We start from the raw sequence: 55,630 nt of genomic DNA, 5'->3' as shown, positions 1-55,630 counted from the left end.
CACATCGACTGGAGGAGTGAGACTGCCGAGGAACAGGAGGACAGCTGGTCACTCCGGTAGCGGCGATTCAGACTGAGTCCGAAAGGACTATTTCTATCCCTTGTCTTATCCATCTAAACTATTTATTTTTCATGTTTCAGCTTCCTCTGATTTATTTTCACAACCAGGGATGGTGTGAACTAAGTCTGGGGGAGCAATGTACTTGTGTGCTTTTTGAGTCAGTCCTTGTGTCATTTTTATGTTTTTATCGAGTCAGTTTTTAGGATCGAGTCAGTCAAAACTATTGTGGGAATCAGGACCTTATTTGTGATGCTCTTTAACCACCTCGTGCTTTAACCTTCTTATTCAGTGACCTTAGCAGTGATGAAAGACCCACACATGGACCTGGAACACCCTGACTTATCTCATTTGACACTTCAGAAGTTCTATACCGATCAGGTTACACTGGGCAGACTTAACTCCACTTTATCTGAACCTAATCTGGACTTTAATTCTTCTTGTCATGGGCACTAGATCAGGGTAGAATGAGAACTGCACTCAGGACTTCTTATCCGATTTTATCCCTCTTGCTGTTCCTGAGTGGCTAGCTCATCTTTAGCTAGTTCCCACCTTGAACCCTGACCTTTAATTTCACCCTCATGCATTTGCTTTTCTAGTACTTTATGTGCAGATATGTGCAAAAAGGTCGGAGAGGAAAGGATCGACGCAGTTCTTACTCATCAATGCTCACACAATGGAAGCAGGCGGAACAACCGGAGTGCTTGTTCTGATACGTAAGGGAACAACCGGGATGCCTGTTCCGATACTATGGAGAACAACGAAGAAGTAAGTGGCTAGATCAGACCAGAACGAATCACCAGTGGCATCATGTACATCACTTGCTACCTCCTTGCTCGTCACCCCAGCATTTTGTAATTCAGTATAAAAAAAAAAAAAAAAAAAAAAAAAAAAAAAAAAAAAAAAAAAAAAAAAAAAGTTTGTTTTGTTTTGCTTTGATTTACTGGTGACGAGAAGGGGAAGAATCTATGATGCATGCCACTGGGGAAGTTGAGAAAGTGATGGTGTTTTCAGTGAAGTGTTCTGAAGGGGAAGTTGAATCGCGCAGAGCAGTCCTATGATCGATCTATCGGAGAGCAGTCCGATTGGCAGAGATGAGTAAGGACTGTGGACCTCAATGGAGCCGTCCTCTCACGACCATTTTGTGCGATATACTGCACCCGCTCTTGGTAAACCCTAAACACTCTTGAACTCCACCATAAAAGTTAGCCTGTTCTATACCTAGCCCGTTCTCTCTGAGTAGAGCCTGTGACAAGAAGCTCACGCTTATCTTAATTGAACATAAGGAGTTTTGTCTCGAAAGTGTTGCCTTTTCAGGTTAAGATATAGAGTAAGGAGCAGATCTTCGAACAGCGATCAGGGGGTTCTCAGTAAGTGTGTGTGGTCCTAGTCTACGGCTTGTATGGTTCAGAGATTTGTGGTAAGAGTATGGTTGCTGAGAATAAGCGAGTTCCCACGTTTTCAAACCTTTCTCCCTGTTCTTGGTACTTGCCTTGTTCGAGGACAAACAAGGATCTAAGTCTGGGGGAATTGATATATGGTGTTTTTCACATCATTGTATATATGTTTTCTTTTGTTTGAAGCCACTAATTCGTGTCAGTCTAGTCCTTTTTGACCTTTTACAGGTCTGGAGTTAGCAGAAGAAAGAAGAGAAGGTGCCTGATGAAAAGAAGTCCTTTTGGAGCATTCCTGCGGAGAACACTCAAGAGAACAATCCCGAGACTGTTCTCTCTCAAGCGGAACAAGCAGACGGAGTGATCCGGCGATTGTTCCAGACGAATATGGAAACTCCTATTTCGGGATTTTAAGCCCTGTTGCCCTAATCTCTTTTTCTTCTGATTGGCGCCTCCATATAAAACGCCATCTATCTATTTTCTATTTTTTTACGCTAGTTTTTACAAGAGAACACTGAGTATTGCGATCTGCAACTTGTAAGGGAGAAGAATCCATCCTCTCATAGAGAAGATCATCTGAACCCTATTGTTTCATACTCTGTTCTTATGCAATTTTATTCAGGATTTATGTCTTTGTTTATGTGCATCATGATCGAGTAGTGACCTTGCTCGCCTAGGGTTTTTAGGGTGTTGAGACATGAGCTAAACATAGATAAGCGATCCATAACTGTTCTTCATTCATACTGTTCTTACTGCTTTCATTAAACTGATCACTTGATGTTAGATCACTAGTTCATCACTTAGTTAACCGCTTAGGATGATAACTTGACATGTATTGAATGAGCTTAGTATCCCTAATCAGCGAAAGTAGATATTAGGGTGGTAAGTGAACTGATCGGACCTGTTCCCTAAAGCTTGCAATCGATCTTCATCCCAACGACAGTTAGGTGGTGAGATCGATCTGCAAAGCGATCACTACCACGACAGTGGAGTGTTCCAGCTGAGTGATCCGAGTTCTAGAAAGCACTTCATCGCGCTTGAATAATTGTTTGGCTCCAATTCAACACCCAATGAAATACCCTAGGCTAGCTCTTGTTTAATTGAATTAATCTCGTGTTTATTTTGCTTGTTTACTATCGCCTATTTCAACCAAATCATATCTTCTTCTTAGCTTGATTCTGAAACTTATAGAACTAGAGTGTAGACTGGTCCTCTGGATTTGAATCTCAAGTACTACAATTGCAGCTGTTAACTTGGCAGTAGCAAGGATTCATTTTTAGTGTATCAGTTATAGCTGCTAGGAAAGCTCTGTGTGCAGGAGAGAACTTGTCATCACTGATATAATTAGTAATGGGATACGGAGTGTTACCTCAAACCGTCAACGAGGACTCTGATTGTTGAGTAGGAGCAGTGACTTGATCGTGATGGGGTTCTTTCGTGAGGCAACGTGCATTATAATTCACATAATCTCGCAGCTTGGTTGATGGCTTCTTCTCTCTGCAGCCTCTACCCATCTCTGGTTCTACTTCTTTCTGATTTTCTCCTACTTCATTACTCTGTTCTGAGCCCCCACTCTGTTCTGAACACTGTTTTGGACTCTGTTCTGCACTCTGTTCTGCAGCAGTCTGTGTACTAACATCTTCACTCGGCAATGTTTGACTCGTGACTTGAACACTCCTTCTTTGATCTTGAGGGACTAAATCAATCACCCAATCATCATCTGGATCACCAGTTGCTTCCCGAACAACCACATTTTCCTTTTTCTTGTGAGCATAAGGAAACTCATTCTCAATAAAACTCACATCTCTTGACACTAAGAACTCGTTTTCCTCAAGATCATAAACTCTCCAGGCTTTCTTTCCAAATGGATAGCCCACAAATACGCATTTCCTACTTCTCGCTCCGAACTTGTCTTTATCTCTTCCTCTCCTGTGCACATGACACAGAGAACCGAACACTCGCAGAGAGTCATATTTCGGTTTTGCTCCAAACAACACTTCATGTGGCGACTTGTCTTTTAACACCTTTGTTGGTGTCATGTTAATCACATGTGTGGCCGTTGTTATCGCCTCCCCCCAGAATTTTATAGGCATGTGTGACTGGAACAACAAAGCTCTCGCCACATTTAGAAGATGTCTATGCTTTCTCTCTACTCTCCCATTCTGTTGAGGAGTGTCCACACAGCTTGTCTGATGTATAATACCCTTATCTTGAAAGAAATTTCCTAAGCATGTGAACTCTGTCCCATTGTCGCTTCTCACCATTCGAACAGGCTCACCAAACTGCTTTTCAGTATAAGCACAAAACCTCTGAATGACTTTCTTTACCTCCGACTTTGCAAGTAAGAGATGAGTCCAAACGGCTCTAGAAAAATCATCAACCACTGTCAAAAAATATACTGCTCCACTTGAAGCTGGAACTCTGTATGGACCCCAAAGATCCACGTGAATCAACTCAAAAATCTTGTTTGTTTTATTGATACTATCATAAAAGACATCTCTTGTTTGCTTAGCTCTAAAACACACGTCGCAATGACTAGAGCAAGCCTTATTCTTAAAATCAGAAAGCTCGGATAAACTAGAAAACACCGAAATTGCTGGATGCCCGAGTCTCCTATGCCACAAAAGCTGATCTCCAGTTCCAACAGCTTTACAAGCACGAGCCACTCTCACATCCTTGAAGAAATAAACCCCACCACGTTCTTCACCGGCTCCAATCAGAGTCTTCGAAGAACGGTCCTGCAAAACACAAATAGTGTCTGTAAATAAAGCAAAACAGTTTGAATGCTTCAACAACTTAGACACAGAGATTAGCGTGCAATCCAAATTTGGCACTATAAGCACATCTCTGAGAGATATGTGATCTGTGAGAATCATGTCTCCCATCTGGATGGACGTAGATCTTCCTCCATCCGCAAAACCCACTACACACGGTTGTGTGTGTCTCACATTCACAAGAAAAGATGCGTTTCCTGTCATATGGTGTGACGCACCGGAATCGATGATAACATCTCCTATATCCTTACCAGAAAGCTTCTCAGACTGACTCGCTGATCTTCCATCATTGATAATCTGAGTAATGGCTCTCCATTGCTCTGGTGTCAGGTCAGAAGCACTAGATCCATGTGAAGTTGTCGCGTGAGCCGTATTAGCAGAACCACGTCCACTTGCTCCCCCACGACCATATCCTCCATTAGAACCACCGCGTCCTCTTCCTGAGCCTCTGCCTCTTCTTTCATTTACCCACTCCGGGAAGCCTATCAACTGCCAGCAGTTGTTCTTTTCATGGCCTGTTTTACCACAATGAGAACATACTCTGTCTTTGAAACGACTTCCAAAACCTCCATTGTTACTATCTGCTCGAGTCGAGAGATTACTTCCATCACGACCATCTCCTCGAGGCTTCAAGCTTTCTTCATCTTTTACTTCTTTTCTGCTCGCAAACCCAATAGCTTCTTGTTGCGTCACTTCTCTAGACTTTGCCGTATTAAGTCTAGCTTCTTCTCTGATCACTTTTGCGTATGCTTTGCCCAAATCTGGCAATTCATCTGCCTCTATGATCGCTGTTACCACGTTACTGAACTTAGAATCATCCAGTCCCATGATAAATTGATGAACACGTTCATCCTCCCTCTCTTTCTCATAGACTGCAGCCGCTGAACAGCTACACGCAGGAGGTGGTTTGTATGTCTGAAGTTCCTCCCACATCATCGCAAGACGACCGTAGTAATCAATCACCGGTTGTCCGTTCTGTCTACACGAAGCTAGCTGTTCCATAAGTTGATGAACACTTACTTTGTTACCAACTTCGAACCTCTTCTTCAGATTCTCCCAAAGTTTATGAGCTTCTGTGATGAACGTCACTGTAGATCTCACCCTCGGCTCTATAGAGGATCTGATCCATCCTACTATCATTGAGTTAACACTCAGCCATGCCTCCAATTCATTGCTCCCTTCGCTAGGCTTTGGTAGAGTGCCGTCTACAAAACCCATCTTCTTCTTAGCTCGAAGAGCATTCACCATCTCCATCGCCCACTCGTTATAATTATCACCCTTCAACTGAACTGATGTAATCAAGGCGCCTGGATTATCCGACGAAAACAGAGCATAAGGTGAAGATCCAATCGGATCACCCTGTTTCGCAATCAACTGCTTCGAATCATCCTTCGAATCATCCTTATCAACCATTGTGAAGCTTGTTCTTCACGTAAAACCTTGAGCAAAGAAATTTTTAGATCGTTCTCCGCTCTGATACCATGTAAGTCTTTAGAATTGCTTGATTATATTCATGAATGTACATCGATATTTATACAACTCATTAACCGACTTGGTTAGAGATAAACTCAACAACTAAATACATAATTATCTCTAAGTAATCTTATCTTTATCTCTACTTGTATCATCTTTATCTCTTCCGATATCTCCTCCAATAAGTTGTCTTCACTTTTTGTATTCTCTACCAAATTTCCTGAAGTAATAATGTCATTACATATAATAAAAGGTAGACGGTTTGACTTATATCAAATGCCTCAAGTAAACACATGAATCAAAGTTGCTTTTCACAAAACTATCAAACTTTAAGTATCATTGTCTAGGAGACTGTTTCAAACATACATAGAGTTTTGAAGAAGATACACTTTATTCTCATCCCAAGTTTAACACAACTTTAAGGCTAGGACTGGGTAAATTATTCGTTAAATTTGATCAGATTTGTTATTTTTTTCGGTTCGATCCGAATATCCGTAAAGTTTCAAATCAAAGCAAATAAAAAATGTAATATCCGTAAAAATCGAAGCAAATCACAAATATTTTTTTAAAAGAAAATATATTTATAGATATGTAATGAAATTTTATATACAAACTTTTATATCTATACATATTTTATGCTATAATTTAGTTAATTTTTATTACATATCCAATTTAATTTTTTATAATGAGTCAATGTTAACATATGAGTTTGCTTATTAGGCTTGTTAATATTGAATTTTCTGTATAATTTATGTTAGAGATGTTAGTTTGTTAATATGATATTTTATTTTTATTTTAAATTGATATTTAAAAAATATTTAATTTAATGTTATATTATTTTTATATAATTAATGGATCATATCGAATAGTCTTCGAATATTAAAAAAACTCAGATATCCAGAATTTTTTGGATCTAAACAAATAACATATGTAGATATTTGTCTAGGATGGAACAGATCATGGATATTACATATTTTTCGGATATCCGCTATGTGCACATACATACTTAAGGCTAATATACTGAGGTATGATCACTATGTGCTCCATTGAATCCAAACTTTCCATTCATCACATTTTGCTTATTTTCATTCTCTAAAAAGCTTTATTTATTAAAGATCTCGATTGGTACAGTTGATGAAGAAGCAATAGCAGTTTGTTGTAGTAGCAGTATGCTGTAGAAGCAGTATGCTCAGAAACTATATGTTCTCATTAAAATTTTTAATAAGATGATGGTAGAGCAGTAGTAGTATACAATTTTAAAATTATTATAAAAGTAGTATATAATATACTTATTTTAAAATAATATATATAATAAATTATAATATATATATAGTATTATCATAAAAATTATATATATTATATATATTAAATTATAATATATATAATATTATCATAAAATTTTATATATGATTTATTTATTTCTAAATAATATAGATATGTTTATTTTATAATATATAGTATATAAATATATATTATGTTATGTTATGTTTTTATTGAAAAATTGATAGATATGTGTAATTATATAAATTATAGTATTTTTAAATGTGAAATATTTTTCTTTTAAAAAAGTTAAAATATTTAATCTCAATTTTTTTTAAAAATATATTTTTTATTATAAACATAATTTTTATATTACTGAATAAACATAAATTAATTATATATAATTTTTAAAAATTTATATATATATATATATATATATATATATATATATATATATATAATGCAAATGCTCTACCAAAAGTTCCATATGAGAGCATTGAGCAAATAACATTTGGAAGGATTAGCATTTTGTAAATGCTATTCTAAATGTTTTGTAACAAAAGTTAATTGGATAATAACGAGCATAATGTTTATTCTAATGGTTTGATTAATGTTTATTCTAATGGTTTGCCAATCAAACCATAAGTACATGTTCCTAAATTTTACAATGCAAATGTGTATGGAAAGACTAAATTCACGTAAATATAACCTAAATGGAAACCATCAATACATCACTAACTCATTAAATCTAAACTTCTAACTAATTTATCATTGATTTAGACTTCGCCAAATTGGATTTAATTAGCATGTTTGATCGAACTTCTCACAATTTTTTTTTAAAATTACGTATTACAAATTTTCAAATTAAGAACTTTATTTTAAAAAAAAAACAGGATCAAAGAATAAATAAAAATATTAAAACCAAAAACAACTACAGTAAAACCTCTAAAATTAATAATGTTGGGACTACACCAAATCTATAATTTTTTATTAATTTATAGAGATTATTAATTTATCGAGATACTAATTGAACCAAAAAATCAATTTGGAACTATGAAATTATATTAATTTATAAAGATATTAATTTATAGATTATTAATTTATAGAAGTTATACTGTATAGAAAAATGGGCAGTAGTAAAAATAAAGAGAGAGAAAAAAAGTGCTGTAGCATAGGAAAGAAAAGACTTGATAATACACTGGCTGGCATAAATAATTATGGATTCAAAATAGAGCAATTAACTTAAGAACAGTGGTCTAGTATTAAATGAATAATACGTCGTCCATCCACCAAATCTTGATTTCTTTCACATTTCTTGATTTTCGATCTGATTTACATCGTTGCAAGGTCAACTTTATCTTTAATTCTTGACTAAAATAACCTTATCTCATTGTTCGTAATTATAGATCTTATATCAGATTGACACACATGGGCTATCTCTATTATATACTTATCCTCGATCTCCTCTGATATCGCCATATCGGTAACGGCAAAATCACAAGAATCACGTGTATAATATAACACGTGAACAATCCCCTACTTTTTTTTTTGGCATCTCCATTTGAACTTAATTAAGATTAGTTTGTGTGAACAATCCCCTACCTTTTTTGTTTGCCATTTGAACTTTTCTTTTGGCATCTCCATTTGAACTTAATTAAGATTAGTTTGTGAGTAAAAGTCGTCCAAAGAAAATGGCAAACAAAGACATGTCTTGTTGGAATCATGTGTGATATCCCCAGAGCCGTGCGAAGGTTTTCTGATGCCGTAATCAAGATAAAAATAGTATACTCCTTCCGTTTCGAATTACGTATTGTTTTAGAGCAAAAAATTTGTTTCAAAATTAATGTCGTTTTTTGATTTCGATGCAAAATTTATTGATTTTTTTATTCTAAACTATTTTTCTATTGGTTGAAATCTTGTTAGGTGTATTGGTATTGATGTTTTTATCTTGTAAATATACAAACTTAAATATTTTATTAATCTGTGTGTCGAAATCTAGAACGACAAGTAAAATGAAACAGAGGAAGTATAATTTTAACAATTTTGTCTTATGACAACTAATATATAAGTAATCATTTTTAAAAAGAATTTTTGATAGAAGATACAAAAATATTTTACTATAATTTTTTTTATTTAACAAATACTAAAGATACAAATCAGTCTTTCATTACATTGTTTTCTTTTAAATCTGTAAATTAAGCAATAAAAAGTTACATAAAGACGAAGAAGAAAAATATAATATGGTAAAAAGTGATTATAAAAACATCTAAGTTTTAATTGTAGAAAATAAGTGAAAATGAAATTGTTAGCGATTTGTTGATCTATGTAATCTAGTTAAGATGCGATCAAATAATTTTGTTTATATATGTATAAATATAATATATAAATATATGCCCTATTTTTTGTAAAAAAATATTTAATAGAAGCAAATGCTTCACATATTCTTTAGTAAGCACAGCTCTGAATATCCCGATTTCCAACACATGTGATCTATGTGAAATTTTTTTAAAAAATTGATTTAGTTTATTAATACCTTTTCCTTTTCAAAATAGATGATATTTAAGGTAATATTTTATGTTTAAAAATAAATGACGTTTTATATTTTAATATATTTTAAATTTATCAAAACTGTGTAATCAATAATATTTTAGATTTATTTTATAGTTCGTTGAATAATTTTTAATTTATATTTTAAAAATATTTAGATTAAAAATAAGTTTTAAATATTTGTGCACTAACCTAAAAGTTCTGTATTTTAGAACATAAAGAGTATTTTCAAAGTATTTGTTTTATTAAATATCTTTTAATTCAGTGGTTTAACTAAATGTTTATTAATACTTATACACTAGTATCTATGATATTCAAATCATAAAGAATAAAAATTATATAAATTATGAAGAAAATAGTTATAATAGATCTTTTGCATGACATAATATCAAATGTAGATCACTTAACGTGCTATTTTTAAATGTAATTTTCACAAGACAAGTAGAACTATCGGTTATAAAATTATCTATATAACACTTTTCATCGTTTATAATAGCATAATTATACACCAAAAATAAATATTTTAGAATCCAACGTGTTTAAGATGAAAAACTCAAAGTGAATGATCAATCAAAAATTATTTTAGTACTCTGTAAATAAGGTTAGAAAGACGAAAAAGATTACATAGTTATGGTGGGTTAGTGTTCCAAAGAAAAAAATAATTTATACTATTAAAATTGAATTACAAATGACAACTGTTTGGGAAATTGGATTCTAAAATATTGTGTTTGTATATATTAGTCATGAGTATTCTTATAAACTAAACTATTAATATCTTTATTTTAACTAATTTAACTAATAAATTAAAATAACTAATTTTATCTATTATAAAATCATTTTATTTAATAAACTAAATTACTTTATTTTTGGTTAGTCGTAGCCTCGTAGGTATCTTGTATGTTAAATCCATGAGGCTCATAAAAATTCAGTTTTCATACTACTGAAAAATCTAGGTTAATACAACCACATTAGGAAAAGACTAACTTAGGATCTATTCATCATGGTATTCGAGAATATTTTCACCGTTTCATAATGCGTTATATATTTTAAATTATTTTATAAATTATTTTTATTTTAACTAAAACATTTTAAATCTAATCTAACAACATAAATTTTAGTTCTAAAATTTTAGTCTACTATTTATAATTAAGGTTTAACTGAAAGAACTGGTGATAAACAGTAGTAGTATGATACAAAATCAGTATAATGCAAAAATTGAATGATTTAATTAGTATAATTATTTAAAAAACATTCACGAGGAAATTACCGCATACCAAAAAAAGTAAATGAAATACATAGATAGTTGCGACCCAAAAGTCAAAATATGGAAAGAAGGCAAAAACATCTTAACAAAATAATATTAAAAATTTTGAAAAAAAAATACAATTTGAACATTGAAACTGTTAATCTTAGAATCAACAAATACATAAATACCAAATAATTGAAATTCAGTATACTTTGCATCAAATATTCATTTCACCACTAACAATTACTACTATACACACAACAACATATTATTAAAATAGCAAACATAAAATGTATTAACTTATTGCAGGTAATAAAAAAACTTAATAATTCTCTTAATAATGAAACAGAATTAATTGATTATCAAATTATAATTCAAACAGAGTGACACTTATTATGACAAATTAATTGATTATCAAACAGAAATGCTTCAGTAGCATCGTCAAAATATAATTGTGTACGTGTCATACAGTACAGATTACTGTATTTTTTTTTGTAACCTATACAGATTACTGTATTTAAATAGAAATCACAGAGATATTCAAACAATTACATGGATACAAACAAAAATGACTAGATATAACTTTTCTAGCTAAATAATTTCAATCATGCAGAAAAGTCAAAAACAACTCCAGCTCTTTGTGTCTGCCACTTTATGTATTTAAGAAAGTAATATATATATATAATTTATTCTTCTGAAAATCAACTATTCATTCAATTGTATTTTGGGTCTATTTGATGAACTGGAGTTTATCTAAACAAGTTTTGGCTAATAAAGTTGAATACACTATCATTTTCTTGTCAACTTTGTTTTTAATTGTGAACGGCTGTAATGAGATGATGTTCTCATAATTTGTTGTAGTTTAAAGCTTTTTTACCATGGTTAAATTATATAGATAAAATGATTTTCTTTTTCTCTCTGTTTTAATGTTACATATTTATAATTTTCACACATATTAAAAACATCTTAATTTTATTATAAATATATTATTTTAATTATCTATTTTCTATAATTTTTAGTCAATCTGGCCAATACAATAATCACAATTAATTTTTTGAAATTTATAATTTACAACTATTATTTGATAAAATGCATTGAAAATGTAAAAGTTGTATTTTTATAAACAATTTTTTTTTTAAAACATGAATTTTCGAAATAGAGGAAACATACTTTAAAACTTATTTCATCTTAGGGAGTGTATTCAACTAGGAGTTTGAAATAATTTGTATTAAAATGATAAATTCACTGTCATTTTAATAAAAATCATTTCAAACTCTTAATTGAATACACCCCCTAAAACTCCTAGTTCAACTCTATTTATTTATATGTATTTTTTGTTTAATCTAAAGGTATCCCAAATCTATAAAAAACCAGACTAATCCCAAAATAGATATGCAGTTTACAGATACATCTATTTCGAATATGCAAATGAGCCATGTCACTTTATATATTAATTATTTCTTTTTGTAGATATCAATGTAATAATACATTAAGAGGTATCTATTACAATAACACTAATAAACGAATTTAATTTCTACTACAATTGAAAACAAGGTAAATTTTTTTTGAAAATGGTATTATAGTAAATGCTTTATCTGCTTTATAAACATCTATGATGGATCATTTTACTTTTATGATGTTTGAAATAGAAAATTTTCACAGTTTTTCTTCAAACCAGACTGTGAAAATTTTCATATATGAGATCAACTAATATTCGATAAACATACATTAACTTTGAAAACCAGCTTTCAAAAGAAAAAAACTTACCTTAGCCAATTTATACAATAAATCTTATATTAGTGTAGAATTCATTTTTTAAAAAAAAAGCTAATAAGACTAGCTAATAGGAGTACCAAACTCGTTCAAAATTGAAGACCAAAGATCACAAAATCACGTGTTTCATATATCGCGTGGTCAACATCACCTCTATTGTCATCGTCATTAGCAACTTTTGTAAGATAATCAATGGTCTATCTGGACAAATTATTATCATGTCTAGATTTATTGATATATTTTTAGTTAAATCATTCATATTGTACCACTTGATGTGAACTGATTATATTGCAATGACATACTTCTTGCATCTATATATATACTATTGTAACTATGTTTTTTTTTTTTTTTTTTTTTTTTTTTTGATATCTCTGGTGTCTGGGCAGCCACTTTCCCAAATATCCCCCGAAGGGGTCCAGCACCCCAGCAGTAAGGATGTTAAATCGCTGTGGCCGGGACTTTCACTTTATACTTGTGACAAGCGTTTATTATACCAATAAATATCCATATAACCTCAATTTAGTAGTACTGTGTGGAATAGTGGAGAGAGTTTAAGGACTTGGGATTTACATGAAAATATATAAGGTATAGCTAAGATCTCATATATATGATATTTATGCCTTACAATATTTATTCGTGGAAGTATGAAGAATCTTTTTAGCACTGATTTTTTAATTGGTTTATCTTCCATGTCGGTTTTATCTGAGACTTGAAACTCAGATATACTCAGCTATCAAAACATTCAGAAACTCTTAATCAAACCATTCGGTTAATGAGTTTTACAAAGAATTGTGTTTATGAAACTAGTTTGATTTTAAATCTTTAATAAATGTATAAAAGTGATACTAGTCGATTTTATACGGATTTTAGTTGTGCACGATCTATAGCGCTAAATAGTTTTTTTAGTGATGACAAAGATATAATTTACCAAGTTTTATATGCAGTTAATTTACAAAAAAAAAGAGTTTTATATGCAGTTTCGAATAGTTAATAGAATGAGACGACTGATTGTCCAAAAAATATTCGAGTCTTTCAGGAATTCTATATTAGAAAAATATAACTTACAGATTTCTATTTTACGGATCAAAATTGTAAAATTCGTATATTTTACAGATATATATTGTATGAACTAAAATTATAAAGTTCTAAAATGTGTATCTTACGGATCAAGATTATAAATCCCGTGAAATACATAAAGCTTGAAAAATAAATGAAAATGCTTGAAAATATATCTAGTGTTAGATTTTACGTTATATGGTCTTATCAATATATTCTAGTTAATCGTTATATATATGAATCTATAGTTTTATGTCAAATGCTACACAATAATATACCATTTTTTTAACACCACAATAATATACCATATTATAGAATGTTATTGACTTGTTTTTCAAATGTTTTCATTTCTTCTTCAAAAATTTTATGGGTTTCACGGGTTACAATCTTAATTCATAACATGCGCATTTTACTGTCTAATATATCTCTAATATTTTAGATCTTTTTCTAGATTTTAGTTCGGAATTATAGATCTAATCTATTAATTTAGGGTTCTATTTTTATCTACTATTAACAAGTCATAGTAGGACCATTTAAAGAATTAGTCAATATGACATATTTGATTATTTGTATTAACAATAAACCAACTATAAATATATTAACAATAAACCAACTATAAATTTGATTTTTTAATTATAATAAAATCTGTTGAGAAAGAATCTAACAAAATCTTATTTTAAAATTTAAATATTTTTTATAAATAACACATTAATATATTTCGAAATTAGTAATATAATATTATTATAAGTAAATTTAACTAAAACTTATTATAAAAAGAAAATAAAAATTCTTTATACTAACTTTTTTATAGATTCTATGATATATTCCGTATTATATAAAAATAGAAGTGCTATATGAATTAAATATTAAAAATATATTAAATAGGTAAATTAACAAAAAATTTTATTTTATTTTTTAACTTAAATAAATTATTGATCATCATTATAATGGATTAAACTTCGAAAACTATATAATACTTTTATATTAAAATAATGTATTAACATAAGTTAAAATTTTATATTTACAGCCATACATTATCTTTTTATTTATTTTGAAACTATTAGCAATATATTGCTTAAAAATGTTTATATACAAAAATATAATAGTATATAATAACCTTTAGTTCATATACTATTTAAAATATGTTATTAGTAAAATATGAAATTTCAGTAATTCATTTAAAATATTAGTGACAAAAATCAAATTTTAATTATAAATTTTATTTATTTTAATTGTAACAAAATTTGTTGATAAAAGAATTAAAAATATCACCAAAAATTCAAATATTTTATAAAATGATACAGTAATGTAGTACCAAAACAAATTCAAAATTCATGTATTATTCCAAACTCAAATAGTTGTGTAATTTTCCAAAGTTATCTCGAAAAATATATTATTTTGAAAATAAATATTCAAACTCAAAATGATAATATTTCAAATTTTACAAAAGACAAAATCATGGATAATAAAGATTAACTTTTTGAAATGTACCTGAAAAAAACTAACTATATATGTTGTAAAAATTTAAAGTAACCTAATGTTTTGACGTCTTAATTTAAAAAAAATAGAACTTAATATCATAACATGCAAAACAAATATCCTATATAATAAATTTAATAAAATAGTATGATAGATACTACTATGTATAAAGTTTACTAAAACAATAGGATTATATTATTTAAAATAAATAAATCCCGTAAAATACTAAAATGAGATATGTTAAAGTATATTTTCTTAAACACAACATGTAAATATAATTATTTTAGTCATATTTATTTTCTATAATATAAATAAATAAAATTTAAAAATGTATTATATGCAAAATGTTTAAATTAAAGAAAACAACATAATTTGAATGGGGTTCTCTATTTGAGTATTTCATATTTTTATTTTATTTTACCTAACTCGAAAATATATTAGTAAGTAATAAAAATCAATATCAAAATAATTTTTTTTAAAAAAACCATTATATATTAATAATACTGAATAAGAAATATAAACAATAATATGATATAGTAATACAATATATAACACTAAAATAGAAATTATATATTTAAAACATTTTTAATAATATAAAATATATCCGCACGAACGTGCGGGTTAAAATCTAGTTCACATTAAAATAATAATGACACACAATCAATTTGGGTCGATGTGGTGTTGAGTCGTTGATTTATAATTTTGTAAGGTATAATCTTTTATCCTCTGAAGAACTGGATTCGACCATTGTGTTTTATGTATACGTATACTTTTTCTTTCACCATGTATACGTATACTTACATGTCTAATGCGTTAATGCTTTTCGATGAAATATTTCACCAACAAAATAACGGTATACGTAGAAATGGAGAACCTTATTTTAAAGTAGATGCAATACATGTTCAATATACGTAGAAATTTCTTTTTCAAAAAAAAAGAAAATACATGTTCACTTTATTTGTTTTCTGGTGAAAATATAAAGTATTGGAATCTTGCAAAGATAATGAGGATTTCAATATATTATAATCCTTTAGGAAGCTGTTCATTTTGTTTGTTAATCCCGTTATTTATATCTTATGTTGTTAATGTTTTAACCTTTTTAGGTTATTCTAATCTTCTAATATATATATATATACTTATCTACAACATTTTTAAGTGGCTATTTTGAAAATTCAGAAACAATTAGAACGTATCAAAGCAAAGAGATATAAAGATTTCACCACAGCGTCATTCCATGGAATGGAAGTGCCCACCAAAATACGCATGAAATTCACATCGGCATAGGGCCTGACCGGTATAACCGCAGCGATTGCGGTTGCGGAAGTTTGCGGGTGCGGATGGTTACGGTTTTAAGCGTTTTTCAGAGTTTTGTGCGACTGGTACAACAGTTAGAAATTGTTGCGTTTGCGGGACTTTTATGACTGGTAAACTACCAAACACAAAAATTGTTAAATAATAAACTAATAATATTTACAATTTTATATAATTATAAAATATTTAAAAATCATAATATTATATTAAGTATAAATTTGTATTTATAGAATCATATTATTAAATTTTTTAAAATTATAGAAAATATTTTGGTTTTAAATTTTTATAATATAATTAAAATATAATATGTATACATTTTACAATTTCTATTATTTCAATTTAAAATTTTTATTGGATATTTTTAATATTATTTTTATTTATTTATTTTTAATGAAAAAAAATTACCTTTTCCGCAACCGCAAACGCTATTTTAAGAGGTTCGTAGCGGTTTGAAGCGATTTGTAGCGTTTTTTGTGATTGTTTCGAAACGCCAACAACCGCTATAAACCGCAAAAGCTGCATTTGCGAGTGGTAGCGGGGAAACCAATCATGTCTATTGGTTTACAAATCGCTAATCTAAAAACAACTTAGCATTTATACGTTGACCAACCGTTGACCACTTTTACTCATTCTTCTTACATTGGACAGATGATGTTGGGTCAACTAATTTATTTAAAAAAATATAAATATTTTATAAACCTAATTTGCTAAAAATGATCTCGTCTTCTTACATCTTAAAATTTAAAAAAAAATGATGAAATTTCAAATTTATTAACTTAGTGCTGACAAAAAATAAAATAATAAAATAAAATTAATTAATTTAGTGCCGATCCAGAACGAGTTTCAAAACACTTAATATAATGCGTTATGTGTAACATTTAAATATAGATACATAATCAAAAATATAAATTTATATCATATAAATTTGGTTTGTTTCGAAAATAATTCTACGCTTTGAAAACGTGGATAAAAGTCTAGTAAAATGTTATTTCGAATGACTTCGTCCGATAGCTTTACTCATTTGATCATGTGTGAATTTCTCTAAAATTGTATCTTAAGATTCTCTTAAAAGTATATACAATTTTCTTAATTTATCCTAGTTTTTTTGTTAACTCTCTTGTCTACTTGATTATGCAACTTACCATCCGCAGCCGTTCCGGAGATTTGTCATATCCGGTAGGTACGTTCGCATGACCGTCAGGCTAAATGGCCTCTTTCTACTGGTCATCGCAATTCGAAAGTGTAGACAAAAGTAAAAGATTAATAAAATTCGTAATCTATGCACAACCATAGGTCTTTGCATCAGGGCACACAAATGCCAGAAATAACGTGGATGCTATACTGTCACAATTATTAAAACTCATTGTTATTTATTTAATTATTGTCTAGACAGATTCAACGGGAGCCTCACAATATTGCACAAACAAGGAGGAGTTATACAGTCTTTTTTTTGCTAAAGAAATTATACAATTGTCTTCATTATTCAAACTCTATGGACTCAAGAAGATATATTTAATTATTTTGATGATATGTAAGTGTAAATCTGAATCTAAATAAAACTTATTTTGACTATATTTAAGTAAAAACAAAATCTCTTATATATTAATTCTAAAAAATTACAACATGTTTTCATAGACACGTGTTATCACTAATATGATTCTTAGAATCAAGAATAAGATAATTGTTATAATCTTTAAAAAATAAGTTGGTCCATATAAATATGCATTATACATTTTATTAAATTAACTATCAAAATGATTAGTAATTTACAAAATAATAATTATTTCCTTAAATAAAAGTGACAGAATTATCTAATATTAACATATATATGAAAATTAATAATTATGAATGATATTGTAACGCTCCAACCCGTCCATGGCTAATGGACCACCCACGCCCGCTCTCTCGGCCCGTGGACCCCATCCCATCCGACGGTCGGTCGTTAATTTTCCAAGGCTCCAAATCATTGTTTACTGACCCTGCAATCACCACCCGACTTTTTTCTGTGCTTTGGCCTCACTAACACGTTATCGCGAATCACTTCCCGATAGGTCACCCATCCTTCCACTACTCCAGCTCAAGCACGCTTCTAGAGTTCTTTCAGGATGTGTTCCGGAAAAGGTAAGTCAACTTTAGTGACATAGGTAGCCAAATCAATTCTCTTAAGCCTTTCCGTATATCACAACTCGGGATGTTACAGATACATTTTTGATAACATTTTTTATCCTCTCTCTCTTTTGTTTAATTTTATAGTATTAAAAGAAATCAAACAATCACATTAAGTATATAATAATAAATGAGTTTTTTATATGTAATATTTTGAGTTATTAAAACGACTATAAATTATTAAAAATCGTCAAAGTCTCACATTGAAAAATTTGTGATCAATGTTATTTTTTTGTTCAAGCAAGATACAGATGATCATAAATCGTATGAATATGAAGCCTCATTAATAGATATTTATATTTAAAATATACATTTATATCATTTAAATTAAATTATCTACTATATAAAATATAAAAATAATTTAATTTCAAAATTTGCATTGAAAAATTATTGAGATCTTAATATTTTAATTTTTAAATTTGTATTGAAAAATATCATATTCAATTTTTTGTGATCAATGGTTTAATTTTCTGTTACAACAAATATACAAATTTAATAAAATCATATGAGTAGAAAGTATCAATAATAAATATTTATATTAAAATATACTATATATATGTCAATATCACTAAAGTTCAACTATATAAAGTAAATAAATAATTGTTTTGATTTCTTTACTTAAAAATGATGGTAAGTAAACAAAAGGTATTGATATTGATTTATGGGCTTACTATAATGTATATAATTTTATGTACACAAATTATTTTTTAAGTAGTGGTTTTCTAATATGTTATTTGATTCTGGCAATCCTAGAAATACACTATTTAAATCGAAGTGATTTTTAATATTGGAAACACCATATATATATTATTTTATATGGATAAAATAGCTTAGTTTTGATTTTTAATCCAAAAAAATCTTAATAAAATAAAATAACAATATTTCAATTATCTCCTTTTGACTTTGTTCGAAGAATGAGAGATTTGATCATTCGTCTAATATTTTCTCTCTCTAATATCATATTTAGCTATTATAATTGTAAGAATGAGAAAGATGACATATTTATTATAAACTTCTGGTTTATCATTTAATAAATAAAATAATTCTTAGTTTCTGCAATATTTTACATATATTAGAATGGTAAATTATTATATATATATATATATATATATATATATATTTTTTATCGGTACTCTTAAATAATTAAACTTCAAAAGCCTAGGTTAATAAAATAAGTAATTTGTTTTGTTCTTCTAGAATTAGATGTTTTTACACTGAACTGGTTAATATATACTAGATAAACATGTATGTTTCGAGTCTGCACTTATATTCTATAAGAGATTGATATATTAGTTTTAAACACTAATCTGTGAATACAGTTTGCAGGTGATTTTGTTCAAAAATTTTATTTTTAGATATGTACTTGGAGTACAACTAATTTTTATGGATGTTCATCTTCTAAATTGGGAACGGAGGAAGTATTTATGTAATTCGCAAAATTCACAGAATAAGTTAAGAAAAAAAACTCATATTAGTGAAACATAAACGAGAACAAAAGCACATTTTATAGACATAGAAAATGAAATCACTTATAGAGAGTCAATAATAAACAAACCGAGAGCAGAAAATCTAATCTTCTTTCGTTATTTTACAATCAATGTTGCATATCTGGTTTTAGGTGATTTGTGTCGGCTGCAAAACTTAATTCTTTTTGTGCATATAAAATCTTTAAAATAATTAAAATGATTTGTAATACGTGAATTTTTCAATAACGATGATACATTTAAGAGACCAACATTTGTATTCGTCATTTTACAATCGATCAAACCTGTAGTGCTGCAAAATATAAAAACCATTTAATAAACAAACATTGTTATAAACATTCAGCAACGCGCATACGCAGATTATCATCTAGTTTCATATGTAAAACTAATGATTTGATCTTTGGACAGTGATAGGCAAATTAGAAACTATACAATTGTATATTTAGCATCTGGGAGGCTTGCAATCCCCACATTTAGTACAACAGCCTTTTGAAAAACGTGATTATTTAAAACATTATAGTGGCTAAGAATAATTTAAATATCAATAGAGATACTTGAATTACGAGAACTAGACAGACCATCGTACGTATTGGATGGCCATTCAGTTCCATCAGACTTAAAATATGATTCATTTTACTTTAAATAATAATAATAATTAAATATCAGAAAATTGTCAAAAAAAAAATTCAGAACACATATACTCAAAAAGTTAAAATACATATATGTCGGCCTTAAGATTTTGGAGACTGAATACGAGTAAAAAAATTCAATAATTTGGATGTTAAAGACTTTTTTCTACAAATTTGAAAAACTTATATCCATATGAATTACTTCATAAAATTTAAGAGCTTGAGGCAAATGTTTTATTAGGTTTGACTCAGGACTGGCCATGCCTCCATCTAGATATCTAAACGAAACCATTTTCATGTTTTTTAAGAAACACACTTTTATGTTATTTTAAGGTATTTGGAATTATCCAAAAATGCTACTATATATTTTAGGCATTTTAATGTTGCACGATTGCTATTTTAACCACTCTTTATTATTACGTGCTATTTTGGAATAACTTTTTTAAAAAATGTAATATTTTTAGAACTTACCTTTATATTTTACTATTTTGTAAAATGTGGATTCATTTTCAAACTGATATCTCAAAAATTAATACTAAGAAAAAAAAATAACAGAACCCATCTTTTTAAATAAATATTAAAGATGTGTTTTAAAAAATTCAAATTTAAAGAGAAAAACCAAACTATTTGTAATATACAGAATCTTACCTTGAATATATATTTTCTATCTTTTTTATAAACTGAAAACCCAAAAATGATTTCAGAACTGATTTAAAACCAAACTAAAGTTTAGATTGAATACTTCTAATTTTAACAGCTAAAGGTTTTAGTTTCTGTTTTTTAGATTTTATCACAACCATATTTCATATGCTTTTTCCTCCACCATGCTTGAAGAACGTTGTACCATACCGAAAGACGAAAGTTATAGACCCTCAAAATATATCTCAAGTAGATACATTTATTGGAGGAAGCTACTATAAAAAATGAAACTGCTTTAATGTTAGTTTTCCAATGTCAGATCTCATCGCATCTGCAGTTGCTCAAATCTCCACGTATTAATTTCAAGTTCATCTAAAACGATACATAGTATCCATGTACTTCAAAGTACATTTAAAATTCTCAAACGATACATATCTCCAAAAATATATTATACTTTGAAGTTTACAAAATTTCATATTTTAAAGTTTAAATGCATTGTTTTCCAAAAGCAAAACTTCAAGTTTAATTTTAAAAATATTTATATTTTATATTATGGTCCTTTATACTTGTCATAACTAATTTAAATTCATAAAATATTATGAATAACTAGTACATATACAAAAATATTACAGAAACATTCATTAATTAAATATCACAACATAAAATTTTACAAGAAAACATAATCTATATTATTAAACCTGAAGTACAAATTATGTTTGTTTGGAAACATAGATAACCACTTTAAAAATATGTTTGTTTGAAAATTTGGATATCAATTTAAATGATAGGTTTGTTTGGAAACGTGAATATCAGTTTAAAAAAATAGATTTGTTTGGAAACATAAATATCAGTTTAAAAATAGGTCTGTTTGAAAACATAGATAGCAGTATAATAAAAAAATGAATTTATGTTATTAAAAAAAACTAGAAATCTATTATATTATGAGAAATTATATATTTGTGTCAACTGTAAAATATAAGAAAAATGAGCTAATCTAGTTATCTAAAATATCATTTATCTAAAATAATCATAAAATAAAATTTAAATTGTGTATATATATTTCAAATTAAAATAATAATTTAAAATTGATTTATATCAAAAAATTATTTATATGATAGTACATATAAAATACTATTAATTATATGTTTGGAGTGTTTTCAAAGGAAAAAATAGATTGTTAATTAGGGGTGAGCGTTCGGGTACCCATTCGGTTCAGTTTAGGTCTATTTGGGTTTCGGGTTTCCGGGGTCAAAGATTTCAGTCTCATTCGAATATTTCTAAATTTTGGTTTGGATTCGATTCGAATTTTTGCGGGTTTGTTCATGTTCGGATAACCCATTTAAATTCATTATATACTTTCTCAAAATATATAAACAAAATAATATATTACATATAAATTTGAATAGCATATATCAGGATACCTGAAATTAACATATAAATTAGTTTGATTTAAATATTTGGATAGATAATCAATAATTATGTTAAGTATTTTTGGTGATTTGAGTATACTTTAACTATTTTAGATATTTACATTTGACTATTTATATATATTTTAAATTATTTAAACCAACTTATAAGTACCATATATATATATATTCTGGATGTTTTTTTATATACATTAAGTCTAAAAAAATAATATATACAAGTATATAACTCTATTTCAAATACATTCAGGTATCTGAAATATTACGGTTTTATCTAAATAATAAAATTTTGATATTTAATCAATTTCGGTTCGGTTTTGTACTTCATTATGGTCGGGATCGGTTTGATTTTTTATATTCGAATTTTTCTCAACTTTAATATTGACATGAAAAATAACATATTTTATAAAAATATGTCTGTGCGGATCAAAATCTAGTTTTTTTATTAAATTACAAATAAAATATCATAATATTCTATAAAATCATCTCTATAACACTTCCATATATGATCGATTAGTGATTTTTTTTAAGTTTTTAATATTATTATTGTCTAAATCAAGTTTTAAATATTTTTAAATTTTATATTAATTATTTAAGTTGTATCTAACTTAAATTTATTGAAATAATTATTATATATAAAAATTACTTAAGTAAAATAATAAATGAAAAAATATTTAAGAATTATAAATGTAATAGGTAATTTAAAGACCAAAATGCAAAAACAAGTAATATGAAATGAAGTTTTTAATTTAAAATTTGAGTAGTAACACTTCATATTTTAAGTTTTATTATTTAAATTTTAAATATTTTTTTGAAAAGAAAAAAAATTTATATTCAAAATTGTAAAATGTCTTTTGAAAATACTCTAATACGTTTTAAATGATCATTAGACAGTATATAACTATTTAGTGTCTAGTGCCTAAACAAAGCATAGAGAGATATATATATATATAGTGTACAATTATTATATAATATATATAATTACATAAAATTATTTTTTTGACAATTAAGAGAAATATAGTTAAGTATATGCGATGTTAACTTATAAAATAATACTAGTTTAACACATAACAATAGTTAAACATATAAATTTAAATTTATTTCAAAAATAAGTAAATTAATAATTTTAAGTAAATAAGATAAGTAGTATAAAATATTTATATATAACTAGATTGGAATTTTAAATTTTGAATATAAATGGAATCTGTTTATATGTCCACAATTGTATAATATCCACTTAAAATGTTATTATGTGTGTGTTTATTTCAATTTGTGTAAAACATTATATAACATAAAATTATTATGCTTAACATAAAAGTATATAACATATACTGCATTTTATAACACTAAATTTAAAAGGTGAAGGATAAATGAAGTACATAGCAATTTATGGACTTTCTAATTAGGTGAATAACTAAAATGAACAAAGTAACTTTTGTGCCTTTTTGATATACGGGAGTCTTTTGTGCCTTGTTTTGATATACGGGAGTATCATTTTGTGGTTACCATTATTTACGTTTATCACAATTAATAAGACATTTAAAAAAAATAAAATTTATTAGAAGGCAAAAGATTTTTATACCCTTATTCTTTCTATATATAATAAATAAATATTTAAATAAATATTTAAATAAATATTTAAATAAATAATTAAATAATTAAAATTATGTTTTTGAGTAATAGTTTTCTGAAATTCAAATCCTAAACCTTAAATCATAAACTCTAAATTGTAAGCTCTAAATCCTAAATCTTTAAATGCTAAACTCTAAACCCTATATCTTCAACACTGAACCCTAAATCCTACTACACCTCTCAGATTAGTAAATTCTAGGATTATAAATGTTTTTTTCCTCTTTAAAAGTAAGGATAATAATGGCTAATGTAAATATGAAAAATAGTATCATAAATATAATATTTTTGGCAATTATCTTTGATCAAGAATTAGTTTACATTATTTTCATGTGATGATGAAAGTTTATCGGCTGAGTACAAGCAAACTATATAATTTTTTTACTTTATTTAATTCTAAGAACATGGTTTTAAAGTTTTAGCACAGTTTTAAAATAAAGTTAAAATACCAAATAATCGTTTGGTAAACAATTTACAAATAAAATATTGTTAGATATATTAATTGTTTAAACTAGTATAGATAAAATGGGTAAAAACTACAATGTTTGTGAAACCAATAAAAACTGATATAATTGTATTTTTTGTCAACAAACAGTTAATATAATGAGAAAATTTGGAAAATACATTTATTTGAGATATTAATTTGAAAACTATAATATTATTTAAATTTTTAAAAAATACACTTTTGTAAATGTGAAATGACTAAATTGTCCAATATTTTAATTCTACACTTTTGTAAATGAAATGATTAACATAGATTTTCGTCATCATAATTATTTAAATATTTAAAGTAATAATTTCAAAAAGAATAAGATTTATTTGGTTTTTATTGTAAAATAATACTATTAGTATCTAACCAGTATCTTATTAACATATATGTTAAATGTATTTCTTTGTTAAGAAAACAAATGTTTCCTCTATCTTTTTGAATCGTTTTAGTTCTCCATTTTTGTCAAGCATTTTCTCCTTCCTCTTATTGAAAAATTTGTATGTCCTCATTCGGGTCGGTAAATAATCTCTAAAAACTTATAATTGGGTTCTTTCATGATATCAAACTTAGATTAACTGTGTCTAACTATGCTTAATGTTTTGTTCTGAAATTAGTTCTCCTTTTGTGTTCAACTTATAGAACAAGAAGCTCTGTGTTTTTTCTTCTCGTAATACAACTTATTGTTGCATTTGGGTTTGCCCTAAACATATGCAATGATATCTGAGAAAACATAAGAGCCCATCAATGGATGAACTGGACACAGAAATAGTGAAAACGAAATAGATAAACATAATAATTCTTTTGTGATTCAGTAGCACTTTAAGTTTCTGGTTATATTTAGCTATTAAAAATGATAAACATGAACAACCTAAAAACACATAGTAATTCATGAGTTAAATAAAAAACAGAAATACTACTAAATAGAAAGATAAACTGAAGGGTATTCCTTTTAAAAAATTATAAGCTTAAATTTATCTTAAACATATTAGTATTACTATTAATGTTATTATTATTCTATTATTATTAGTATTTTCGTTTTTTTATTTATCAAAATAACTAAGCTGGAAAAAAATGTCTTTTCAAATCTAGTAAAGGGCAATTTTCAAAAACAAGAAGCAGAAGTGTATTTTCAAAATTTAAACTATTTTTAGAGTATTTTTCAAATTATCCCATAATATAATTGTCTTTTTTTCTGAACACCAAATACTTATATTAAAGTTAAAAACGGATAGGCTAAGTTGGTTACAACGGAAGCAAAGCTTGATGGTAAACTGATAGATGAAAATAGCTAAAACAAGATAAAAAAATAGATGTGGCTAAGGAGAGAAGAAACCCGAAGAAAAGCTTCACTTGTAGTCCTAAATCGACTACAAACATCGTAATCGACTTTAAAGAACCCAATTAATAGATTTTGAAAACAGTTGAAAACCGTCTCTGGAACTAGATAGATCTCTGGAATCGTAATCGACTTTAATATAATTGTCTATTAAAAGAAAAAAGCTTTTTTACAAAAAGGCCTTTTCAATAAAATATATTTATTATATCTATTTCTACTGCAAAAGTAAAAATCAACTCTCTTTTTTTTTGAACAAAACAAATCAACTTTTTACAATTGAATATACATGTGTTTATATAAAAAAACAGATCTCTTCATACTTTATGAAAAACAAAATGCAAACCTACCAGATTGGGTAACCGGTTGCTCGATATTGTGGTATTTTGGACATGCGACTCGTCAGCCAATTTCATAAAAACTATACATTTGTTTTAACCCATATGCTCTTTTCAATATTATATAATACAAACTAATAAAAAAAAAATCAAACACTATCACACCCAAACCAATACATGCCTAAACATTATGAAGCCGCGTCGAGTCCAAAACCACTATAAAGAGTTCACTTCCACATTCACATTCAGAAACACAAAACAAAGACATAATACTTACTCCCCAACAAAAACAAAAGTAAGTATATGCTTTCTTATCCAAATTCTATTCTTTCATAAATACTTCTTTTTTTTTTTTTGGGTTATCATGTTAAAATTTTCATAGTTACTTTGCTTGCTTGATTTCTGATATCAAGAACAAGAAAGCTATTCTTGAAAAAAGACTAAATAATAAGTAAAAGTTTTTGTAATTTTTTTTTTGAAATTCCACAGGCAATATGGAAGATTCAAGCTTTACGGATTTGATGCTGGACACTGACGAGTACTTGATTGATGATTGGGAATCCGATTTTCCGTTGGTGCCTGGAGAAACTACGGATCATCAGAACCCGGTTCTGGGTTCAGGATCCGAATCCAGGTTCATTTTGATACCCGAGAGACCTACAAAGCAACTGAAAGTCAACTCAACATCTTCTTCTTCATCATCATCATCTTCTTCTGGTTCACTCACAACGCCGCAAGTGATCTCGTTCGGGGCTCAAGAACCGATGATGAACGTGGCCGAGACATCTTTTAACTTCTCCAACCAAGCAAACATGGATCAGAATGCTGGGTCCAAAAGGAAAGAGTGTGGTATTAATGGAGGAAAAAGAGAGCCACACCTATTGAAAGAACATGTTTTGGCTGAACGTAAACGTCGACAAAAGCTCAACGAACGTTTGATTGCTCTCTCTGCTCTTCTTCCTGGCCTCAAAAAGGTCAGAAACCATTTCTTTGTTTTGTTTAGCCCACAACTATTTGTTTTAAAAATATTTTGTTTTGAATATTTATTTAATTTTGAATATTACTTTGAATATCTTAAGCAAAATTCCTTTAATAATTGTAAGCATAAGATCCAAACTTAAATAGAAGAACAAATTTATATTTGCGTCCGCGTTTGCATTTTATAAACCTTTCTTTTCATATCTTAAAATGTTTTATTTTATTTAATTTTCCTCGTAAACAATTAAATGTTTAAATCTTTGGTGGCCCATTCTACTCGTCAAATCTTGAATGTGATGTCTTTTAAGGATTGATTATAAACACAATTTTTATGAATAATTAGGCTGATAAGGCAAGCGTTCTTGAAGACGCGATTAAACATTTGAAACAACTTCAAGAACGCGTGAAGAAGTTGGAGGAAGAGCGAGTTGGAACCAAGAAAATGGATCAATCGGTTATATTGGTAAAGAGATCTCAAGTGTACGTGGAAGATGATTCTTCATCTTATTCTTCAATTTGCTGTGCAGCTTCTCCTCCGTCTTCTTCTTTAGATGAAGTTTCCATCTTGAAGCAGACAATGCCTATGATTGAAGCACGAGTTTCAGACAGAGATTTGCTGATTAGGATCCATTGTGAAAAAAACAGAGGTTGTTTAGTTAAGATCTTGAGTTCACTGGAGAAGTTTCGTCTTGAAGTAGTGAATAGTTTTACTTTACCCTTTGGAAATAAAAGTCTCGTTATCACCATTCTCTCTAAGGTAAAACCTATCTATTTTATATTCTTTTTATTTCATAATATAAGTTTTAGTTAAAATTACAATTTTTCTTAAAATTATTTTGAAAAGAAAATTTCATACATATAAATCAAATATTTAACTAAATCATAACATTTATAAAATATTTCTGATTAAATACAAAAGTTTCATAGGAGATATGAAACTAACTTAAATTCTGAAACATATGTGTATATAATATATATATATATATATATATATATATAATAAAATAACTTATAATGAAAAGTGAGAGTAATATTGAATTTTAGCAGCGACCCTGGAATGGGCTAAAGTTTTTCTCTCAAGTGGAAGTAAGATAGTGGAGTGTGGGGCCCAAAATTTAGCAAGGAAAACACGTTTTGCTTTATCTTTTCAACCACTTTGTGGTACTTTTTTCAACTATTCTCACGCAGAAAAGGGAGAAAATCTAGGGTTCTTGTTTCCTGAGATTTGGTGCAGTGTTCGTTTGGAGTTTGCAATCGGTGAAAATTCGTATCCTGAAGGAAAGTATTGAAGTAAGATCAGTTGGTGACCATGTCAGCGGCAATGGATAGAGCGCTCATGGCTATGTCTCTGGAAGAAGAAGAGCAGCCGTTCGAAATGCCGGATCTGCCGGGGTTTTGCTCTAACGAGAAGAACAAGCTGAGTTTGGTGGGTAGAACTTTAAACCCAGAGTGTCAGAAAATGTCTACTCTCATTTGGAAGATGCCAAGAAAGTGGGGAAAAGAAGGGAAATGCCGAGGAATCGCGCTATCTACAGAGCGTTTTCAATTCTTCTTTGATCAGGAACATGACCTCCTCGATGTAGTGGAAGCGGGAGTTCACACTTTCAACGAGTGGGCTCTAGCGATAGAAAGGTGGGTGGAAGAACCACCAGATGACTACCTACAGTTCATCCCCCTGTGGGTTCGTATAAGCAACATACCGATGAATTACTACACAGAGGGAGCGATTCTGGCGCTGGGTGATTTGGTGGGTGAAGTCAAGGAGTTTATTTTTGACCCCACAAAGCCACAAACGCAACCGTTTGAGAGGGTTAAAGTCAGGTTCAACGTCGCAAACCCACTCAAGACAGCCAGAGTAGTAAACATCAAAGGAGCTAAACCGGTGACCATTCATTATAATTATGAAAGGATCCAGAAGCGGTGCTTCACCTGTTTCAGGCTCAATCATGAGCGAGGGATCTGCCCTTTGGTGGTTAAGAAAAGAAAGGATGAAGCTTTGGCAAGACGTCAAGCTATTTCAAAGGAGCTGGAGTCAAAAAAAGTGGTCTTACAAGAAGGTGATCCGCTGTTTGGTGTTCTCTCTGAAGATCAGGTGGGAAACAGTCTGGTGACAGGAAGACCAAAGATAGTGAAAGAGGTACTTGACGAAATGAGACAATACCTGCTGCTTGCTACAGATGAGGATCGCATCGTCAGGGAGGAAAGAGTGAGAAGCTCAGTGGCGGCAGTGGAAGTAGACCCTTATCTGCAGCGCACGGTGTTAAGACTTGAGGCTCCCCCTATCATTTCTAAAGATTTTGATAAGGGCAAAGGGATTGTCTACAGCTATGAGGAGCTCAAGAAACCGAAAGTGAGCAGGGCGCAGTCAGAAAAATTGATGGGCTCAGCCATCAAAGCTGGAACAATGGGACAGTGGGACGATGGCTTTAACTCAAGGGCTGTCAGTGAGGATGCTTATGTTGGTTGCAACTTCAGGGGAACCTCAGAAGGTTCAACGGTATTTAGTACCGGTTCTTCGGAATCAGGTGCTTTGACCGGGACCAAGAGGAAACCCTATCAGCGTAGGCGTCCTCCAAAATCAAGAAGGAAGCCGATACCTCTACTGTTGACTGAAAAGGAAGAGGGAGCTCTCTGGGACAAAGCTTCTGGTAAGAGGATTGTGGGGAGCAAGAAGAGGAAGGTAGAGACTGAAGTTGGGGAGCTTCTAGTCTCGGCGAAGTCTAAAACCCCAAAGGTGATCCCAAGGGAGGGATCGCCCGACGCTTAGATGAACATATTCAGCTGGAATTGTCAGGGATTGGGCCGTGTTCAAGACCTGACAATTCAGAGGCTCCGGGAGATTCGGCGTACGTACTTTCCGGAGATCATGTTCTTGATGGAGACGAAAAAATGTAGGGATATTCTTGTGGATTTGAAGCAGTGGTTAGGTTATGATGGTGTATATACGGTGGATCCTAGAGGCTTGAGTGGTGGCTTGGCAGTATTTTGGAAAAGCAACATCAAGCTAGAGTTCAAGTTTGCTGATAAGAATTTGATTGACATGTTTGTTCAATATGGAGAAGTCAGTTTTTATCTTTCTTGTATATATGGTGAACCCAGTTCAGAAGGGAAGAATATAATTTGGGAAAGGATTTCTAGGATTGGGGTTACTAGAAGAGAAAAGTGGTGTTTGATTGGGGATTTTAACGAAATTCTCAACAATGACGAAAAGACTGGAGGCCCCTTAAGATCTGAAGAATCTTTCAAACCTTTTGGAGATATGCTTTCTGTGTGCGGCATGGAAGAGTTGGTGTCGTCGGGGATCAGGTTCACTTGGGCGGGTCAGCGATGGAAAAAATGGATTCAAAGTTGTTTGGATCGAGCGTTTGTTAACAGGGAGTGGTTAAGAGAGTTCCCGGAATCTAATCAAAATTTTCTAGCCAAACGTGGGTCTGATCACAGACCTGTCCTGTTAAACCTGCAGGCAACTCAGGAGAGAAAGAGGGGACAGTTCAGGTTTGATAGAAAATTTTTATTCCAGCCGGGAGTGAAACAAAAAATAATTGAGGCTTGGAGGGGAAAACAGGAGCCTGCTACCAACCGCTGTGTCACAAAACGCCTGCAAGATTGCAGAGGAGCTCTGAGTGTTTGGAAAAAAGAAAAAGAATTCAACGCCAGAGACAGGATCCATCTTTTGGAAGAGCGGTTGGAGTGGCTCCAATCAAGAAATTACCCATGCTGGCATGCTGTGAGAGTGATAAAGAAGGAGCTCTGCAGAGCTTACAAAGAAGAAGAGCTATATTGGCGGGAAAAAAGTATGGAAAAATGGTTAAAGTATGGGGATCGCAACTCTAACTTTTTCCATGAATCAGTTAAAGCCAATCGAAGTAAGAGGAAGCTTACCAAACTACGAGATGCCAGTGGGATGGAGAAATGGTCTGAAAGTGCTAAAGCGCAAGTGGCGATTGATTACTTTCAAGAGCTTTTCAAATCTTCCAATCCCCCCACCTATCAACCGTTCTTCCAAGGTATGAGAGCAAGAGTCACACAATCTATGAATCAGGGGTTGATAGCGATGGTGACAGATGAAGAGATAAGGGAAGCAGTTTTTGATATCAAATCCTCAAGTGCTCCTGGGCCAGATGGGATGTCGGGTCTCTTTTTTCAACAGTACTGGGGAGAGATTGGCCCGCGGGTAGCGCTAGAAGTTAAAAGATTCTTTGAAGGAGAAAGGATGCCAACAGACTGGAACTTCACCTTCATATGCCTTCTTCCGAAAGTACAAGATCCAGAGTACATGACTGACCTAAGGCCGATAAGTCTCTGTTCGGTTCTGTACAAAATCATTTCAAAGATCCTGGTAAGACGCCTACAGCCCATTCTTCCTGAGATCATATCGGTTAATCAGTCAGCTTTCGTAGCGGAAAGGTTGATCACTGATAACATTGGCATAGCGCATGAATTTGTTCACGGCCTCAGAGTTAATCCTATGCTTATGTATGATGGAATGGTGGTGAAGACCGACATGTCCAAAGCTTATGACAGGGTAGAGTGGTCTTACCTAAGGTCTTTGCTGGAGGCTCTTGGGTTTGATGCGAGATGGGTTTCTCTGGTCATGGAGTGTGTCTCGTCAGTTTCCTATGCAGTGTTAATGAATGACCAGCCTTTTGGAAGGATCAAGCCTCAGAGGGGGTTGCGCCAGGGTGATCCTCTTTCCCCTTTCCTGTTTGTTCTATGCACAGAGGGTCTTACTCACCTGCTGAACTCTGCGGAAAGCTCCGGTCTGCTCCAGGGTTTGAAGTTTTCAGAGCAAGCTACATCAGTGAATCATCTACTTTTCGCTGATGACAGCTTGTTCATGTGTAAAGCGACGGAGAATCAAGCGAGGGTCTTACATGAGGTGCTAAAAATATACGGAAGAGCGACAGGACAGACCATTAACTTGCAGAAATCGGCGATCACATTTGGAACTCAGGTGGAACCTCTATCGAAGCTTGCTATTCAGGGGATTATTGGCATTGTTAACGAAGGAGGTTCGAGCAAGTATCTAGGACTGCCTGAATGTTTCAGTGGATCAAAAGTGGAGTTGCTGGCTTACTTAAAAGGGAGGGTCAATGGAAGGTTAAATGCATGGTATCTGAGGAAATTATCTCAAGGGGGAAAGGAAATATTATTGAAAACCTCGGCGTCTGCTCTACCTGTCTTTGCGATGTCAGTTTTCAAAATTCCAAAAACGCTATGTGTCAATATCTCAAGCGTGATGGCCAACTTCTGGTGGGGATCAGATGTGCATCTCAAGAAAATTCATTGGATCTCTTGGGATAAACTCTGTCTTCCAAAGGAGAGTGGGGGAATGGGTTTCAGAGATTTGGAGGCTTTTAATCAAGCTCTCTTGGCCAAACAGGCCTGGAAAGTCCTCTCCAATCCTACTTCCTTGCTGGCTCAAGTACTTAAAAGTAGATATTTCCCTCACTCTGGGTTCCTGGAAGCCAAGATGGGAGATAGACCTTCTTTCGCCTGGAGAAGTTTACTTTTCGGAAGGGAATTGCTTGTCAAGGGTCTTCAGAAGAGGGTTGGTGATGGAAATTCCATCTCAGTTTGGACTGACAAATGGCTGGAAGATGAAGGGGATGGTTATGGTCCTCGTGCCCCATGGATCAAAAACTGCACTTTTGATGTCAACCTGAGAGCCAGGGAACTGATTGACTTCCAGAATAGAAGATGGAACACGCAGGCGCTGAAAGAGAATTTTGTGCCGTCTGATGTTCAAATCCTGCTAGAGAATCAACCAGTGACTTCTAAGGAAGATTTTTGGGTTTGGAAGTTTAACAAATCTGGTGCATATTCGGTTAAATCCGGCTATTGGTTGGCAGCTCAGCTCAAATCCAAAGATCTCCGTAGGGATGTGGAAGCTCTACCATCCATTAATCCCCTGAAATCGGCTACTTGGAAGGTTCAAACAGCTCCGAAGATCAGGACCTTCATCTGGAAGGCAATTTCTCAAGCCTTACCCGTGGCAGAATGCTTAAGAGAAAGAGGTATGAGCTGTGATGATAGGTGTCAACTGTGTGGATTTGAGGGCGAATCAGTGAACCATCTGCTGTTCAGTTGTCATCTTGCTCGAAAATGCTGGGCTCTGTCTAATATCCCTTCGCCTTGCAATGGTTTCAGTGTCTCCTCTGTTTACACAAATATGTCATACCTGCTGAGCTTGAAAATTGATAAAAGAGTGGAAATCGAGACGAGGCGTAGCTGGCCATGGATTCTGTGGTACTTGTGGAAGAATAGAAATTCCCTTATGTTTGAAGGGAAAACTTTTGAAGCAGAAGAAATTGTGGCCAAAGCTAGAGAGGAAGCTGATGACTGGTTTCTAGCGCAACAAGTGCAGGAAGGGATGGAGCTAGCAGAGGAACAGATCTCCACTGCTGGGGATACCACGATGCTACAAAATGTTCCGGTGGGATGGGTTCAGTGTGAGTTCGCAATGGATTGGGCGAAAAGGGATGAGAGCATGGGAGCCTCATGGATTGTCAAAGATGATAAAGGCAAAGTGTTGGAGCATAGTAGGCGTGCTTTTGTGAAGGTGGGATCTTTGAGAGAAGCTCAAATGGTCTTGTGGTTATGGGTTCTGGAAAGTATGAAGAGTTTGCGGAAACGAAAAGTCAGGTTTGTTTCATCTTTTCATGACTTGATTGAAGCCATCCAAAAACCTGCCTTGCAACCGGCTCGGCAATTTGAAGCGGGAGAGCTCAAGAGGGAGTTGCAGGCTTTCGAAGCGTGGGAACTAAGGATTGGTCCGTGGGCTATAATCAGATGTGCATCTTTCATTGCTCAGAGTGTAAGGAATTTGGGTTTTACTCAGTCATATGTAGCTGCTGGTCACCCTAGATGGTTGGACCATCTCTACATGAATGACAGAGGTGCATCTGGTGTTTAAGTGGGTTGCTGTTTTTTGTTTGGAATCCGCCATGGTTGGCGTTGATGTGTTGGGGTTTAGAGCTTCTAACCCAATTTTTGTGATGGTTGTATAGTAAGTTGTATGCTTAGGTCTTCCCATGTCTTTTTAACATGGTGATATCTATAATATTTCAATTTGGGTTAAAAAAAAAAATATTGAATTTTAGCATATTCAATTTTGCATCCCAAAATATATTGTTTTTTATTTTTCTGTAATACTTCTGCAGATGGACAACAAATTTCCTCGACCTATTGAAGATGTTGTGAAGAACATAAGACTTGCGTTAGCGGAATAGTATTGGGCTAAACCGTTATGTTGAGTTGCATAATTAAAGCAGAGGGAGGCGTGAGATATGGGATTTGTTGAGTTGTAATAGTTTGATTAGTGTTTGTGTGGGTGTGTACTAGTGAGCTGTATAATCTTTGGTTTGATATTCTTCCCAATATCAATGGTTTGATTTGATAACGAAGGGTTGATTTTTTTTTTCTTTTTTAACTCTCTCTCTCTCTCTGGGATCTTGTTGTGTTTTAATAAATCAAACGGAATCGGAGCTGTCTTTTTATGTCTCTCTCCGAATCAAGTTGGTGTGTCTCTTTCGCAAGTTCAATCCAGTTTCGTCTCTTGTCTTGGTTTTATCTTTTTTTGAAAGATATGTTCTGAATCCTCTTCTGTGAAAATCAGTCTTCACCTAATAATCATGCCAGATGGTCGGTTTCAAGTTTCAAGTTTTTCAGATGGATAGGATGAAGAAGATGATGGATTCTAACTCAATCGTTTCAAAAAGGATTTAGTAGAGTTTGGTGTCTGAAAGAACGGTCTAACAAAGAAATTCAGTTTTGGATTGGTTGAGCAATCTCTAGTTTTAAAAGGCTTTCTTACAAACATCCAAAGAATCACGAGTCTCGAGAGAACGCATGAAAGACTCTGTTTCTCAGAAGAGCTGCAGCCGTACACGTAGCTAACCGAATTGTTTCTTAATATGTATAATGGGCCTTAATGTAAACTGGCATTCTCTTATACTTTCTCCGGTTGGGCCTGATAAATATAAAAAGTCGACAACAAAAGAGTCCTTTCTTTAGTTGGCTTCTTTTTTTTGATCGTCTGAAGTGTTGAAACACATTACAAAAGAACCTCCAAAGAAGGTAGTGCCTTATGCAACAAGGCAAGACAACAGAAATTAAAGCAACAATATTCTAAATAAGAATCAAAAGTTACTTCTCTGATTTTCTCTCAATATGCGGTCGTGCAACCAGGAAAGTCCTCCCAACGCCAAATAGGATTGATATCTTCCATCCCGTAGCACACTCTTAGCGATATCTCTAGCTATTCCATTAGAAGCCGCCTTAACACATTCGAACGTCAAGCTTTCAAAACCATTTTTCAACTTCTCCACTTATTCCAAGAGATTGCGAAACCTTAGCCATTTCTGGGGAGAGTTTATCGCTTCCATCACTTCCTTGTAGTCAAGTGCAATGGTTACCTTAGTCATCTGCAAATCTCAGAGACCCCACAGCACACATTGTAGCTCTGCATGATTATATTTATGACTTTACAACTAAGTTTTAAAATCAAATACTGTAGAACTTATCATTAATAACATATCTAGATGCTTAGTCCACGTTCGACCCAGAAAAGACAGAAAACTGACATGGTCCACATTTTCACGCAGATTTTAAAATTGGTTAAGTTTGGATATTATCTTATGATTTTTCTTAACACACATGATATTAAGTGAATTTATAGGATTAATGGTTTTAGATCCTTAGTCCACGTTTGACCTAGAAAAAGACAGAAAACTGACGTGGTTCACATTTTCACGCAGTTTCATTTAAAAATTTGTTTAAGTTTTCTAATACACATGATATTAAGTGAATTTATAGGATTAATGTTTTTAGGTGTGGAACAGACTGAATTAAAATTTGTGAAATTGCTATTCAGATACTGATCTCGGGATTTTGAAAAATGGAATTTGGATCCAAACCTGATTTTTATTTATTTATTTTAAATTAAAACTAAAATAACAATTCATTCATCTATATTATTAAAGTTGAAGTACATTTTTGAGATGTTTGGAAACAAGTATAATATTATAAATGAAAATTATTTGGAAACATGAATAGTAGTATTACATTAATTGCATTTCCATATTTCATTAGCTTAATAATTTTATTAATTATATTACTTTAACATTAATACACATCATTAATTATATTACCATAATAATAATAGTATAGATTTTTATTTATTAGTTAATCAATATAGATTTTGTGCCAATTATAAAATCAAAAAATGTAAATAACTAAGTTTTATATATGGTTAAATGTTCGTTTTAGTAAAAAGAATATTTTAGTTTCAACGGTGGAAAATAATGTAATCAAAAACATTATTCAAAGCCATATTTTTATGAATAAAATAATAACTTAAATAAAAAAATAAAAATGTGTTACATTTATTGTCACTTAATTTTTCATTTAATATAATTATGTTACTAAATAAACAATCTTTTATCAGTTTATAAATCAGTTAGACATGTACATTTTTACTATTAAAGCATAATATTTCTTATGAATATGGTCTAGACTTTTCCAATTAATTACAAATATTGTATGTACTTTTTCGCCGGCAGTATTTGCAACCAATAACAAATCATTATTTTGCAATTACATTAAAGAGTATTTAATAATTCAGTTCTTACCATTTTTAAAAATTTTGTTTCTTAAATATTTACGCCATATCTTTTCAAAATATTTCACGTTATTAATTATTTGAAAGCATTTATTAAATGAAACCTCAAAATAAAATCAAGTTAAAATAACAAATGATTAAATCAACAAAATCATAATACGGTTCTGGATTATCTCAACTTCTTAAAAAGAAGTTAAATTTTAAAATAAAAACTAAAACACATAAACTAAATTTAATAAAATTATAGAAAATGTTTTGAAACGCACAAATAATTTTTTCAATACAGAGAGTGTTGAAGATATAAAATTTTTTATTTAAATTAAAAAAATCAGTGTAAAATAAGTTTTACTTTGAGTTTAATAAATAAAATTATTTTAGTTTCAACCGGTGGAAAATAACGTAATCAAAAACATTATTCAAAGCCATGTTTTAATGAATAAAATAATAACTTAAATAAAAAATAGAAATGTGTTACATTTATTGTCACTTAATTTTCATTTAATATAATTATTTTACTAAATAAACAGTCTTTTTATCAATTTATAAAATCAGTTAGGCATGAACATCTATACTATTAAAGCATAATACTTCTTATGAATATGGTCCTAACTTTCCAATTAATTACAAATATTGTATGTACCTTTTTGCTGTCAGTATTTGCAACCAAATAAAAGTCATTATTTGCGTTTACACTAAATAGTATTTAATAATTCAGTTCTTAACATTTTTAAAAATTTGTTTCTTAAATATTTACGCTATATCTTTTTAAAAATCTTTCATGTTATTAATTATTTGAAAGCATTTATTAAATGAAACCTCAAAATAAAATCAAGTTGAAATAACAAATGATTAAATCAATAAAATCATAATACGGGTCTGAATTATCTCAACTCTTAAAAAATAGTTTCATTGAAATTAAAAACTAAATCACATAAACTAAATTTAATAAAATTATAGAAAATATTTTGAAACGCACAAATAAATTTTTCAATACAGAGAGAGTTGAAGATATAAAATATTTTATTTAAATTAAAAAAATCAGTGTAAAATAAGTTGAATTTCGGATTCAATAAATAAAATCATATTACGGATTTAAAATATATAATTTATCAAAAATAAGTCATAAAAATTCAAAATATATAATTTATCAAAAATCATAAATTTTATTACATAAATAATTTTTCCAACAAAAAATATACCCGCCATTAAAAAATGGCGGGTCAAAATCTAGTTTACAATTGTAACTCCTGCATGTCCTCCAACAACAGAAACATCAACTTCTCGAGGAATCAAGACTCATGACTTCCGCCTATTTAAAACCACGAAGGCCATAAAAGAAGAAGAGAACTGAGCTACCATTTGATTTCTACATGGAAGCCAAGATAAGGAAGATGAGTGCACACCACAAAGGTATTAGCTCTAACAACATCAAGCATGGTGCTTTTTCAAAAAAAAACATCAAGCATGGTGACTCCCATGAGGTCTTCGGATCAAAAGTGCCAGCTGTCTTGAAAACATCAGCTGTGATTGGCACCGTAGATTAACAAAATCTATACTATTAAAAACAATAGAACAGTAGCAATTAGCCTCAAAAACACTAGAATGTACAAGTTAGAAGGGAGCTCTTTGAGCTCATCAATGCGTTGTTAATCTTAATTCGATCATCAAAACATTTTTCTCGAATCAATTCCATAATTAAAAAACCTTAGAAGGTTTGTACTCGTGATCATCTTGAGCTTCATTTCATCTAAGTACCAATTAGCTTCAAAAACACACTAGAGTTTTACAAGTTAGAAGGGATAATGTTGAGCTCATAGAAAGTGTATAGAACTAACTGTTGGAACTCGTTTTTGACGAAATGGTTTAAGACCATTTTCCGGTATGTTTCCGGACGAAGACGTTCGTCGGAATAACCGAATGTTTGACACTACGAAGTAGTGTACTCGTGTGTCAAAATCAGAGTTGGTTTTGAATGAGAAATGGAAGTTCAAAATGAGTTTGGCTAAATATTAAAAATTAGCAAATGTCATATATTGGATATTTGGGTTTGAATTTGTTAGTTGGATATTATGTCCATTACTTATTCATGACTATCTTTATGTTTGTATAAACATAAAATGCAAACCCAAATTAAAAGAAATATTATTTATGTTTGATATGGTCAAATATATAATATATTCTTTATTGCTAAGTCATTAAAAATTGAGTCAAAAGGAATTAAATTTTCTTAATGACAATATTGATTTTTTGACTTTAAGACTCCATTACTCTCTTGTATGTTATGGCTTCTCAAAAGCATAATGTGATGTTTTGTATTTTCTATATAAAGGCTTGTGAGCCATTTAGAAAATTGCATGGAGAGACACACTTGAAAACCAACAACAAATACAATTCTTCCATGTTATAGTGATGTTTTTATTTTATTTATTTTTGTGTCTGAGAGTGCAACACAAAACTAGGGTCGATAGATTCTGTTTTTCGGTGATGGTAAACAGAAACAATGCTGCAGTTGTATCCTGGGAATCTGAGCGCTATGCAACCGTCACACTACGGGGCGTTTAAAGATTTAAGGAAAGAGATTAACCATCTCGACTCTGCAATTTTTTCTTCATTCATTTGTTTCGGTATTGTATTTTTTTGTTTTTTATTCTTATTATTTTTATAAATATCAGTTGTCCCTATCGTAGTGAAATAAGGTTCATACAGTCTTAAATCTTTAAATATTGTTTATGCTTTGCACTAACAATACTGATATTTTTAAAAAGTTTATTTTTTAAGAACAGGTTAAAGATGCCAGAATCGGATCTGTGTTCATCATTGGTTGGTTCTAATAAACAAACCCAGGAAAAGCTGCGGTTGGCCGAATTGAATTTGTTTCTGACCAATTCGTTTAATGTTTAACCTTTCTGTCTATTTTGCAGGGATTGTTGAGCATTTTTTATTGATTTTATTAAATTGCAGAGTTTAATATTTTTTTTTAAAAAAAGTCTTTCTTTTTAATAGAAATTAAAGGTTGACGTTTTGGTTTCCATTGCTTTAACTGGTAAAACGTTTTCTGAAAGAAGAAAAGACGTTATTTGTCATATGTTGTTGATTTGACTTGGTTAATGGTTGCTTTGACTTGGTAAATGATAATTATTTTGCTTTAATTATCAAGAATGGTTTAACGTTTTTGATTTCTTTTTCAGATTTTGGGATAACTTAATTGAGTTATTAAGCATGGATGACCATGAGAAAAAAAACTGATTCAAGTTTCAAAAATATGGTGAAACCATAGTCATAAATAACATTTTGGTTCTTAAGGAATTATGTTATATGAATGGAAATAGATTTTTGTGAGTCGACGCCCTAAACTAAATTTGGGAGAGGTCTGCCACATATAAATCATTTGCCATAAGAAATAAAATGTTTGTTGATATTGATCAAAACATTTGTATTTCGTCAATGCTTAAATGCACCTTTTAAAATGGTTGACCATGCAAAACCAATGAAAAATTTTCAGATCAATATGACTGAAACTGACATGTGTATTGTAGTTTCTAAAGTCAATATGGTTGAGAATAATCATAGAAAATTGTGGTTTTGATGGTACAAAAATATCATGTATTGATATTTATATTTGCTAAAAGCAAAAATATGTTTTGGAAAAATTCAAATCATAGAGTTATAAATCAACTTGAGAGAACTATGAAAGTAGTTGTATCTAAAATGTGATTTTCCGAGAATGAAATGCATTCTAAAGAAAATTGTAACAATTTTCGAAATTGTTTTTATTATTCATTTAAATCTAAAAGAGCTGTAGATTAGCTTTCTAAACTCTTAAGAAATGTTAAATGTAAATATGCATGGTTTTGAGCTATCTCAAGAAATGTGGGGGAAGCTTTGCTTACCAAATAAAATCATTGGCAAGAGACCAAATGAACTTAGTGATAGTTATCAAACTATGATTTAAAAAAAAAAACTAGTGTCATACACTGAGTTTTGTGTATAATGGTTAATTGTATCTTGAGAAAAAAAAAGATGACAAAAATCATTAAACAATTGATCTCGACTAATCTCAAGAGATTATGTTCATTGTGATGACAACCTAGGATCCTTATATTAAAGGTGTGTCATGAGATCAAATTGTAATATCATCAAGAGGAATGGGTTTAGCCTATGAATTAAGATGAGGTTTGGCGGTAACTCTACTTATCAGATTGGAGATCCCAAGAAATAGGTTCAAGGAGACAACTAAGTCAAACTAAATCTGCCCAAAGCACTGTATGACTTCGGTCTATACCCAGTTCCTAGGATGATTAAACAGTGCTACATGTAAGGAATAGAGGATAAGCATTTGCTTTTAATGATTTGTGCCAATTGTTTTGAGATATGAATGGAGTAGTACATGATACTCCTCTAAACAAAACTAATGGCAAATCACCTTGTGGGTGTGAAATGGGGCCGTTTCTAGGAGAATAAAATGGCTATATTCTCTAAAGTTCACTCATGATTACCAGGAATGTTCACGGCCAAAATGAACACAATAGAGAAATTGGTTTTGTGAGAGAATGAAACTGTGTTTTGGCTATTGTCTAGGTTTACACCAAAGCCCGGGAGGTTCAAGACATCATGGCCACCTCCTGGCCGAGTAAATCCGATAGCTATTAACAATGACTGGTTCAAGGCTGAAAAATTGCTACCAACTCATCATGCAGTGAATTTCTCGTTTGTACTCTCAAAAGTCCTTAGTTGAGTCTTGTTGAGTTTTGTCGAGTCTTGTCTAGGAAGTCAAGTCTGTTGAGTCGTCTAGTGTTTAGAAGCATTTCTATTCATGTGGGGGATTGTTGGAACTCGTTTTTGACGAAATGGTTTAAGACCATTTTCCGGTATGTTTCCGGACGAAGACGTTCGTCGGAATAACCGAATGTTTGACACTACGAAGTAGTGTACTCGTGTGTCAAAATCAGAGTTGGTTTTGAATGAGAAATGGAAGTTCAAAATGAGTTTGGCTAAATATTAAAAATTAGCAAATGTCATATATTGGATATTTGGGTTTGAATTTGTTAGTTGGATATTATGTCCATTACTTATTCATGACTATCTTTATGTTTGTATAAACATAAAATGCAAACCCAAATTAAAAGAAATATTATTTATGTTTGATATGGTCAAATATATAATATATTCTTTATTGCTAAGTCATTAAAAATTGAGTCAAAAGGAATTAAATTTTCTTAATGACAATATTGATTTTTTGACTTTAAGATTCCATTACTCTCTTGTATGTTATGGCTTCTCAAAAGCATAATGTGATGTTTTGTATTTTCTATATAAAGGCTTGTGAGCCATTTAAAAAATTGCATGGAGAGACACACTTGAAAACCAACACCAAATACAATTCTTCCATGTTATAGTGATGTTTTTATTTTATTTATTTTTGTGTCTGAGAGTGCAACACAAAACTAGGGTCGATAGATTCTGTTTTTCGGTGATGGTAAACAGAAACAATGCTGCAGTTGTATCCTGGGAATCTGAGCACTATGCAACCGTCACACTATGGGGCGTTTAAAGATTTAAGGAAAGAGATTAACCATCTCGACTCTGCAATTTTTTCTTCATTCATTTGTTTCGGTATTGTATTTTTTGTTTTTTATTCTTATTATTTTTATAAATATCAGTTGTCCCTATCGTAGTGAAATAAGGTTCATACACTAACGACGGCACATGTGAGTAATATAAAGAGGTAAGACCAGGAGCATTAGCAACGTTGTAGAGATGAAGAAGCAAGACCAAGATGAGCAGATATTCTCGCTACACTTTGGTTCGCATCCATTCCTTAGCTGATCTGCTTTGATTAACACGAAAATGGTACGGGAAAAGAATGAAGGTGATGATGATCTCTGATGTATTGCGAAGCGTGGCAAAAACAGAGCTTTTATCTTCTTCCCTCATTCCTTCCTTCACGCACAAGCCTTAGTCTTCTAGATTCACATTTTCTATTTTACAAGCCCTAGTCGAATTCAGTACACTCTCCTCTCTCCAACTATGGCCATAGCGCTAAAAAAAAATCCCATTAGACTTATGAAATGTTTTCCTTGCACAAATTCTTTATTTGAATCATTACACATACTAATTGTTGGGGCACGAATTAACCATCGAAATCAACAACAAAACACACAAAGATTTTTTTTATCAAAAACAAAAGAAGAACACGAAGTAGCTGGAAATAAAAAATATAGATAAGATTTAGAAAATGACAGGAGGATTAGGAGAAGCAAAGGCAAGCAGTTCCGAGTTTTGTTCGAACGAAACCATGTCTTCTTCAGAAAGCGTCACCCACGCTTCGATCCCTTTAAAGTCGTTGGAATCTAAGAGCATCGTCACCAATTCGAGTCGAGGAGCCACGTTACCGACGACCCAAACAGGACATCCTTTTCCAAAATCAGCCTCGTAAAACGGCATCCTGCACCAGCTAGTCACCGCGTACATCGAGTGGCCAGGCTCGTTGCTTAACTTTGAGTAATCATTAACCATTTTACCTAACAATTTAGAACCGAGCGACGCGGCTGACACATCGTTTTCTTCTTGAACAAGACCGGTCAACTCCTCTGCTCTTTCCCGTAACTCCTTAACCGTTTCTTGAATCTGGATCTCCTCGCCTTTTCGACTCAAAGTCATGCTAGTGCTGATGAGATTTCCTATTAGGTTTTCCGACAGTAAAGAAGGTATCTTAGTGCGCAAGTTAGCAGGTTGGTACAGCACTTTCGTGGTAGACGCTTTTGTATTGGCAGAGACGCATCTCCATAGAAGAGCAGTGACGCACTGGACCCGAGTAGGTTTGTGTGTCTGTTCGACATTGGCCTTGAGCTCATCTATCTTTGACCCACTGAAAACGAATCTCTTAGTCACACCTGTTATCTTAGGTCTGAGTGTCTCAGCAACGTTGGAGGCGTCGTTAGGTGGTGGTGGTGGTGGCGGGAATACATTAATCCCCGCGAACTCGGGTTTTCCCACCGTGCCGCTCTCTCCTCGAGCGGTCGCAGCCCAAACCCGTACGAAGGCTGACAAGGAGGCTGCGTCCGCGAGCTTATGGGACATGCAGATCCCTAGGGACATGCCTCCGCATTGGAAATAACTAGCCTTCACGAGCAGGAGAGGCCACGTTACAGAGGCCTCGCTTGTCTGAGGGACACAGTGGAGAGGAAGCAGAGTTTGTTGGATATCGTTTGAATCTGGGGCGGGGGAGTTGAGAAAGGCAGAGAGTGTGGAGTTGCCGAGAGTGGCTTCTACGAATATGACTCCTTCGTCGTTGCAGTCGACGGCGAGGCCGTTGACTCTGCCGGCGAAAGGGTAGAAGCTGGTTAAGGTTTGGGAGAGGGAAGTCTTGAGTTTCTTGGTGGTTTCTTGTCGCGGGATTGAGGGATCGTTGGTGTAGAAAAGACATGCGTATGTGTACACTGGCTGCATCCTGTAATCAACAACGGAGAGGGGGAGAGTACGGAGACATTGTGGAGTTGCCGAAGGAGGTTTAATGGTTTCTACGCTCATCTTCTCCATTGAATTCTTTTTTTTTTTGGGCTTTGACCTCTCTCAAGAGTATTTTCTTTCTTATTTATAGAGTACCTGCAATTAGCTGTTATTTATTTATTTATTTTTGTTAACGACTCAGTAATTTAAGTAACTAGTTTTCTTTAATTTAAAGAAAACTAAGGGCATATCATTTTCTTTAATTTAAAGATATATCAAGAAACAAGTTTCCGGGAATATTTATGATGATCGAAGAAGTTGCAAAAGAAGATATATGGAGCAAGGATCCATTGATCCCCTTTCCAGATTGATCAATCATGATGAAAAGGTCGTGAGAAATTTTGTCTTCAATAGGTTTTGGATACATCAATCCGAATCACGTAGCAGATTTGATTTCAATGAGTAAATTAAGTAACAACAAACTTGGAGGATAAGCTAATAGGTGATCGAATCACATACAATTAGACAAATTATATAGTTTAAAATAGTCTTAGAGGTTTGACTTAGGGTCTGACTGGTGTAACCGTAGCGGTTGCGATTGCGGTTGCGGGAGTTTGCGGGTGCGGGTGGTTGCGGTTTTAAGCGTTTTCTAGAGATTTGTATGACTGATACAGCTATTAGAAATTGTTGCGTTTGCGAGACTCTTATGACTGGTAAATTACTAAACGCAACATCTGTTAAATAATAATTTAATAACAATTACATTTTATATAATTATAAAAATATTAAAAATCATAATAATATAACAAATATAAAATTTATATTTATAAAATCATATTATTAAATTTAAAAAATTATAGAAAATATTTTGGTTTTTAAATTTTTATAATATAAATTGAAATATAATATGTATATATTTTACAATTTCTATTATTTCGATTTTAAAATTTTATTGGATATTTTTAGTATTATTTTTATTTATTCTGTTTTTAAAGAAAGAAAAATTTATCCTCCCGCAACCGCAAACGCTATCTGGAACCAGCTTTTGATTTTAAGAGATTCTGAGCGTTTTGAAGCGATTTAGTGTTTTATGTGATTGTTTTAAAACACCGATAACCGCTATGAACCGCAAAAGCTGCGTTTGCGGGTGGTAGCGAGAAAACCAGTCGGCCCTTTACTTGGTGATTTTTTTTTAACAACTTGTCTTACTTGGCGATTATCTATGTGTTTTGCACGATAGTGTTTTTAATATGTATCATACACTATTAACTAAATATGTTATTTGGCATTTATGCATATATTATTCTATCTTATGTGTTCACATGGAGCAAATAATTTGCATATCAGTTTGCGTGTATTGCGCTTTTCCATGTGATCCTCTTATCGCCAGCCTGTGGATTTGTCAAGATTTAGCTTAGGGAACTAACGAAGAAGATTTCAAACAATATATAAAAGCAAATTAGACTTAACATAGTGAAAACTGTATGACGAAGTAACCTGTTTGGTCGGTAGGTCGCCATTCCACACAAAAATGGACAGCGATTGTAGTATGGAGTAAGAGGTCGGTAGAATTGGGCTAGTGCTGGAAACTCGTCTTCATAAGCTTAGTAAAAACCTCTCCGTAAACCCTTGTATAACTTCGAATATAAGATAGTTTGCACGACTCAATAACTAACAATGAATATGATGAATACAAAGGATAAAGCACAAAACAAAAAGGTTTCCTGATCATGATCTTGGTCTTATGGCCTACCAAGTATGGCCTTGAAAGGTGCATGTTCATCTACTACTACAAAGCTAACCAATTGACGCACGTCTTTGTCGAAGACTGTTGTTGGATGTATCCGAGAGAGTACATTTTTTCTCCTCCGAAGCCACTGAGAGGTGTTATAGTACTTTTCAGTTCGGTTTTATTGAAACATATATGTCTGAAGACATCTTAGAACAGCACGTCAACTGAACTTCCGGTATCAATGTGAGACAGCTCTAACCCGACGACTAGTTTTATGATAACTTACATTACATAGTAATCAAGAACCATTTACAGGGAAATTGGCCAATTCACATATCAACAGATCAGATGACCGCGATCCCGATCAATACACACATTCAGTAGCTGCGCAAATTCATTCGCGAACACATGATTAATTCAAATTTCATACACAAACAATCACATTAAATCAAATTTCATACATACTTTCTGATATTGCAATATGCCAACTCAGCCAAAATCTCCCCCATAGCTATCACGAAATCAGGTTAACGCCGAAAAGAAGTAAAAGATCTCCGTTAATGTTGGAAGTGTCTCGGACTTTGTCGCTTGGTTTGTATAAATCACTGTAATCAAATGTGTGACCTGGTCATGGATGTAGAACTTGAGGTTTTTCGGGGGCTCAGATTCTGCAGCTTTTTCATCGTTTCCTGAGCAGTTTCTTCATAACGTGGAATAACGTACCGATTGATTAATGGTGAGTATTATGATTGGTTAGTTAAATAGATAAGTAGAGAGAGAGGTGAAGATTTAAGGAAGAAGAGATTGATCGACAAAATTTAAGGAAGAAGAGATTTTGGCTGAGTTGTCATTTTGATTGGTTCTAAATATTTTCTCTGAGGTGTCATAGTTAGGAACCTTCAAATTAGTGGTTTTTATTAGTATAGATAGATAGATGTTTTTTGGAAAAATAAAACCTGTGATGTTACATTTGGAACAAACACTTATTCTAGCTGTATTTTTGAATTGTCCAGAAACTGTTTTGGTTAAATGATTTTCAGATTTAGAGGTGTAAAAACAAAGTTTACAAGAGCCTTTAGTAGACCCAGTTTTAGAAACCCAAGTATTACAAACGGAAATGCAACTTATTTTTTCACATATTTAGTTGAACTAGAATCAAATGCAGAATTATGGATTCAACGAAAACCAGTTTAGTGGTCGGGCGCAACCAGAACCGAAATTGTGGCCTTGAGGTATGGAAGGAGCGGATGAGACGACGAACGAGAATGAGATGAGGAATCTATTGGGATCTTTCATCTTGTTTCTTGTGATAGAAGCAACGATTTTTGTATACATTGTAAAAGAGTACGTGGTGATGAACTGATGATGAGATTCTAGTGTGACAAAAGTAATTACATACGCAGACGAAGGGCCTTGGTATAATAGGTGAGTGCCCAGAGAGTGAAAATGTTCCTATAGGTTGGATAATGTAGCAACAAATTCATCTTGAACACTCCCATTATTTCCTGCATAGTTTTGGCGGAAATTTGTCGTGCGTATAAGCAATTAACTCTGGAATATGATTGAATAAGAGAAAAGAAACACACAGAAACAAAAAGTCACACCTGTTGTGGGAAATCACCGTTCTCCAGCTGTGAATTAATCAACACCTTAGCAGCGCGATGAACCGGGCTTGGGTCCCTGTCCATCTGAAAATAACATTTTTTTAATAAAGAACTATAGGAACTAAGTGCTTCGCAAATATATATATTACTGCTGGTTGAGTTTTCACTAACCTGACCACCCATAATTAGACCCATCATTGCTTGTGCGGTATTTACAACATTCGTCTTGTTTCCTTCCAAAGGAGTATATTTCTGCATTCCACCGTACCATTAATTAAGTCAGGATATAAGTCATTGCTTGTGCTGTATCCACAACATCTCATCTTTTTGGGGCCAGCAAATTATACATATACTTCCGTTGTTGATATTATATTAAGAAGAATAAGAGTTTCAAAGATTTTTGTTTTGTTTTTATTTTTACCTTATTCGGGCAAGAGAGATAACTCTCACCCCATCCCCCTTCTGCGTTTTGTGTATCTAGAAGGAACCGAACTGCTCTACGGATAGCATCACAGTTACTGTAAGTCTTGCCTGCGGCAAAGAGACCTCGCACCGCATTGAAGGTTCCAAAGATGAAGCACACGCCCCAGTTTCCATACCATGAACCGTCTGGCATTTGGAAACTCTCAATGTATTTGATTCCCTTTCTTATAAAACTCTCGACTTCTTCTTTTCTGTGGCCTGGAAACATTTCCAAGAACCGAACCAGCGCTACTATTGCAGACCCTGTACATTCAAGATACCTAAAAGATATCGGATATGACAACACAATTCAGTTTTTTAAGTAAAGCTCAGACCCAAGATATTTCTAAATTAGTAGAAAAATGTAAGAGTTTACTCTAGCTCGACGACTGTGTCCTCGGCAAACTCCACGGGACTCAGCCACTACATTAATACAAACTGCAACTTGAGCACATTTCCAAATAAAAAATAATAATATAAAACAAATATCAATAGGTACGTAGCATAACCTCAAGCCAGGTATTCCCACGTGCAGGCTCCCACACAGCTAAACCTCCATTCTTGCTCTGCCATTTTAACATTATTATGAAAGGGCTATGACTTAGACTTAACCTGATCGGTCCAAATTTGAGACTAATAGATTTAAAAAAAAAAGGTATCTGGTACCTGAAAGTATAGAAGCACATTAACGGCATCGTAGAGCTTCTCTGCATCCATTTTCTCACCCAACATTGGCATGCTCTCAAAGATTAGGCAGCACTGATAATTATGTAATTGTCAATATTTAGTACCTTATTTTGATATCTATCATGATGGTCATAATTAAACCAGCTCACTTCTTTCACAACACTTTTTTCTTTTTCTTTTTTTTTAAACTGTTTTAAAGATTTTATAATTCACACCTCTAGACTCTCAGCAGTGCAGTCAGAAACAGCCCATCCTTGATCTCGGTCTGAAAAGGTCCACGCGCCTTTAGTTATCTCTCGAAACATTTTCCTGTGATCACCGGGAGGGTTCTCTGTCAGTTGAGATTTCTTCAAGAAGTCGTATCCTTTGATCAGCGTTGAGCTAATCTCATCATCCATATCAGCAGCTAACAAGACCTCCAGCGATAAGGCCGTATCCCATAACTGGCTACCAAAAGACTGCACCACCAAGCAATGGTTGATCCACGTGAAAGAAGACAGTGTCACAATTGATATGTGCCAGTTTATTACAAAGGGACTTTAAAACTAAAACTATACTCTAAGTTCAAGCATTTATATGTTACCTGACCTTATATTCTAGAGCATGTTGGTAGGTATGTTAAATTGGTTCCACTACCCTAAGTTCAAGCATCTATGATTGAACTAAATCTATATTATTAAAACAGAAACATTCTGTTGGACCTAACATTTATTTTGTAAGTTTTTAAATTAAATACATCTTTATACTTTATAGTTAAACATACATTAAATCACTAATGTTCATTTTTTATACTACTATCCATGTTTCCAAACAATATACTTATTTCTTTATACTACTATCAATGTTTCCAAACAATATACTTATTTCTTTATAGTACTATCAATGTTTCCAAACAATATATTTTTTATACTACTATCAATGTTTCCAAATAATACAATAATTAATCTTAGTTATTTTATATCTATCATTTTCTCTTTAAAATTTTGTAGAAACGTCATAATTTCATAAATTGCAAAATAGTGAACTTTAAAATTTCGATTATAAGATTACAAATTATGAAACTATTACAATTTAAATTTAATTAGATTACATATCGGTCATCCATCAGTTGAATCGGTTAGTCTCGGGTTTTAGTGATTTTTTAATATGAATATTTTAAAAACATAAATTGAATTGTCAGATCTCCGGATTAACCGGTATAATCACAATCGGGTTGAATTTAAAAATACTGATTTAAATGTAAAAATATTTTAAATACACACTCTTTAAAAATTACCAAAATATTTGTTAAATTATTAGTGAAATTTTTCATCGTAAAATATCCCGCGCTTCAAAAGCGCGGGTCAAAATCTAGTTTAGATTAAATCGACAGATGGTCTAAATTGGTTCCGAAAATATATTAAAAAAAAAACTAAAACTCAAATAACGAGGACCGGATTTGAGGACAAACAAGGCAAGTACGAGCTTGAGGCCATTAATTTTACGAAAAATAGGTTTAGAAACGACCCATTTTTTAAAAAAAAGTTATACCAAACCAGCCCATTTTTCTTTTTCGATTGTTGTCCTTAGTAAATATATGAATCTCATGACCAGCCCTGCAAATAAAAAGTTAATTCTAACCTGGATTTTCAGACCATCTTCGCCTATCCATATGAAATCTGAGACTCGAGCGAGATGTTTCTTAAAATAATCACCGTCTGGGTCGTCTACCCAACAAGCAAGCATATGAAACGGCTACCCATAAAAAGAAATTGAAAATATTGTCAAACTATACGATGTCAGTATATAAAAGCATTAATATTTCAATACAATTAAAAATAGACCTTTTGTACACATCCACCGGTAATGTATCGAGTGGATTCATCGTGATAGTGAATGATTACCATTGTCGTTCGGAGAGCTCTTTGTCTTAGGAGCTTGTTGAGAGGCCATTGGTTTAAGATGTTCTCTGAGAACATATGAACACTTTTCCAAAACATATCTTGCAAAAAAGACTGTGGATAGTATAGATCTTCCTACATCATAATCATTCAATTATATCCGTTAATTAATAATATTCACATATGTAAAAAGTTTGCTACCACGATACTCTGTGTTTGTATAACGCTTGCGTTTACAGTTCACATAGATATCTGATGAAATTTTTTTTTTTTATAGTTCCGCAATGAGATAACTAATATTTCAACATAGAAACGCAAAAAAATCTTAGGTTAGAAATAATCTAGGGTTAGGATGATGATTTGATAAGAGAAAAAATAGAATAATCAAGACAATAATTATATACCTTTGCACATAGATTGCGAGCTTGACTCCATTTGATTTTGTTGTAAGGCTGAGGATAAAGCTCTTCCCGGAGCTGTGCTATAAGAGGTGTTGGTGCAGCGACAAATTTTTTTCCATACAAGTATGACACAGCCATGAAAATGTCTCGTAAGTAAATCCAAACAGTTCCTGTATACAGACAGATAAATTTTAATTGGGAAATTTTCAAAAATACCACTTTGAAGGTACCATTATTCATCTTTACCACCACTAACTACACATTTTCAAAAATATTTTATTTATTAAAATGTTAAAGACTCTTATATCTTTGTTTTTATATGTTTTTCAAAATTTTAATCCAAAACTCTAAATCCTAAAGCCCCAATTCTAAACCCTAAACCCTAAATCTTCAACTCTAAACCCTAAACCCTAAACTATATACCCTAAATTCAATATCCTAAACCCTAAACCCTGAAACCTCAACTATAAACCCTAAATCCTCAACTCTAAACCCTAAACTTTATACCCTAAACCCTAAAACATCAAATCTAAACCCTAAAACATAAAATCTAAACCCTAAATCCTAAACGTTCAAATCTAAACCCTTCATTAAAAGTAGTGGTAAAAGTGGTTAGTGTAAACATGAAAAGTGGTACTATGAAAATGGTATTTTTGGCAATTTCTCATTTTAATTTCAGCTAAGGGAACGTGCTAATTAACATTCATATCATATATAATTAGTTGTTGAACCTCCGTTAAGAGGAGACGACGAAGGAAGCATCCAGAACTCAGGTGGCATGGGCTTGCAACCAGACCAGTCATACACTCCAAGAACCTGTGCATGTTGAATTTAGAAAAAATCAAATACCACTAATTAAAAAAGGTTTTGTTGACAATTTATGACATGCATTATGAAATTGACAATTATAACATTTTATACGTTTTATACTAAAACACCACAAGCATTAAAATGACTTTAAGGGTCTAGATATATATATTTTTTACTTTTGTATCCTGCATTTAGTGTTTAATTTAGAGCTTTAGAGATTTTTTTTCTAGATTTAGAATCTAGTTATTATGGTTTAAAGCTTAGGTTTAGTTTTATGGTACTTTTGGTTTAACATCATGTTAGTGATTTTTGGAATTATTTTATAATGGTATATTTACAAAAAAAAAGATTTATTTTAATGGTATATTTGAATACCGTTCTTGATTTTGAAGTAATGTTAGAAAACTCAAGTTTAATACGGCCATACTAATTAATACTAATTCATACCGAAAGCCAAATCTTTCCAAACAAGGGCGTATACGCGGCACCACCATGGTTGATGATCCACTCACGCGCTCTTGCACAAACACTTCCGTGATCCATCCCAAAAATTCTTAGACAGATGTAGTTGAGTACTGTACAGAACATAACACTGTGGCCCTCCACATGTATTCCCCATCCACCATCACCGTTCTTGTACATGTGAAGGAAGGTTAAATGAATAACACGAAATAACATATATATCTTATCTTTCATATGATGAATAGAGAGATATGTTTACAAGTACCTGATGATTATACAGGTAACGCACGAATTCTTTGCGATGCTCAGGAGTGAAAATTTTCTCGAGATGGCCAGTGATGTACAAGGATATGAACTGTAGTTTTGTATTTTAGAATCACTATACAAACTATATATATATATAGAAATGATAAAACAGAGTTTACTCGTGGGAGTAGCTTACAAAGGGGGCGTTGAAGAACATAGAACCAGAATTTTCAGCAGGCCAATGTCCATCATCAGCCTGCAAGGCAGCAAAATAATGTACCCCTCTCCTTAGTGCTGCCCTTGCGTCTTCATATGTTATATCCTCTGCATTTTCTATTCTTACTTGAGGAATTTTCTGCTTAAACTTCTTCTCCCTTAGAAACTGTGTAAATCGTATAAATGGGTAAGATCCAAACTTCATGTTTTCAGTTAATTTTGCAAAAAATCCTATATTTAATGTTTATGGTATACCTGCATGCGCCAGAGGAGATCAGCACTAGCCTTGAAACATGAACGGTTTATGGAAAAATTCTCACGAGCTCTATCGACCTCTTCACGTTCCTCTGGAGAGCCTGAGTTTGCATCAAACTCCCAAATCTGCCTGCCTACGTAGTTGTTGGTGCTGAACAAGTGAGGACCATCTCCAGCCCCAGCTGCAATCCTGAGCCTCCACATAGTTCTACCAATTGTGCACGTAGAAACTAAGAAATCTCTACCTTCATTATATATACTTCTGACCCATGCCCATAGTCTTGCTGTTAAAAGTGTAATGACATATATAATATATATATGTCTATAAACTCATTCAAAAATATGTTTCTCGTTGTCAAATGGCCAAATTCATTTTTTTTATAGAATTGGCTTTCTATTAAAATGGCCATTCCTCACTCTAAAACATACCTTAGTGTCTCTGATGAACCACCATACCTAAATCATTTTTAGTTTTATTAAAGTTGAACGTCCAATATCTTAAAAAGAATAAGTTACAAAAAAAAAAAATCTTAAAAAGAATCACGTTAGCCTTTTAAATGTGGCTGTAACGACCCTTTTTTTTTTGATCGAACGACCCTATTATTGTGGTGGGTCTCTCTTTTATTTATTTTCATTTAATTTAAATCATTCCTTTAGTTTAATTTATTTCCTCATTGAAAGTTTAAGCATACTACATACATGTTAATTAGGGCAAAAACTCGTAGTCCGAGTTCATGTGATCCTAAAAGTTACCGATTTTGGGCTTAGTTTTATAAGTCCAAAAATAAGACCTTTCGGAGTAAAACCATTTGGGTTTTGGATATTTTAAGTCTAACCCGTTTGGAATAAGATCGGCTCGAAAACTCCAAAACTTTATATTTAGTTTAAATATTATAATTCTTGCAATCAAAATAATTATTAATATTAACATATTATTTTAATATTTTTAATCAAAACTCTAACAAAACAAATATAAAAGTTATTAATGCACTTTATTGTTTTATTATTACAAATGTCACATTTAAAATTTTGTGAATGTATCTTTTTCTTTTATAACATGTGTTTTTCAACATACAAAATCTGAAACATTTAATCTTGTTTATCATAATTTTTTTCTCTTTTATGTTTTGTTTAAATTTATATTTGATTATTTAAATCTTTCTTAAATTTGGTTAATTTATAATATATTTTAAAGCATATGAAAAAGTAAAACATTTTTGATAAAGAAGAAAAATTTAAGCTCACTTTATATTTTAAAACAAAGAATTGAAACTGATTTTTTATAAAAATTCACATATATTAAAAAAATAAAAACGACAATGAAAAATTATTTTCGAAAAGCCCAAAAAATCCAAAAAACCTTAGCCATTTAAGGGTCAGATTTTGAATTCTACGCCCAAAATATTTACAGGCTAACCTGGACTTAAATATTTACGGGATTATCGGGTTTGGACCAGATCGGACCAGTCTGAATTAACACTCTAAATTGTACATTTCTTCCCTTCTCCTACATAAAAAAACCTGCACCTTTATTTTTATTTTCATCGAGTCAAAGGAGCACTTTGTGCCGTTGTTTGATTATCCCGTTTCTCTGTAATCGAGTCTTGCGTGTTTAATAATTATTGATTGTTTAAATTGGAAATATGATGTATAAGATTCAACGGTTGTGATATTAAAAACTATTATATACATATATGTATATATAGTTATATAGTAGGGACTGGACTAGCAAACTACCGGCTAGACAAATAAAATCAATCAAACTGTAGCAAACCCCACCAAGAACCACCATCGAAACCACGATAACCACTCTAAAACCACCGGATTTGACCACGAGCTTCACACAAAGGCCACCGTAATGGAGTAGAAGATGACAAATATGATATAGGGAAGCAGAAGAACGAGAAGAGAAATAAACCGGAAAAGGAATCCGGCGACCGCACATAGAAGATGGCGACAGTGATTCCAATAATATCGTAGGGCGGTGAAATTTATGGATTTTCCATACAGTTTAAGAAACAATGATAGAAAACATGGGCAGTAGTAGAGATCTTTTCTAAATCCATGCAAAATTATCTGAATTTAATCACATACTTTTATTTTATTACTAAGTTGCATACTTAAATTACTCTATTTTCATTTCACTAACTACCGGGTATTCATATATTTCTATTTTTTCAGTGATCAAAGGTCGAATTATCGTGCTTTGTTAGAGTATCTCTTTCTATTATGTTTCTTAGTTTACAAAAAAAAATTGTATTTCTTCTTTTATTATTTTCAACTTACTAAATTACTGTTGAACAAATATTTTGTGAGCTATAGAC

The 55,630-nt window shown here is 31.8% G+C and overlaps 3 protein-coding genes across 3 annotated transcripts; 1 reads left to right on the top strand and 2 right to left on the bottom strand.

Annotated features, from left to right (window-relative positions):
• Nucleotides 1–26,639: 26,639 nt before the first annotated feature.
• Nucleotides 26,640–34,886, top strand: LOC108812463 (transcription factor NAI1). The gene is made up of 4 exons (XM_018584732.2): nucleotides 26,640–26,797; nucleotides 26,992–27,476; nucleotides 27,824–28,237; nucleotides 34,644–34,886. The coding sequence occupies exons 2-4, from the start codon at nucleotides 26,997–26,999 to the stop codon at nucleotides 34,710–34,712; spliced, it is 963 nt and encodes a 320-aa protein (XP_018440234.1). The 5' UTR covers nucleotides 26,640–26,797; nucleotides 26,992–26,996; the 3' UTR covers nucleotides 34,713–34,886.
• Nucleotides 34,887–43,330: 8,444 nt separating this feature from the next.
• On the bottom strand, nucleotides 43,331–44,641 carry LOC108810297 (BAHD acyltransferase At5g47980-like). The gene has a single exon (XM_018582415.2). It carries the CDS (start codon nucleotides 44,639–44,641, stop codon nucleotides 43,331–43,333), a length of 1,311 nt encoding a protein of 436 aa, XP_018437917.1.
• Nucleotides 44,642–47,302: 2,661 nt separating this feature from the next.
• On the bottom strand, nucleotides 47,303–53,592 carry LOC108808578 (seco-amyrin synthase-like). The gene is made up of 16 exons (XM_056988710.1): nucleotides 53,307–53,592; nucleotides 53,032–53,217; nucleotides 52,855–52,944; nucleotides 52,575–52,760; nucleotides 52,049–52,133; nucleotides 51,321–51,487; nucleotides 50,860–51,051; nucleotides 50,657–50,770; nucleotides 49,252–49,494; nucleotides 49,016–49,108; nucleotides 48,859–48,915; nucleotides 48,726–48,772; nucleotides 48,309–48,630; nucleotides 48,059–48,139; nucleotides 47,888–47,971; nucleotides 47,303–47,788 (listed from the first exon to the last, which is right to left on the bottom strand). Exons 1-16 carry the CDS (start codon nucleotides 53,508–53,510, stop codon nucleotides 47,675–47,677), a joined length of 2,265 nt encoding a protein of 754 aa, XP_056844690.1. The 5' UTR covers nucleotides 53,511–53,592; the 3' UTR covers nucleotides 47,303–47,674.
• Between the last annotated feature and the right edge of the window lie 2,038 nt (nucleotides 53,593–55,630).

This window comes from Raphanus sativus, chromosome 6, assembly GCF_000801105.2.
Source record: "Raphanus sativus cultivar WK10039 chromosome 6, ASM80110v3, whole genome shotgun sequence".
In the NCBI taxonomy this organism is placed as follows: domain Eukaryota; kingdom Viridiplantae; phylum Streptophyta; class Magnoliopsida; order Brassicales; family Brassicaceae; genus Raphanus; species Raphanus sativus.
The sequence above is the reverse complement of the archived record's forward strand: the minus strand, read 5'-3'. Positions and strand labels throughout refer to the sequence as shown.

Coding starts and splice junctions, on each gene's coding strand:
- LOC108810297 (XM_018582415.2), bottom strand. CDS start 44,641: ATGGAGAAGATGAGCGTAGAAACCATTAAACCTCCTTCGGCAACTCCA.
- LOC108812463 (XM_018584732.2), top strand. CDS start 26,997: ATGGAAGATTCAAGCTTTACGGATTTGATGCTGGACACTGACGAGTAC. Junction 27,477..27,823: donor TTCTTCCTGGCCTCAAAAAG/GTCAGAAACCAT, acceptor ATGAATAATTAG/GCTGATAAGGCAAGCGTTCT. Junction 28,238..34,643: donor TTATCACCATTCTCTCTAAG/GTAAAACCTATC, acceptor ATACTTCTGCAG/ATGGACAACAAATTTCCTCG.
- LOC108808578 (XM_056988710.1), bottom strand. CDS start 53,510: ATGTGGAGGCTCAGGATTGCAGCTGGGGCTGGAGATGGTCCTCACTTG. Junction 52,761..52,854: donor GTTACCTGTATAATCATCAG/GTACTTGTAAAC, acceptor CACATGTACAAG/AACGGTGATGGTGGATGGGG. Junction 50,771..50,859: donor CCGGTGGATGTGTACAAAAG/GTCTATTTTTAA, acceptor TTTTATGGGTAG/CCGTTTCATATGCTTGCTTG.